This window comes from Gigantopelta aegis, chromosome 3 (genome assembly GCF_016097555.1).
Source record: "Gigantopelta aegis isolate Gae_Host chromosome 3, Gae_host_genome, whole genome shotgun sequence".
NCBI lineage: Eukaryota > Metazoa > Mollusca > Gastropoda > Neomphalida > Peltospiridae > Gigantopelta > Gigantopelta aegis.
The window spans coordinates 76,901,708-76,962,655 of record NC_054701.1 but is presented as its reverse complement, the minus strand read 5'-3'; the positions used below and the strand labels follow the sequence as shown (position 1 = coordinate 76,962,655).

Sequence of the window (60,948 nt, the reverse complement as noted above, 5' to 3'; positions counted from 1 at the left end):
ACATCCAATAGCCGATGATTAATTAATCAATGTGCTCTAGTGGTGTCTTTCAACAAAAACAAAACCCAACAAAACTTAACCAGTAGCCGGTGATAAATTAATCAATGAGCTCCAGTAGTGTCGTCAAGCAAAAAACTAAATTCATCTTCAACTCTTTAAAAACCTTCTTTTGTTTCTTGGTATTGTGTGCAAACGAAATGAGACATGAGATAATTCAAATTGTCATGACGTTTTAGAACAAAAAGACATGACTGCTCACATTTTACCTGTCATTAATGAATGACAGGTAGCCCGAGGGTTGAGGTCACGTTTGCTGTTGGTGTATGTATATATGTGTGTTTGTAATAAGTCAGTATGTCTTTGCGTTCTGTACGGCATTATTCAACCCGTGGCAGTTCGTAGTCATGTAACCAGTAACCGGTTTCGGAGTTTTAACGCCTGAGCCGAGTCAACTCCCCTCCAGCAGTCGTTTTATAACTCTGTCTCGTTCGTACACAGGAACCCAACTTGACACGTATAATAGCATCTAGATGAAATAAATATGGCTCACGAACGTTTTGGACATATCCACATATTTCTTTCCGTCTTGTTGGGACTCGTTACTAAAGGTAAGTGGTGGAACTGGCGTACTGTTTATCTCTGCAGTGACGTCAATAGAATTGAAGATTTAGGGGAAAGTGAGAGTTTTCGAGACCGGGTATACAGTACCAGTCGTTGTGCACTGGTTAGAACGAGCATTAACCAAAATGAACATTCCAATGGGATAGATTCGGCTACATGTAGCTATATCGCGCGAGCAAGTACTATCTTATGAAGGAAGGAAATCAACACATTTTATTTACGGTTATATGGCGTCAGACATATGGTTAAGGACCACACATATATTGAGAGAGGAAACCCGTTGTCGCCACTTCATGGGCTACTCCTTTTCGATTAGCAGCAAGTGATCTTTTATATACACTATCCCATAGACAGAATATAACATACCACGGCCTTTAATGTACCAGCCGTGTTGCACTGACTAAAACGAGAAATAGCCCAATGAGCATACTGACGGGGATCGATCCCAAACCGACCGCGCATCAAGCGAGCGCTTTACCACTGGGCTACGTCTCGCCCGGCTATCTTATGAATGAAAGAACAAGTTAAAGTTTGTTTTTGTTTAACGACACCACTAGAGCACATTGATTTATTAATCATCAGCTATTGGATGTCAAACGTTTGGTAATTTTGACAGTCTTAGAAAGGAAATCGCTACATTTCCCGCTTAGTAGCAATGGATGTTTTATATGCACCATCACATGGATAGCACATACCAACGCATTTGATATACCAGTCGTGGTGCACTGGCTGGAACCAGAAATAGCCCAATGGGCCCACCGACGGGGATCAAACATAGACTAACCGCGCATCAGGCGAGCGCTTTACCACTGGACTACGTCTCGCCCCGTTCAAAGAACAGTTCTTAAAGTTACATTCTCTGGTTACCATATTATAACATCATGTACAAACGTGAAACACAAGCTCAAATGCACTTTTAAAAAACTCGTGTGTGTTCGCTATGATTCGTTGCCTGTACCGCCATTGCTCGACAAAGCACAAACGACAGACTGTTGTCAGTTTCAGTTAACACGTGCGCTTGTGGATTTGAAATTGTAGGGTTCGTCTCAAAAAATTAAAAAAATGAAAAAAATGAGAAATCTTGCGCTGTACGAAGAACGTTTGGTTAAGAATACAGTACTAGAGTCTTTCGTTAAAACCGGTTTGATCTTGACAATGTATTATCGACAATCGTACCTTCCTATTTCAGAATTAATATTTTATAAAGTGTTAGTAGAATTTTAAAGTTTAGTTTGTATACTAGTAACATATTGATCATGTTTATATTTTTAAAATTAAAAATATACTAACGTAGACAGTGGACGTTTTCATTTCTTAATTTTACGCGTGTTAAAATCGACAAATTTAAATAAATATTCTTTCGTTTGGAAAGGGTAAAGTTTGTTTTGTTTAACGACATCAATGTTAGAGCATATTGATTTAAGAGGAAACGGATGCATGTGCAGTGGGAGGATATTGGGGGTCGAAACCTTTACCTGCCCAAGGTAAAAAAAAAATGAAATATATTTTCTGGGGGAGCATGCCCCCCCCCCCCCCCCCCCCCCCATATATAAACTTCGCTCAACACAGTCTATAATCCCAACCCCGCTGAAATCCCTGCACATGCGCCATTTTTTTTAGCAAGGGATTGTTTATATGTACCATCCCACAGACAGGATATCAGGTCACGTCAGGTCATAGGGCTTTATGTGCACATTCAGAGCAAGGTGTTGTAGGATACCACATGCCATGGGCTTTCATATACCAGTCATGGCGCACTGGTTGGAACGAGCCCGCCGATGGGGATCGATTCTAGACCGACCGCGCATTTCCAAAAAACACCTTTCTAGGTCTAAGCAATGAATAGAAATAGCATAGTCTTGATAAATGTTAAGTAAATCGAACACAACACCCTCTTCCTCTACCCCTAGAGCGTTACATAATTATTAACACCCCCTTACATGTAACGCGTATGGCAACCGCTGGCCACTGTCAAAATTTCAAGGCAAATCCCCCACCGACCCCTGGAAAGGTGTTGTACCATACCTCTATGGATATAAATATGTTTTGGAGATATGAGACGACCCCTCATTCAAGATGGTTAAATTTATTCAAAATCACGTGAATAGCTCAGCGCCTGCGCAAATCAAGTAAAATCCCAGTTCTACTGGCGCCCCGCTAAATGAAGAAAACAAAGCTGACCATTGCTTTTGTAGTTGACCTAGATAATGTAGATAAGCGAGCATTGCGAAACTATAGCGATGTGGTCGACCTTTCATGTACCAAACAGAACTGAATCATTTATTCTAAATGCTTAAATAATACAAATATTCCAGGGAATGCAGCTTTATTAGATAATATAAAAATAATTATGGGGACCCTATAGCCTATATTATTGTGTCCTCATTCTTTGTTTTTGTATTTGTTATTTTTGTTGTCGATGATTATGATGATGATGATGATAATGATGATGATAATGATGATGTTGTTTGTTGTTTTTGGTGTGTGAGTTTTTTATTTTATATTATTATATTTTTTAATCTTTTTTTTTTCTTCTTTTTATTTTTATTTTTGCCAAGTAGGGAATGCTCTGATGATTTGTGTGCGCACATGACATTGTATGCACTTCCTGGTAATAAATAAATGAAATAATTAAACTTGCGTTTCCCACTGACTCCGACGCCATATAACCGTAAATAAAATGTGTTGAGTGCGTCGTTAAATAAACCATTTTTCATCCTTCCATTGCTTGAACAAACAGGATAGCACATATCACATCCTTTGATATCCCAGTCGTATAGCACTGGCTGGAACGAGAACCATTGCTTTAAAATACTACCCTGAGTCAGTGCTGCCATTGTACGATGTTTTCCAATAATAAAATCTTATAACGACTAAAATTACATAGGCTACTATTTAACGACGCACTCAACACGTTTTATTTACGGTTATATGGCGTCGGACATATGGTTAAGGACCACACAGATATTGAGAGAGAAAACCCGCTGTCATATTTTCGTTTAGCAGCAAGGGATCTTTTATATGCACCATCCCACAACAGGATAGTACATACCGCGGCCTTTGTTACACCAGTTGTAGAGCACTGGCCGGAACGAGTTACATACTAAATATAGATTCTTGTTTAGAATATCGGTGTCTGTATATTCAATATGTTTCAGGTCGTGCTAACGTTTGTAATTAGCTCAAAAGGGATTTGGTCTAACTCTCCCATTAATTTCTAACGTACGAAAAGGTATAATTTGATTTCTGCTTTTGAAAGAATAAACATCTGAAAACGGCCAAATGTGCAGATACGAGGTTTTCTTAGTTCAGCGACGATATATAATGCTAGGGTCAGACTGCTCAACTGTCACGACGGAGTTGGCTAACTCGACGATCTCACCACTTCTACGATTGTCCAGTTGCAATCTGATTACAATTAGCTCTACTGGCAATAGTGGAGCTAATTTTAATTAGATTGGTCCAGTTGCTAGTCTGAGCACTCTTACAACTCGATTCTCGTCGTTGATAGTCTAAGCCTAGCATTAGAGAATAAAATAAAGTTTGACCTAGTACAAACACTTGGACGATCAGAAACACATTTAATATACAGCCATTGATATCGTATGCCGAAAACAAAACGTATTTAATACAGAGGCGGATTTAGGGGGCCCCATTTTTTTACGATCCCCTCCAAACCGCCCTCAAAGTTCCCTTTGCATTCCACCTCATGTCACTGAGGCCCCCCTGATGGATTTTCTGGATCTGCCACTGTAACATGCAATTCAAATAATTAAAACGTCACTGTTGGCGTTAGTCGGCAATATCTAAACTATGGGAACAAACTCAGGACAGTCTCTTTAAAGTTCCATATAGTACCTACCAGGGCCGGACCCATCCTAAACTAAGGGGATAAAAGTTTGTTTTGTTTAACGACATCACTAGAGCATACTGATTTGTTAAACATCGGCTATTGAATGTCAAACATCTGGTTATTTTGACATAATTTCCATTATATTAGTAGTGCGTGCTCAAGGTATTTTTATATGCACCATCCCACAAACAGGATAGCACATACCACGACCTTTGATATACCAGTCGTGGTGCACTGGTGGCGGGAGGGACGTAGCCCAGTGGTAAAGCCCTCGCTTGATGCGCAGTCGGTTTGGGATGGATCCCCGTCGATTTGGGATGGATCCCAGTCGGTGGGCACATTGGGTTATTTCTCGTTCCAGCTAGTGCTCTGCGAGTGGTATATCAAAGGTTGTGGTATGTGCTATCATGTCTGTGAGATGGTGCAAATAAAAGATCCCTTGCTTGTAATGGAAAAATGTAGCGGGTGTCCTCTCTAAGACTAAATGTCAAAAGTACCGGATGTTTGACATCCAATAGCCGATGATTAATAATTAATTTGCTCTAGCGGTGTCGTTGAACAAAACAAACTTTAACTTTATTATTCTGTTTTCCTGCAGGTGACACAGCCGATCTTTGTCCGTACGACAGTTCTGATGAATATTTCGGAAGGAACACTAAGTTTCGCTTCTGCAGTGGTGGTTGTTGTGGAAAGGCCAGCCATGATGTTTGCTGCAACGATGTCAGGTACAAAACGTCATGTAATTAAAGTTGCAGTCTCACCATGTTATAACATATTGAACTAATGTACAATACAAACACACCTACGGTTTTTAATAAACTTGTGTGTTATCGCTGTTAACGATCATCGTCAATTATCTTTAAAGTGAAGTTGCAATCTCACCATGTATAACATCGTAAACTAATGTAAAGTACAAACACACCTACATTTTTAATAAACTTGTACGTTATCACTGGATTACAACTAATTTTGAGGGTACAATGATGGAAATACATGGTAAAAAGGTCTCAAGTTGGCACATTTCTCCCGCATATCTCTATAATTTTTGCCCGAATTTGAGCTTTTGCTCCAACACTAGGGGGCAGTTGACCCCACCCCACCCCCATCCCGCCTTGCCCCCTGTCTCGTACTCTTATGCTGATATGTAACAGTAACTAGTTAACAAACTGATGTGTATGATATATTCTAAATAGTAAAACAATACCCGAGATTGCAACTTTAAACGTTAATAGACTTCTCTCTTAATTGATAATACAGGGCCGTAATATAGGATAAAACATTGGTAGTTGGAATTAAAAAAAAAAAAAAAGTAGTGTTGGAAATTGAATAAAACTGATTTTCGTCGATTATTTCTTTCATACTAAACTGACAAGTAAATATTTTGTAAATATCTATTTAATGATACTCTACCTAATTTAGCATTCACTCTCATTGATGTACAAGGTGGTGTTTACTCTTGAAATTAAAAGAAATATGTCAGTAAACCGGTGATTTGTGCACTTTATTGGAACAGACTATAACACATTTTGATCGACATATGTCAATTTCATTTATCCTTAAACTAAGTTTTAATTTAAAACTGCAAGTTAACTGAGTATTTTTAATTGCAGCAGAAATTATTAATTATTAACAGCATATTTAGTGAATATAAATTCAATATAAGTACATTAGAAACTTACACAATCTTGCAACCACTAATAGGTGCTATATCATAGTTATATATGTGAGCATCTGTTTGTGATAAAGATTTTCCAATAAAAACGTATTGTCTACTAGTGGATAAAATTATTTTGTTAGAATCATTTATGGGCATATAGTTGAAGGTGTTATCTTTAAATTTTAAAGCAAAATTTAATTTAAAATAATTCTTTGCAATAGCTGTCATTATGCAACTTGGAGATAGCTCCTTTAATACATAGCACACACTCTAATGGTTCTTGACAGTTTTGCTCAAAAAGTTACTTAGAAATGTCTACAAATATTCTTTTTTAGAAAGGGATAGGGGTAAACCGTCATCAGAGATGATCCCTCACATATTGCAACAGCAATGAAATTGACACGTCGATCAAAATTTGTTATAGTCTGTTCCAATAAAGTGCACAAATCACCGGTTTACTGACATGTTTCTTTTAATTTCAAGAGTAAACACCACCTTGTACATCAATCAGAGCCGAAACAAGTACATGCTAAATTAGGTAGAGTATCATAAAATAGCAAATATTTACCTGTCAGTTTAATATGAAAGATATAATCGACGAAAATCAGTTTTATTCTATATCCGACACTACTTTATAGTAAGCGTTAAAGGGGCGTAACTCCTCTACTCTTCCTAACTCAGTTTTAAAATGATAGAAACAGATTAAATTGTCACAGAATGCATTGTTATGGAGTCTGTCTGAAAAGTAGGTTAAACTGTATTACACATGACATGTCGAATTTATCTAGCCACTCTTTTATCCCAACCTCAACCCCAAATGTTACGTAACCCTCTGACAAACACTCCTATCCACCCGTATGACGTTTCGTTAATATTAACGTATCCTATACTCTTCCAAAAAAGTAGAAGAACTCTAATAAGAATTTACAATTGCCAAAATTGTAAGGTATATTAGCTGTGGGGAATGGTTATACGATAATAGTGAATTAATTGGGCAAACATTACAACCGGTAGTTCAGTATTACAGTAGGTTTTATGACAACCAAATATCTTGAAGGACGATTGGGGTCAGAAGTGAAATTTGAACGTTTATTTTTTTATCAGTAAATCGCAAATTCAAACAATAAAAATGACTAAAAACAAAAAAATAACAACTGTATGATCATAAGAATGAAAAAGATTGACAGAAATAATGTTCTACAGTAATTAAAGGCATATTGTCACAGACCACTGACCTATTTAATGGTCTAACAAAGTACTACCTGAACAAAAATAATTTGATTTATCCCTAAATGTACTTTATTCAACCATCTTCATAACCACCATACTCCATTTATTAATGATATTTTGTAAAAAAAAAAAAAAAAAACTGAATTATGGCAATGGTCCATAATTCAAAAACTAAAATTGCCGAGAGGGTTGACATGAATTTCACTCCGTCATGGTTCAGTTAAGGTGATGCAATAGCTAGATTTGGTTTCCAACAATTAATGTAATTTTTATTTATTATCAATTTTTAGACAAATAAGGTCCTTAAATCCGTGAAAGTATGCCTTTAATGGACCTTCCTGGAAATTGTCAAAATCGAGAATGACACCCTACGCACGTGTACGGGAAAACTGCGTGATGCATGTGCAAACTATTGCATGTGTTTCGGTGTGTTGGTAAAGAGAACTGAACGTTCTTTACTATGACGTCTGTGGTCAAAACGGATAACATTAATATTTCAGGTTCCCCTACCTTTTTTGAAGAGTATATAATATTACGTCCCCTCCCCTATTATTTGTTGAACAGTCTCAATAACGTAAACCGAACATCATTCACAACCATCAATTTTACTCTGACAGCTAATGCAAAAATAGCAAAATATAAGTGTGAACAATGCTTGGTTCAGACTACCAACTGTCATAGAACGTTTGACAACTCGACGGGTGCGCTCAGATCAACAATTAATGGGTTATGCGACGAGAATCGAGTTGTCATAACTTGCTCAGACTAACAACTAGACAGTCGTAGAAGTCGTGACAGACTTCTGCTGGTAGTTGGTAGTCTGACACTAGCATAAGATAATTTATGTTCAGAAAACACCATACTAGCTGTTCAGTTGTAGCAGAAAATTTAAATAAAAAAGAACAATTCCAAATCTTTGACATAACATTTAAAAAGGTCCATTTCATTTCATGCTTATTTTTACCTAATATTTTACTAGAAGCCCAAATTCATATTATATTCCAAATATAATTTTAAAAGTACTTGAAATCAGTGCCAAACAGTTTATGAAAAATAATGTTCTTATGTACATCGTTAAAAAATCTTCTCTCTTTTTTCTGGCAGTGGAAATTTACGTATAAGACTGCATCCACGTCTTTAAATGATCAAACACTGGAGAGGGAAAAACTGTTTCTTTAGTGCTGTGATTATGTTATTAAATGATATCAAATCCCCAATTTTTAACTAATTGTCAGGCGTTATACGGTACTGATCATCGGCCTTTCCCAAATGTCAATGCCACTGAAAATTCTCTATTTTTTAATTTGGTGATAAATTATTCACATTTTGGTTAATTATGTCTATTCTGAGTCTTTAATATTACAGATACATAAATTCGTTGGCCCGATAAAATTCCTAATTATGACTTAAAATCTCGCTATTTTTTCCAATCCCATCAGCCCTGGAACCCTGATGAAAAATCCTTGATAAATCCCTGATTGTTTTCCTTACATTTTCCAAATTAGGACTTCGTAATGTATTTCACACGCAATTCAATAAACAATGCACAAACGAGTATGAAGTGCAATTCATCCTCTAGCTCTCTTATATTACATAATGAACATATGTCCAGGCCAGAATATCTTTCGGTTTCAACATTTAAAGAGTGAGAGTGTGTTCTATATTTGGTTAGAATACATCTATTTTTGGCTAAAACTGTCACGTGCTCATTGTTGTTGACGTCATTACAATTGCCAGAGGCATTTGGAGTAAAAATTGCATTACGTGTGTCAATAAGTCAATGTATAAATGAATAATTTAAAAATAGCTCGTTCAACCGAAGTTTCTTTATTAAAAACAAATCTGGACAGCAAGCTTTTAAAACTGAGGATATATGTAAATGACCTACATTTTTATCTTGCAAAGTTGGCAAGAAAATGCCCTCATTGTAGGTTAGTGACAAATTAAATACTTTACTTAGTTTAACACCAGTTTATGAACTCATGCACGATATGTGGTATATACGTGTAATTATGATCTAATCTTTAAGTTTTCTTCTTCTTTTTTTCTTTTGGGGTTTGTGGCGGAGATAGTGGGTTTCGTGTTGTCAAAAGTGACTTAATTGTACGAAAATTACTCTTTGCTGAAATTTACTTGTGAAAATGTAGAAAAAGTACTATCTAGCTAAAACATAAATTGCATTAACCAAAAGGTATTGTAAATGTATACAACCCTCAGAATTAGGGGGGAAAAGTATCATGAGTATACGCGGATCCAGGAAGGGGGTAGCCTAGGTACTAGGTTGCGAACACTCTTCCTAAAAATTTAAAGTACTTCATTAAATATAGTGTCTAACGTATTAATATAATATTTTTTATATTTTATATTTTAAATTATATTAACTAGTGCTTTGGAACACTGTAGGTGCCCTGTCACTAGGAAAAACTCTACAGCGCCCCTTAAAAAGTATAGATAGCATATTTTGAGTTCAATATATCCTCAGAAAAAAACAAGTTTAGCAATTTGGTAAGGGTAAGGGTGAGCCCTGCGATAGATTACGTGTAGTCCGAAGGAACGTAGAAAGTGTGGTTCTTTCTACGTCCGAATATATTATTACATACCCTATATATAGGCCCTATAACTGATATTCAAAACCATGTTTCCACCGTTTCTTAACCGAAATAGTGCAACAAATGGACACACAAACCAAAAATGTATAATCTACCATACTCACTAAATCCCGATTGAAATAATTGCATCATTATTAACAAAATAAATGTCCCCGCCATTTTAAATTTGCTAAATAGAGGGAAGCAACTCGCCCTTTACATTAATGGAAAGTATTGACTTAAAGGGACATTCCTGAGTTTGCTGCAGTTTGTAAGATGTTATCAACTAACAAACTTTTCAACGAGTTTAATTAATTATCAAATATATTTTTCTGCACAAAATATTAGTTGCTGTATATTAAACGTGTTTCTGATCGTTTTAATATTTGTCCTAGGTTAAATTTTATTTTATTTTCTAAAATAAGTTTTTTTCGTACGTACGAAATTATTTGAAGACAAAATCCAGTTTGGGCTTCTTACAAATATTAAGACGACCAGAAACACATTGAATATACAGACACTGATATTCTAAACAAGAAAATATATTTAATATGTAAATTTAATCGTAGAAATATTTTATTAGTGGGAAATATCTTACAATGCAGGAAACTCAGGAATGTCCCTTTAATGAGTGCCCGGCACTAGATTACGTGTATTTGTGAATAATGTACCCGAAAACAAGACTGAATTCAATTTACATATTTGCACAGGACAGAGATCATCGTCGGCTGCGTGGTTGGCGGCATTGTGGTGCTAACGTTCGTCGTGATTGCTGCGTGTTGCTACTACGCACGGTTTGCACGACCACGTCGTATAGCACGGATTAGAAGAGCAACAATCATGGTACCGTCAACAGTTTACCACACAAGTAAGAAAAGAAAAGAAAATTGCTTTGTTTAACTACACCACTTAAGCACATTGATTTATTAATCATCGGCTATTGGATGTCAAACATATGGTCATTTTTGACACAGTCATAGAGAGGAAACACGCTACATTTGTTTCCATTAGTAACAAGGGATCTTTTATATGCTCCATACTACAGACAGGATAGCACATACCACGGTCTTTGATATACCAGTCGTGGTGCACTGGTGGTGACGAAAAATAGCCCAATGGGCCCACCGATGGGGATCGATCCCAGACCGACAGCGCATCAAGTGATCGCTTTACCACTGGGCTACGTCCTGCCCACACAAGTAACAACACTCTTCTTCTTTTTATCCTTCTTTCTTCTTTGTCGGGACGTAGCCCAGTTGAAAAGCGCTCACCTGATGCGCAGTTGGTCCAGGATCGATCCCCGTCGGTGGGTCCATTGGACTATTTCTGGTTCCAGCCAGTGCACCACGAATCAAAGGCCGTGGTGTATGCTATCCTGTCTGTGGGATGGTGCATGTAAAATATATCCCTTTCTACTAATGGAAAAAATGTAGCGGGTTTCCTCTTTGAAACTAAACGTAAAAAATTACCTCTAGGAGTATATGTCCAAATTACCAAATGTTTGACATCCAATAGTCGATGATTAATAAATCCATGTGCTCTAGTGGTGTCGTTAAAAAAATTTTTTTTAACTTTTAACTTTTTTTCTTGTGCTTCCTTTCGTTTTGTGGGGTTTTTTTAATCAGTAAGAACACTTGACATCAATTCGATCTCACATTGTTTTTGTAATAGTTCCAAACCTGAAATAAATGGGAAGCCTAATAGTCTTCTCCAAAATATATTGGGGATTTGGGTGGAGGTAACTACTCCCCTATCGCTGGATATATACGGCCTATAAACGCGTTTAGCTGTACATATACAAAGAAAGTCTGTCTTGGATTAAAGGGACAGACGCTAGTTTTTAAACACTACGACGTATTTTTCACTATTGGAGCCGTTTTTAATAATTTACTTACATTTTATTATTCTGAGAAGTAATGGTTATCGAAACAAGCTCCAGTTATTCTAAGACGGTATTTCCCCATTTAAACATCACATACTTTAGCTTCTCTCTGTTATAACCTTATCCAAATGTGTGTTGCAGGTTTGTAGATTAACTAATAAACACTGTGTTGATTTTCACGCGCTCAAACTAGGGTCTGCGCCTTTAATTGACTGAACTTTTGAAATCAAGGGCAGGTAATTACTATTGTAATTAATGTAAACTTGGTAATTGTTTTGCTTTCAGGAGCACAACATGAAATAATCGGAGATGGGCAACACCACGCACGCGAAAACGCAATGCAGTTGCCACCACCGTATGAAGTAGTTATTGAAAATTCAAAAACGCAGGACAAACCGCCATCATACGATGACGTCATAAAAGATGACAGCAGTACCGCATTAAAAAACAACGAAACATCGTACAGATGAAATTAAAATTCTGATTTTAATTCACTGTGGAATATACGTGGTGGTAGACATAGGTGTGTGACATTGCTGTTATTATATGTTATGGTGTTTTGATATGTAAGTGTTACTAAACATTGAAACTGTGTTATGGCGAAACCCTGATGTTATATGTTATACAGTTACTTTAATCGAGTTACAGTGTAACACTGTTGGTATTTCTTGTGACATTAATACTGAATTATGGCTAAACACTTTTGTTACGTGTGTGATTACGTCATAACACGTCGGTTACACTATGGAATTACTGAATAATGCTGTGTTATGGTGGGGAATGGGAAATAGCCTGTCGATATTGCGAGTTACATGTAACCCTGGTACTACGCAGTGGCGGATCCAGAAAATCCAGTTAAGGGGGCCCATTGACATGAGGCGGAATGCCAAAGGGATTTTGGGGGAGGTTTGGATGGGGATGAAAATTAATATATAATAAAATTTTAATTCGTAAAATTTAGGGGGGCCCGGGCCCCTGCCCCCACCCCTAGATCCGCCTCGGCTACGTAATGGAGTTACGGACTTACAGTTTGTTACCAAGGTGTTATCGACAGAGTGTTTGCGAATTATTTTATGGATAATGATTGTGCACAAAGTGTAGTAGTGTATATATCAGAAATCGTTCTTGTTGGTTCAAAATTTATGTAAATTATACGTAAAATTTGATAGGACATTTTAAAGATGACGAATATGCTCCACCTTCAGTTATCATCCTGCAAAGCATTGCGATAAAACAGACGCCAATGAAGTCATCCATGCTTTAGATTTTATTAGTATTGTGTTATAACTGAATATATCTGTTATTTACTAAATGTAATACTGTAATACTGTTAGAGAGTAGATGTACTAAAGAAATGTGTTTATGATGTAATGATATATACATGTGTATATAGTTATACAGAGATACATATTTGGACAAATGTTATATATGCTGCTACCTTAGGTCTGTTCCAGAAGTGGCGACGTTGAGAGGGTGGTGGTGGTTCAAGTGGGGAATTAGTTCTTTTGCAGGATTTTTTTTTTTTTCAATTTGTAAATAAAGCTAATTTATTTAATTCAATTACTTTGTTTGGTTACTGGAAAATCCTGCTTCCATCCTCTTTATCTCACCATTTCTGGATCTACATTTGTTTATTTATTTGTTTATTTATTTAAAATTATTATTATTATTATTATTATTATTATTATTATTATATTATGATATTATACACTAATACAAATCATAAAAGTGTTCCAGTGAATAAATAACAGAAGAACTATATTACTTTATCATGGAAAATAGAGAAAATTAAAATAAACTGATATGAAAATAAACAATAAGTATGTAAACTTTGTAAGTTTTCCATAAAATATTCTTAATAATAAATAATTAATGCTTACACGTTTTTTTTAATAATTATTATCACTAATTCTTAATTAGTTTTTCAATCATAACGTCTTATAAATTCTAATAATTTAGTATTGTTGTGAATATACTGAGCACCAACATAAACACGAATTTAATTTTCAGCTGTAACATTAAATTTTGTTCTGTTCAAGAAGGGATTAACACATTTTATATTTTTATCAACGAATGCTCATAAATTATGATATCACAAGACACGAAGGGGGGGGGGGGGGGGGGTATTCTTTTTGTCATCCATTATCTTCATTTTTTTGACATTTGCGACAGTTGTAAACAATTCTTTGAAACCTAATCAGAAGTGATATCTCCTAGGAGAATATCGCAAGAAATATCACAAATTATACTGCCAGCAATATCTCCTACAAAAGCCTCTAATGGGTGATAAAGGTTGATATACCGTTTTCATACAAACGAGTGTTTGTAATCGAGCAGACATATTATAATTATTAACTAGCAATAATCCTGCGTTTATGTTGGTGTTCAGTATGTTTCACGTACTGCAGCAGTGACGATTGTGTTTTCAACACCACTTCCTGTGTCATAATGTCGGAAACGGCCTTAAAGGCATATTGTCACAGACCACTGACCTATTTAATGGTCTAACAAAGTATTACCTGAACAAATATAATTTGATTTGTCCCTAAATGTACTTTATTCAACCATCTTCATAACCACCATACTCCATTTATCAATGATATTTTGTAAAAATAATTGAATTATGGCAATGGTCCATAATTCAAAAACTAAACTTACTGAGAGGGTTGACATGGATTTCACTCCATCTGGGTTCATTTAAGATGATGCAATAGCTAGATTTGGTTTCCAACAGTTAATGTAATTTTTAGTTATTATCAATTTTTAGAGAAATAAGGTCCTTAAATCCGTGACAGTATGTCTTTAATAAGGTTCATGTATATATCATTTTCTACACACGCGTCTGCTACCAGCGTTTACAGGTGACTTGACCACTACACAACCAAGAACGGTGTAGGAATGTTTTGTTTAAAAGTCCCCTTAGCTAGAGTAGTCTGAATCGAACGTAGCAAGTTCAGGCTCGGTGGTGTCGTGGTTGAGCCATCGAACATAAGGCTGGTAGGTACTGGGTTCGCATCCCGGTACCGGCTACCACCCAGAGCGAGTTTTAACGACTCGATGGGTAGTGTACGACCACTACACCCTCTTTTCTCTCACTAACCACTAACAACTAACAACTAACCCACTGGACAGACAGCCCAGATAGCTGATGTTTGTGTGCACAGGACAGCGTGCTTTACCCTTATATCGTTATAAGCACGAAAATAAGTTGAAATAAACGTAGCCCGTGTACTCTGACGGTAAGAGAGCTAGACGGACATTTGAACAGTTATAACGTAATAAGCGTTACCAGAGGCGGATCTAGGGGCCCCCTAAATTTTGCGAGTTATAGTTATAATATTATATATTAATTTTCATTTTTTTTACGATCTCCTTCCAAACCTCCCCCAAAGTTCCCTTGGCATTCCGCCTTATGTCATTGGGGTCTTCCCTAAATAGATTGTCTGTATCCACCACTGGTTACAACTGTCCAAATGTCCGTCTAGCTCTCTTACTGTGAGAGTACTTGGGATGGGATGGGAACTCGTTTAACGTGCCCCTATCCAATTAAGGTTCAGGCACGCCCACCGCGGACTTAGCCTCTGACTTCGACAGTGACTAATTCCGAAGCAGGAGGGGTGGGGGGGGGGGGGGGGATTGAGTTTGAAGTGGACGGAATTTAGCGAGAGCGCGGACCAAATAGCAGACACCAAGTGATAGCCATGCTGTGATTGGCTGAAGTTCGATTCCTTGGTAAAACCTGTCAAAAAACTAAGACTACTGAGAATAATTGCATCCAGCCATGTCTGGACTCTAAAGTTAAGCCAAAAAGTAGTTTCGACTGCTCGGTCTAAAAGGTTTTAAGGTGATTTTGAGCAATTGAACGGGCGCCAAAGTAAAATGCGTCGGACTATTTATAAAAAAATAAACGTAAGAATTTTGAACAACGGCCGCAAGGTTATAAAGTCCAACTAAGCCCCAAAAAGGAGGTTACCAGTCCTAAGTAAGGTTGACTAGGGGGAGGAGAGCCACACCCTCGTGTCCTGATGGGGGATCAGCTGATGTATATCCGGCTTCGCTAGCAGTCTGGTGATCGCAGGATACTGCTCACTGAACACCTTCTTCATCATGCGATGAATCGAAATGTTGTCCATTTCTGCGAACAGTAGAGCCTGGCTGTAGCGGTTGTCCAGATGGTGGGTGATACTAACAGCCGTCCGCCCATCTTTGAAGCTCACTGGGTGCATCTCGTACTCCCCTTCTCCGACTGGCATGTTCTCAAAGTTGCGACATCGTGGCGCTGCTAAGAGTCGTTTCGTATCCGGCGTGTCAATTACCACGCATTTGGCGAAGCGGCGAGATAGCTTCCCGTGCAGAGTCCAGGGGTCCATGGTGTCTTCGGACTCTGCACCTTCGAGTGGTGGCTGAGGTTGTTTTGGCGGCGTTCTTGTTGTAGTGGCCGCTGTCGCCGCTTCAGCCTTGCGTTTCCCAACAGCTCCTTGACGGTCCTGCAGACCGATTGGTGACACCGGTAGAATTGGTGACACATCAATGGTCTGCAGAGTAGGCTGAGGCGAAGTGAAAAGCCGAGTCGGAGTTCTATATATAGTAGACTTGTGGACTCGGGCCGCTTCCGAAGTAGCAGCTGGGCCGGTGGGACTGACGTCTCTTCCTTCTTCTTCTCAGTAGAAATCGCAGGTAGCGGCGAAGCAGAAGGAGCCGCTGCCGGTGGTTTAGCCACCGGGGTTGGCCCCCACCCCCCCCCCCCCTTGAACCGTTCCTGGCGGGTTTCTCCTCTTCCTCCACCTTGTCCTCTTCTTAGTTGGGACCGTATCGCCGTACACCAAAGTCACGGTTGCCCGCAACGCGATACTCCAATAACACTCCATAGCTTGTAATGAGTCCCCCCAGGTGGGGGGGGGGGGGGGGGGGTGTTAACTCAAGAGAGCACGAACAAAGGTCCTACTTCATCGTAAACAAAAACTGAAGTGTATAGAATGCGGAGAGTACTTGGGATAAAATGAACGTAGCAAATGTATTTATTGGGTTCGCCTTGGACTATAGAGCAAGAGAGACTCTTTGTTATTAATCTGGCCTTGAACTCTATTTACGTGCCTCTATCCTATCACGCCATCCCATTGGGACAGATTATAACTAGTACTGTGACTGATGTCAGTTATTGTTGTCCTCGCCTCCCCCACCTACCCACCTCAGTTACTTTAGCTCAGGTACGACCTTCACATCACTGCCATTCATATAGGCCCCGGAAGCTGGGTGGGGGATGTCGGGCATTGTCCATCCCCAAACTCTGGAGATTGTACCCACTCTAGTTGAAGGACGAATTACTATACTGCCGGTCCATCCTGTTATTAGCATCTTCTGATGCCTAGGCGTGAGTGCAGAGGGGAGTGTTTCACGGGTCTAATCCCCCAACCCTGCTCCAAGTGAATTTGCTTTCTTTTAAATATATTTCCAGAGAAGCATGACCGAACCCATTGTTTAGAATGTGTTATGTTTATTTTACCTCATGTACCAAAGAAAGAAATGTTTTATTTAACGACGCACTCAACACATTTTATTTACGGTAATATGGCGTCAGACATATGGTTAAGGACCACACAGATTTTGAGAGGAAACCCGCTGTCGCCACTACATGGGCTACTCTTCCGATTAGCAGCAAGGGATCTTTTATTTGCGCTTCACACAGGCAGGATAGCACAAACCATGGCCTTTGTTGAACCAGTTATGGATCACTGGTCGGTGCAAGTGGCTTACACCTACCCATTGAGCCTAGCGGAGCACTCACTCAGGGTTTGGAGTCGGTATCTGGATTAAAAATCCCATGCCTCGACTGGGATACGAACCCAGTACCTACCAGCCTGTAGACCGATGGCCTACCACGACGCCACCGAGGCCGGTCATGTACCAAGGATATGATCAGAGCGAAATAAAGAATGAAAGACCCCCCCCCCCCCCCCCAAAAAAAAAAAAAAAAAAAAAAAAAGCTTTGCTCGCCACTGACTAGTCACACACACGCACACGCACACACACACACACACACACACACACACACACACACCTGCACACTTTACTGCACACGCGCCTATCTACTTATCATTTCAGCGCCGTAATGGCTGGGTGTGCTTCCATAAATAGCTTTTCAAAATGCTCGTTTCGTTCATCACATGACAATTATTGTCTAAATCAAGGTTATTAATTACTCTCCTGCCAATGATAGAAATGCACGTGAGACGTCGATGAGGAGTGATTGTTGCTATAGTAATATACATACGCACGTACGTACGTTTATCAGCTATTTCACGTGACTTGGTGAATTAAAAAACGTGATGTGGTTATCACTCGCCACCTTCATTCCTGAGAATGATATGTATCGATTAAGGGCGGTCGTTTCACTAATGATCATATCGGGGTGGGTGTACGTTTTAGGCCTACGCTAAATTAAATTCAGGAAATTAAATTAAATTATGTGGAAGCACCCAAACCCACCAGAATAAAGGATCTACTATTATTCACCCACTAGTAGATAGAGTTAAAGTTTGTTTTGTTTAACGACACCACTAGAGCACATTGACTTATTAACCATCGGCTATTGGATTTCAAACATTTGGTAATTTTAACATAATTATAGTCTTAGAGAGGAAACCCGCCGCATGTTTTCATCAGTAGCAAGGGATCTTTTATATGCACCATCCCACAGACAGGATAGCACATACCACGGCCCACCGACGGGGCCACTATGAGATAGATATACGACGTGTGCTCGCGCACACGCAAGCACCCACTCGTAAGCATTACCGTAAGAACATGTGGGAGTTGTTTCCCAACAAAATCCATTCTGTCTGAGAATGTACTATATATCTCTTTAAAGTGACTTGTAGCTGAAGGAAGGAAATGGTTTATTTAACGACGCACTCAACACATTTTATTTACGGTTATATGGCGTCGGAAATATGGTTAAAGACCACACAGATATTGAGGGAGGAAACCCTCTGTCGCCATTTCATGAGCAATCTGATTAAAATTAGTTCTACTGGTCTACCAGTAGATCTAACAGCATCGTGTGGACTCCCATGCCCAGGTGACATATCATCTATACATAACAATTTAAATATCGACCAATTATACTTCGCCTTTTATAGCGTTATTCGGAAGCATACAAATTCTAAAAATATCGGGCGAGACTATTTATGCAATAGGCGAACTTGTTGCTCTATTTCAGCATTAAAAAACAGAGGGAAAAGTGCAGTAATAAATTCTGGATTGTATACTAGGATAAACAGATTTTATGGCTATATCATCACGAGTTTTGTTGTTGTGTTTTTCGTCTTGAAACGAATTTTATATAAAATTTTATATTGAAATTAGTTTTTGGCATACTTCGTAATTCACCTGAATCATTTCGTATACCCTCGAGATCATCCCGAATGTTTTCAAATTCTTTTCAAATCACTGGAATGATTTTGCAAGTAAGGTTTTGATTGGTCGAATGAAAGGTCAATTGGACATGAGCTCCAACGGGGTGCTGTTAGATCCACAGGTAATAGTAATTAACCAGTGGAGCTAATTTAAATTAGATTGCTTCATGGGCTACTCTTTATCGATTAGCAGGAAGGGATCTTTTATATGCACAATTCCATAGACAGGATAGCACATACCACGGCCTTTGATGTGCCAGTCATGGTGCACTGGCTGGAGCGGAAATAGCTCAATGGGCCCACTGACGGGGATCGATCCCAAACCGACCGCGCATCAAGCGAGCGCTTTACCACTTAGCTACGTCCCGCCCCTATAGCCGAAGAGTCCAAATTTTGGGGGAATGTTATACAGGCCAATAAGATGTGCCCCCCGACCCCCCTATTCGAGGACAAAAATGTACGATATTTTTTGTTCTACTTTATATAAATAAAGATAAAAAAAATCTGGCTTGTGCCCCCACCCCCACCCCATTAAACACAACGTCTCTTCCACTAGAGGATTGTGTCCCCCTCCAGATATCGTTCCTACGGGCAGGTTGTTCAAGTTCTTTATTGCTTTAAGTTTTTACAACTTATCAGCATAATACAATATACAACAAAATAATAAATATATACAGGATATGTACAGGATTATAGTGGAGAGTGATTTAGTAAACAATAATAATATTAATAATAATAATAATAATTAATTAATTAATTAAGGTTCTATTGACTTATATTATTTAATACGTATAAGTCATTATTAAGTATACTGAGAGATACATGTATTATTGGTTTAAAGGGACATTCCTGAGTTTGCTGCAAGTTTTAAGATGTTATCGACTAACAGAGATTATTTAACGATTGTAATTTTCTGCATAAAATATTAGTGGCTGTATATTAAACGTGTTTCTGATCGTTCTAATATTTGTACTAGTAGGGTATCCACGAGTACTCGAGTACTCGGGCACGGGTCGAGTCTAGCAAGATTCGAGTCCGTTCTCAGGACTCGAGTACCCATACAAGGTGGAATACAATGATCAGCTATAATACAATGGACAATGTAGGACAATAATTTCAGCAGTAGATAATCAACTATACAAGTTACACAATGAGTATACGATCATGGTCAGGTCAGATCATAGGGCTTTACGTGCACATTCAGAGCAAGCTCTTGTAGCGCACGCCTGTCCTGGGCACAAGAGCCGACCTCGGCAGGCTCTTCTGTCCAGGACTACGATCATGCGCTAGTTTCTCTTTTTAAACTAGCCGTCCGTTACAACACTGAACATATCAATCAGTTTCTAAATGCAATACAATGGCATTATTTAGCATCCATGTTCAGGACCGGCCTCGGTGGCGTCGTGGTTAGGCCATCGGTCTACAGGCTGGTAGGTACTGGGTTCGGATCCCAGTCGAGGCATGGGATTTTTAATCCAAATATCGACTCCAAACCCTGAGTGAGTGCTCCGCAAGGCTCAATGGGTAGGTGTAAACCACTTGCACCGACCAGTGATCCATAACTGGTTCAACAAAGGCCATGGTTTGTGCTATCCTGCCTGTGGGAAGCGCAAATAAAAGATCCCTTGCTGCCAATCGGAAGAGTAGCCCATGTAGTGGCGACAGCGGGTTTCCTCTCAAAGTATGTGTGGTCCTTAACCATATGTCTGACGCCATATAACCGTAAATAAAATGTGTTGAGTGCGTCGTTAAATAAAACACTTCTTTCTTTTTTTATTTGGCATCCATGTTCAGGACCGGCCTCGGTAGCGTCGTGGTTAGGCCATCGGTCTACAGGCTGGTAGGTACTGGGTTCGGATCCCAGTCGAGGCATGGGATTTTTAATCCAGATACCGACTTCAAACCCTGAGTGAGTGCTCCGCAAGGCTCAATGGCTAGGTGTAAACCACTTGTACTGACCAGTGATCCATAACTGGTTCAACAAAGGCCATGGTTTGTGCTATCCTGCCTGTGGGAAGTGCAAATAAAAGATCCCTTGCTGCTAATCGGAAAGAGTAGCCCATGTAGTGGCGACAGCGGGTTGCCTCTAAAAATCGGTGTGGTCCTTAATCATATGCCTGACGCCATATAACCGTAAATACAATGTGTTGAGTGCGTCGTTAAATAAAACATTTCTTTCTTTTCATATTCAGCGCTGGAAGAAGAAGAAGAAGAAGTGTTTTATTTAAAGACGCACTCAACACATTTTATTTACGGTTATATGGCGTCAGACATATGGTTAAGGACCACACAGATTTTTTTAGAGGAAACCCGCTGTCGCCACATAGGCTACTCTTTTACGACAGGCAGCAAGGGATCTTTTATTTGCGCTTCCCACAGGCAGGATAGCACAAACCATAGCCTTTGTTGAACCAGTTAGGATCACTGGTCGGTGCAAGTGGTTTACACCTACCCATTGAGCCTTGCGGAGCACTCACTCAGGGTTTGGAGTCGGTATCTGGATTAAAAATTCCATGCCTCGATTGGGATTCGAACCCAGTACCTACCAGCCTGTAGATCGATGGCCTGCCACGACGCCACCGAGGCCGGTGTTCAGCGCTGGAATTAAGATGCATAATGCTATTTTACTTTGTTCCTTAAGCTCATCATCATCTAGTGTAAGTGTCAGATACTCGGGTCCGTGTCGAGTTTGACCCTCGAGTACTCGAGTCCCATAGTTTGGACTCGTGGAGGCCCTATGTACTAGGTTAAATTTCATTTATTTCCTAAACTATTATTTTTTTCGTACGTACGAAATTATTTGATGACAAAATCCAGTTTAGGCTCCTTACAAATATTATGACGACCAGAAACGCATTGAATATACAGACACTGATATTCTAAACCAGAAAATATTTTTAATTTGTAAGTTTAATCGTAGAAATATTTTATTTGTCAGAAACATCTTACAATGCAGCAAACCCAGGAATGTCCCTTTAATATACATGTAATCGAATAGTACTACACTGAATAAATAGAAGTAATGTTAATATTAACCAATTTGCTCTAAATAAATATTTTCCGAGATTATTAAGTTCTTTAGCAACGTCAGACGCTAATAGCTGGGTAAGTTTAAAAACGCTTGGACGTCTAGGATAACATGTTAATATGGTAAATTTCATTTCTAAATCATTATATCGTGGACTTTTTTAAAACTTTTGTTTGAATATACAATGGTTATATCAAAATAGCGCTATCAATACAATCGTTTTCTACAAAATTTACTGGTCTATGTAATACCGGGAATTACCACTGGTTTAACCTGGGACTAATTTACTAAACCAAAACTAGCAGAGAACAGAGCTCATTGGACTAAATATAGATATGATGCCATATACTCATGAATCACTATTTAAAAAAAATATTGTCAGAGTCTACCGTTGGAGTAATATTTCAAACTGTTACACTAATGGCAACATTGTAACCGCTAGTTTTCATTGTGACATTAGCAATTTGTGAAGTATATTATATGAAGTATGTATATTAATATTATATTAAGTATGTATATTAATATTATATTAAGTATGTATATTAATATTACATGAAGTATGTATATTAATTGAATACAACGGCAAAAATGTCAAGACTTATATTAAGTATATAATGGGCGCAGAGATTTTGCTTCATTCCATTGAATTCTCCTTCAGAAGAACAGGTTGTTCCGTAATTATACATCATGAGGAAAAAAAGCCACACGAAACAAAATCAGAATATAAAGGTCATTTCCAAAACAGTTTATTTTTATTTTTAATAGACTTTGAACCGGAATGTGAAAGCCTACTTTCATCTGAATCCTTAAAAATAATGTTAGGTTACTTTGACTTGCTATCTACCCGATGTCATTCCGACCTTTTGTGGCTAGAACTAGTTCAAAATGCCTAAAGCATAATTTATCTTTGACAAGAGTGGATGTATATATGTATTTTTTATTTTTTTTAGAATTCCGTTTTAAACATGGACTTTGGTCATACCGATAATGCAAAAATGTTGTTTTAACGGGTGGACTTTGGTATCATATGTAGATAACGTAATTTGATCAAATGTTGCGACAGTGATATTTTACAGTCTTAATTGAAACGACTGTCGTTTCAAATAAATTTATATCATGTCTCATACGTTGCGTGGATTTGTGTTGGCTGCCCTAAAGGTGCATTAACCCATACATTGTTAAAGTGGCAGACACTAGTTTTTGAACACTACCGCTTAATTTCACTATTAGATCCGTTTTATAATTGAATGCAGACATTACTAATATTTTATTGTTTAGATTATCCATTTCCGTACACTAGGACCGATCCCCGTCGGTGGACCCATTGGGCTATTTCTCGTTCCAGCCAGGGCTCCACAACTGGTGTAACAAAGGCCGTGGTATGTGCTATCCTGTCTGTGGGATGGTGTATATAAAAGATCCCTTGCTGGTAATTGAAAAGAGTAGCCCATTATGTGGAGACAGCGGGTTTCCCCTCTCACTATGTGTGTGGTCCTTAACCATATGTCTGACGCCATATAACTGTAAATAAAATGTGTTGAGTGCGTCGTTAAATAAAACATTTCCTTCCTTCCATTTCCGTACATGTCTGGTCATCCTGGTGTTTGTAATACGACGAAATGTTGTTTTCCATAATTCTAAAAACACACGTACCTCTGAGCAGTAACGGTTATTTCTCCGTTTTAGCGTCACAGACTCACGTTTCACATTGTTATAATCTAAACGACAAAACCGTAGTACGTGATCAAGGCCGTATCTCTGTACAATGCAGAGTCGAATGGGTATTTGGCAAAATAGTGGTTGATTCCGCGAAGCTCTATCTAGTGCCTCGTCAGGACAGCCTTTACTGGGGATTTCATTCTTCTTGCGCCGCCACAATGAGGACTGCCACTCCCAAACTAGTTACTTTATCCAGATATGTTACAGGTTTCTAGATTAACAAAACTTAGTGTCCATTTTCACGTGCTGTTACAAATTAAATTGTTTATTACAAATGATATTCATAATACTGAAATATGACACATGCAACTATGATAATGTACCTTTAATTGTCAAAATAATTGTGATACTTATTTCAGAGCATTAGGGAAGAAACCTACCTAGCGGCACTACATTTTTGATATTCTACATTTTTGATATATGGTTCCATACAGTTGGGAAATCTGAAGAAAAGGTACATAATGTTTGTATACAAAGCAGATAGGTCTAGTCCTTGGCCCATGCTTATAACACGTTTAATCCAGACTCAATCTCTAATGACGTCACAGTTTGTATGGCGTTGCCATGACGTTCACGTGTAAGACCTCTATTAGGGTCTAGACTCGAGACTAATAGAGTCTGAGGCACTACAATCTAATTAAAATTAGCTCTACTATTACACATGGTAGACCAGTAGAGCTAATTTTAATCAGACTGGAGGCACTAATAGCATGGCATCGCCATACAAATTGTATGCGTGTGACGTCATTAGAGATGGAATGAATGAATGAATGAATGAACGACACCCCAGGACGAAAAATACATCGGCTATTAGGTGTCAAACTATGGTAATGGAAACAAACAAGGTGATGATCAACATCAATATAAATAAAAACAGTGTAAAGAACTGTGCAAAAATACAAATATCACAGATAAGATACTGACTTTAACTCTAAAACTCCAATTTGTGCTGTATTGGCCATTCTCAAAGAGAATGTTACACCCCTGCACCACGGTGAGGTTACAGCACGCGCAGGGGTCATTAGAGATGGAGTCTGGACTCTAAAAGTTTTATAAGCACGGACCCAGGCCTGGTATTCTACAAAGCATACATCTGCCTCTGAAAAACATTTATGGTCGCTTTCAAACAGGACAACACATCCCACGATTTTTGATATGCCGATTGTGGAATAATAGTTTGAACTAAAAACTACTATATAGGTCCAGCTAGAGACTTCGCATCTAATCCTAAGCTAACGACTTCACATCTAATTCTAGGCTCAGACTACCAACTGCCAGCAGTAAGTTAGCCAACTTTTTGCTCTTACGACTTCTACGACTCGATTATCATCGTATAACCCATTCGTTATTAATCTGATCGCACCCGGCGTAAGTCGGGAGTTGGGGAAGTCACAACGCAACCGTCGAGTTGGTCAACTTTCTGCTAGCAGTTGGTAGTCTTGTCTTAGCATAAGTAAAGTGCGGATGAAAGATTTTTTTAAAGAGCGCAACTTTTAAAAAATGGCATCTATAAACATATTAGGACTAATGGGCACTAGAGCTAATATGGCGATAGATGGTTTCTTCTCTATCTACACCAAATATTACAACAGATTAAATAACCAGATGGGTTGTCAACAACAAACATTCATCTGGGTTTTTTTCTACAAACTGGTGAAAAAGTTCTAAACAGGTGCGTGTGAAGGAAAGGTCTTTTTGGAGTAGACACCCACCCCACCCCACTCCACCCCACCCCACCCACCCTGCTGAATGCAAATTTCCATTCTTAATGTATTTTCCGGAGAAACATGACTCGACCTCATCCCCCCCCCCCCCACCCCCAGAAACTTCGCTAGTCACTGTCTAGACTCCCCACCCTGCATAAGTTCCTGCACCTGCTAAATCAACCTGCTCCTGCGCGTGCTGTAACCTCACCGTGGTGCAGGGGTGTAACATTCTCTTTGAGAATGGCCAATACAGCACAAATTGAAGTTTGGAGTAAAATTCAGTATCCGTAAAATTCTGTGATATTTGTATTTGTATTTTTGCACAGTTCTTTACACTGTTTTTGTTTAAACCTTGAATTTTTATATTGATGTTGATCATCGCTTTATTTATTTGCATTACCATAGTTTGACACCCAATAGCCGATGTATTTTTCGTGCTGGGGTGTCGTTAAACATCCATTCATTCGTTCAAATCAACCTAGTTCTAGAAAAATCTAGGTGAATGCACTCTGCGTTGTCAAGCACTGGCAACTATGTCTTTTTGTCTGTTTTATCTACACGGTAATATCTCTGGACGTTTTAGCGTATCAGCCACTACACTACCAGTTATGTCAGCTCCAACGCACGCCGTCCGCATGAATAAAGTGCACACCAAAGGTGAACTTCGTGCTGCTGGCGAGTGACATGGTTTAGGCATCGTGGTTGTCACTTCTGGGTCGGTGTCGTCGTGACCTGTTTAGTCGGAAGGAAATGTTTTATTTAACGACGCACTCAACACATTTTATTTTACGGTTATATGGCGTTAGACATATGGTTAAGGACCACACAGAGATTGAGATAGGAAACCCGCTGTCGAGTAGCAGCAAGTGATCTTTTATATTCATCATCCCACAGACAGGATAACACATACCACGGCCTTTGATATACCAGTCATGGTGCACTGGGACCGACCTCGGTGGCGTCGTGGTTTGCCAACGGTCTACAGGCTGGTAGGTACTGGGTTCGGATCCCAGTCGAGGCATGGGATTTGTAATCCACATACCGACTCCAAACCCTGAGTGAGTGCTCCGCAAGGCTCAATAGGTAGGTAGGTGTAAACCACTTGCACCGACCAGTGATCCATAACTAGTTCAACAAAGGCCATGGTTTGTGCTATCCTGCCTGTGGGAAGCGCAAATAAAAGATCCCTTGCTGTTAATCGGAAAGAGTAGCCTATGTAGTGGCGACAGCGGGTTTCCTCTCCAAATCTGTGTGGTCCTTAACCATATGTCTGACGCCATATAACCGTAAATAAAAAAGGTGTTGAGTGCGTCGTTAAATAAAACATTTCTTTCTTTCTTTTGGTGCACTGGCTGGAACGAAAAATAGCCCAATGGGCCTATCGATGGGGTGTTTATTCGGTGTAGGGAAACTACTCCAAGGAAAGGAATGTTTCTCAGACAGACGATAACCCAGCACAGTTTAGAATACAGCTGTGAGATGTATAACATTGGTTATTGTTGGCTGGCTGGAACGGGACAAGAGCGCAGGGGTTAATTAGTTGTACGAAGCCAAAGCTAGGTTCAAACTAGCAGGGCTAAAGGACACTCGAGCTAGATTCAAACTGAACTGAAAAGAAAAAAAGAAAATTGTTTATAATAATTTATCATAGTATGGGGGTGAGACGTAGCCCAGTGGTAAAGCGCTCGCTTGATGCGCGGTTGGTTTGGGATCGATCCCTGTCAGTGGACTCATTGGGCTATTTCACGCTCCAGCCAGTGCAACACGACTGGTATATCAAAGGCCGTGGTATGTGATATCCTGTCTATGGGATGGTGCATATACAAGACCCCTTGCTGCTAATCGAAAAGAGTAGCCCATGAAGTGGCGACAGCGGGTTTCCTGACTTAATATCTGTGTGGTCCTTAACCATATGTCCGACGCCATATAACCGTAAATAAAATGTGTTGAGTGCGTCGTTAAATAAAACAAAGAAGTGTTTTATTTAACGACGCACTCAACACATTTTATTTACGGTTATATGGCGTCAGACATATGGTTCAGGACCACACAGATTTTGAGAGGAAACCCGCTGTCGCCACTACATGGGCTACTCTTCCGATAGGCAGCAAGGGATCTTTTATTTGCGCTTCCCACAGGCAGGATAGCACAAACCATGGCCTTTGTTGAACCAGTTATGGATCACTGGTCGGTGCAAGTGGTTTACACCTACCCATTGAGCCTTGCGGAGCACTCACTCAGGGATTGGAGTCGGTATCTGGATTAAAAATCCCATGCCTCGACTGCGATCCGAACCCAGTACCTACCAACCTGTAGACCGATGGCCTGCCACGACGCCACCGAGGCCGGTTTAAATAAAACATTTCCTTCCTTATCATAGTATAACCGTGATTACTTTGAACCACTTGGTTTTGTATAACCGAGTGGTTTAACAATCTGGTTTTAGGATTTCTACTTTGCTTTGGAGCTAATTCTGGGGATGTAGCAAGGGAGCAAATAGGAGTCTACCTAAAAACAAGAACAAGAGATGAATCACTGTGGGTCCATCGTTTATATTATGCAACTGTAATGCGTATGTCGTACTGGACATTCTCAATATTTCTGATTGTACGTGACTATTGAAATGCATATGTCATAATAAAAGAAGAAAAGTAAAGTTTGTTTTATCTAGAGCACATTGATTTTTTTTTTTATCTTATCATCGGCTATTGGACGTCAAACATATGGTCATTCTGACACTGTTTTTTAAAGGAAACCCGCTATCGCCACATAGGCTACTCTTTTACGACAGGCAGCAAGGGATCTTTTATTTGCGCTTCCCACAGGCAGGATAGCACAAACCATGGCCTTTGTTGAACCAGTTATGGATCACTGGTCGGTGCAAGTGGTTTACACCTACCCATTGAGCCTTGCGGAGCACTCACTCAGGGTTTGGACTTGATATCTGGATTAAAAATCCCATGTCTCGATTGGGATCCGAACCCAGTACCTACCAGCCTGTAGACCGATGGCCTAAGTACGACGCCACCGTGGCCGGTCATATGTCATAATGGACAGTATCAATATTACTGAATGTGTGTTGTGCTACAACATGTACGCAATAATGTGCGTGCCGTAATTGTGTGCATTTACTTGCGTTTTGTAATGTAATTACCGTTTGGTTATGTATTTACCGTTTGGTATTCGACATTGTTTACACATATAATTTTGCGTATTTTGTTCACATACTAAGTAATAGTAATACATATCAATCAATATTCATGTACAACAACCCACAAGTTTATCTATCTGCTAAATAAATAAATAATCTAACAAATCTAATAAATCATATTTCCAACCTCCCTAAATGCGGAAATATCTAATAATAACGTATATACTACTCAAAAGAATTTAAGGGTCAAAAATTTATAACCAAATAAGTTTCAGAGTGTATTAGATTGATGATGTAAACTACACCAAAATTTTTATTTATTGTTCCATATTTACAAAAAAACACAAATAAACGTCACTGTATACAAGAAAGTCACATGACATGCTGTCAAAGTTGAAGGTTGTCAAACATGGATTTTACACATTAGAACATTCGTTTAATAGTGTGTGAATCCACCCCTGGCGCGAATACACTCGACACATCGTTGCCTCATGCTGTTGATCAGACGTCTGAAGAACTCTTGGGGAATGGCCTGCCACTCTGCCATAAGAAGTTGACCCAGATCATGAAGGTTGGCCGGAGGGGCATGGTTATCCCGAACTCTCCTGCCTAATTCGTCCCAGGCGTGCTCTATTGGGGCCAAGTCAGGCGAATATGCTGGCCAATCCATCCTGGCGATACCTTGTTGTCTGAGAAAGTCCGTTACCACCCTGGCGCGGTGGGGTCTGGCATTGCCATCCTGCAGAACTGCCCCGCCGCCAATCTGCTGAAGGCCTGGGAGAACCAACGGCCGGATATCCTGTGGTGGATAGAGATGCCGCCCCACACCATGACGCTGCCACCACCGAACCGGTGACGTTGTCTAACGTTAACGTCAGCGAAGCGCTCCCCAGGACGTCTGTAGACACGAACCCGACCGTCGTTGAACTGGAGACTAAACCTGGACTCATCAGTGAACATCACTCGACCCCACTGAACACGTTGCCACCGCAGATGAAGCGTGCACCAGTGACGTCTGGCCTTTCTGTGACGTGGTAGGAGTGGTGGTCGAACAGCCTGGCGACGGCAGCGTAGATTATTGGCTCTCAGACGATTGCGTATGGTTTGATCAGACACTCGAGTTCCAGTCGCAGTCCGCAGATTGTCACGTAATCGGCGTGCAGTGGTTGTGCGTTGACGTAGAGCCATATTGGTGATGTAACGGTCCTCTCTATTTGTAGTGCTTCGGGGTCTTCCCGAACGTGGACGATTTCGAACAGAATTCGTTGCTTGGTACCGTTGCCACAGTCGGCCAACGACACTCTGACTGACACCAAGTCTCAGAGCAACATTTCTTTGCGTATTGCCATCCTGAAGCCAAGCAATAGCCCTTCCTCGATCTTCGATAGTCAGTTGAAGTCGTACCATTGTCGAATTTGGAGTGTGCACCGTACACGAACGCAAGCTCCAATTATACGGAAATTCAGCATTGGGAACATGGAATACACATGCAAAGCTTGCAAATGAAGCGCTTTGTGAAAAAGCAAGTTATGGGCACTTAGCAGACCTTTCGCTTTCGCCCTAATTTACGTGCAAATGTAAGCATGTTTTCGCCATTAGAACTAGTCGACAGTGTCAATGACAGTGGATTTTAATTCATTTATGGGTTGCTTAGATCCACTTTCGTCAAAATGGAACAATACCATGCGTGACATTATGGTCTAGCTAATATAATTGACATTCAGAAAATAATGTCGAAAATATCGTCTGACCCTTAAATTCTTTTGAGTATATTAAACACTCTGTACTTAAAGGTGACATCATCTACATAATTAAGTTTCTTTATCATTTGTATTTTATAGATGTTATACATGTGCCATGTTTATTACAAGACTCTATGGTTCAAAATAAATATTAAAAGGCAAACGTTATTGTGACACACAAAAGACAAAGATAATTGTTGATAAGTTTTTACGGCCGTGTATGAAATGTTATAACATGGAAAGAGAAATGCCCGAAGGTATGGAAACGAGCAATAGGGCGCACCTGCCATATGCAAATGAGCCACATCACTAGAGTGGGTCCAGAGCGAAGTTCACACAGGCTGCACAGAGTGGCAATGATTTGTTACATGTCATGTCATAGGGTTTTACGTGCACATTCAGAACAAGCTGTTGTAGCGCACGCCTGTCGTGGGCACAAGAGCCGGCCTTAGCCGGCTCCTCCGTCCATGACAGGAAAGGTGTGGGGGGGGGGGGGAGAGGAGGGACCATCTGCACTGGCAAGTGCAAGGGAGCACCAGCAGCCCGATCAAATCGGTAGCAGGCGGGTGGTGGTGGTGGTGGTGCTATGGAATTTGAATGGAGCAGTTAAATGCCAAAGAGAAAAGGGTTCGCAATTTTGATTGAGGGAATTTGGCGCAATTTTGAACGGTCGGTCGAAAGGTAAATGGCCGAGCTAATATAGGTTTTGATATTAGTGAATCGAGAGTAGCTCGTTAATTTTAGACCTTTATAATGCTGTGGTGTCTCCCTAGGTTGCCCATAGGGCCCTTATAAAGGGCCTGACCGCTTGTTTGTTACTGAATGTCTGGCCTTTTATGGTGAACACTGGACAGGATTTCTCCCGAATATTCCATGTTTCTTGCACAAAGCATGCAATCCCTGCAACAACTGCTTGGTTGCATTTCTTTGAGCTGTTTCATGCATATTGTATCTGGATTACATCCATAAATCCATTCACAAATGTATTACTTCAAACAATCCATGTCACAATAACTTTTGCCTTTTAGTATATTAGATTTAAGTAAGTATTCTAATATAAGAACATAATATTGAAGCAAACATATATCAATATAATCACATCAAATACAAGTAGTTAAAATGGCTTACCTAAAAAGAACAAGAGATGAGTCACTGTGGGTCAACCGTTTATTTCTCAGTCCGATGAGTCACTGTGGGTCAACCGTTTATTTCTCAGTCCGATGAGTCACCGAGGATCAACCGTTTATTTCTCAGTCCGATGATTAGCGTGCACATTCAGAGCAAGCTGTTGTAGCGCACGCCTATCTTGGGCACAGGTACCGGCCTCGGTCGGTTTCTCTGTCCAAGACGGGAAAGGTTGGGGGGAAGAGGGACCTCCTGCGCTGACAGGTGCAAGGGAGCACCAGCAGCCCGACCGCGGTCGGTAGCAGGGGGGAGGAGGTTGGTGCTATGGAATTTGGAATGTCCCGTAGGGATTACGTCCAAAGAGAAAGGGTGCGCGTTTTTGATGAAGGAAGTTGGGCGCAATTTGGAACGGTCGATCTAATGGAAAGAGTTACGAGCTACGAATAGGTTTGAATATTATTGGTAGACCGAGAGTAGCTCAGCGATTAAGACGTCTGGATCCGAGCTGTACCCTGTTTATATGGGACCCGACTTAAATCGGTTACGTATGCAAATAAGTGAATATTTGATTGTTATAGGTTTTAATTGCCTGCTATTTCTTTATGCCGTTATAGTTTAAGAAGCTTCTGGCATGTTTGTTACGTGTTATATTGCTTATCGTCGGATTCGCCATTAAGACGTATTGTAAATTATATTCTGTATCCCATTTATTAGCTGGTTCAGCTGATTGATGATGTTGGCAAGTTTTAGTTAATGTTTAGTTATCCTTCTTAGCAGGTTTAATGTTTAAACTGTAATTAGTGTCATTCATGCTTGAGTGTTCTATTGCGAGTCTTGTTTAACTTGAATATACCAAGTTTGCCACTATGACAATAGTTTACAGAGTTTAATCATTTAGCATTCTACTTGTCTTCTGTCCGTCTGTTGACTGGTGTACCAAAGGTTGTGGTATGTGCTGTCCTGTCGTTGGAGACAGAGTGCATATTGAAGTAACGTAGCTGGTTTCGTCAGAAGTCTTCGAGTTAGAATGACCAAATGTTTAATATCAAATAGCCGATGATTAATTAATTAATGTAATCCAGTGGTGTTGTTAAACAAAACAAACTTTCTGTCCATTTATCCGTCTGTCAAATTAAAAGTGTCGTATCGCTGTGTCAGCACTTTTATTTTCTCTCTAGGGTTTAGGTGGTGCATGTTTATCGTAATAAAGTGACGTTCACTTGTGGGTCTGAAGATATATAATATAACCTCCCTTCCTCTGTCTCTGTCTCTCTCTCTCTCTTTCTCGTCACGAAAACTTTAAATTCAAAATGACTAGTTATCACTGTCTGTCTGTCTGTGTGTGTGTGTCTCTCTCTCTCTCTCTCTCTCTCTCTCTCTCTCTCTCTCTCTCTCTCTCTCTCTCTCTCTCTCTCTCTCTCTCTCATCACGAAAACGTTAAATTTAAAATGAATAGTCAAACATCCGACTATCCTGAAAAAATCTTAAGTAATTTAACCTATACGGGTACAAAGGTATGCATATCTGTTAAGTTCACATATCTGAGCCAGTTATATCAGCACATTTCGTCGTATGTCACCACATGACTACCGCTGACGTAGGATTTATCGATTCAGGTGTAATGCAGTTACTATAATAGAAAATCAGTTTTACGCAGCGTTAGAATGTTGTACATACAAGAGATAACGTCCTAAACTATCTAAACACATGATTTATTCTCGCCCGACTTCCATATAAATGGGGTGCGTGATTCCTTTCAGATCAGTTGGGTATATATTTGTGCAAACACCGCCAATTTCTGCAAACCCAGGCAGTTGTGATCTTAAAGGCGTTACAGTTAAAGGCATATTAAGTGTGGCATGGGTTAAACTTGCTGAATGAAGAAACAAAAAGACGATTTTGATATTCAAATATTGCGACGTCGGTGACAAAAGGTGTTTGCTAAAACAATACCAGAAGAAAAAAATATTTGTTTTACATTTGCTGTGGTTGACTTCTCATAAAGATGAATTGTGCGGAAAACAAGACTCGTGAAATGCTGGAATGGGTTTTACCTGATCTAATGAAAACCGATTTTAGAGACACGTCGACAAAAGTGCTTTTTTCGTTTTATTCCTTGCTTCTTTGTGTCTTCATCTACGTGTCGTCTGCTTGTCTGTCGTCCCTCATCGAGAAATACAGACAGCTGATCCTGAGAGAGAAGGTCTTCTGGAACCTGGCCATCGTCAGAGCCTTCTACGGCATCTTCTTCACCGTTATCGGAGCGTGGGGAGTATTCGTCGCCAAACACCTCGACTGCGACATCGTGTTTGGGAGGTCGCAGACGTCTCATTTTGCGGTAACCATGACAACTGGTTTCTTCGTCTTCGAATCCTTCGCTCTAGCGCTCTTTGACGTCATCTTCGGTTCGTTCAACTTCCTATTGCATCTCCATCACTGTATCTGTCTGATATACAGTTATCTCGTGCTGATGTCAGACGTATCGCATCCGATCTTCGTCAAAGGTCTACTTCTGGAAAGCAGCACGCCATTGTCCGCCGCCAGTTGGATGCTGCTGAAATGCCGAATGGAACGATCCTTAATATGGAAAATCAATCAGTTTGTGCTCGTTCACATATTCCACTGCAGAAATATCGTCGAGATTTACATAATTTATATTATTTATCAAAACTGGCCCTATCTGTGGAGTTCTATGCCTCCAGCTATTTTGATCATCATCTGCATCATTACACCGGCCATTGCGTGTGTGCTGACACCATTTTGGACGTACAAGAAGACCGTGCAAATGGTCACTCCGTATGACTTCAACTTTGAAAAAATCATTCCTAAGCCAGACATCGCCGAGCGCAACAACAAGCGTGAATAGTTTACAACATTATTTCTTGAACGATAAGACAGTGCAGTTGGGCATTCCATATGATTGGAATTTCGAAAAGGATATTCCAACACCAGAAATCGTCGAACGCAAAAACAATCGTGAATAGTTTATTACATTATTTCTTGAACGATAACTTGTGGACTGTTAAGAAGACAGTGCAGTTGGTCATTCCATATGATTTGAATTTCGAAAAGAACATTCGAACTCCAGAAATAGCTGAACGCAAGAACAAAGCAAAAACAGTCCATTTCTCGAATGATACCTTGAGAGCTCCATCCTCATATATACAGAGACATTTGTGGACATCTGCTAACGTTTTACCTTCGTTTCATCTGGACTAACTTTTCTTCTGGTTGACATACAGACACAAGGAAAGAGTAACTATAGGCTTGAAATGTCATATTTGTAGTACAACTAGATACAATTAACTGAACAATACCCTGATAGAATCCCTAGAACGGGTGTCGTTATTGTTATAAAACTATTTATGAGTAGGCATGTTCCCAGGAGAAAACGTTTTAATTAGATAGCCTAAATATGATTTTCTGACACACAAGTCTCAAAATCAGCCATTTTTAAACTCCACTTTTTAACTGTTTTAAAGATAATTTAGTATGAGGTGTTTATGGAGTTGTTTTGTTTTGTCTTATTTATAGTTTTTTATATGACTTGAAACTTGTCGGAGGGGTGGGGCGTTTTAATTTAAAGGGACATACCCTAGTTTTCAAACACTAACGTATATTTTTTTACTATTATAACCGTTGTTGATAACTTAAATCATACCTTACTTTGATTTTATTGTTTATATAATCAATGTCCGTACATTCGAAGTGTTTTTAGAGTTCCTGGTGTTTTTTAATATCACAAAATTAATTTTTCATATTTTTAAAAACGCACGTGCGTCTTAGAAGTAACAGTTATGGAGTCGAGTTTTAGTGTATTTTAGAGGGTATTTCACCATTTCAAAGTCACAGACACGTGTTTCACTCAATTATAACATTATCCAAATGTGTTACAGGTTTGTAGACTAACTAAACTTAGTGTTAATTTTCACGGGTTGAAACTAGGATATGTCCCTTTAAAGACTATTTAGTATGAGCTGTTTATGTACTTGAAAATTGTCGGAGGGGTGGGGCGTTTTAATTAAAAGGCCTAAAATGTGTTGTTGGCATCTGAAATGTAACATTAACCATGTTCAATGGTAATTTTAAGTGTTACTTTGAACGGTTTTTTAACTCTGGAATTAGTTCCTTTGAACTACAAAATCGACTATTCTGTGGGGTATTATCAGGACAGGGATTTCTTTGTTTATTTGTTTGTTTAACAGGACATTCCATAACAAGAGCACTTGGGTGAGTCAGTTATTGGAGCTTTTCTCAATAAACTGCATTCATAATAGCTGGATGAATTTGTCACCAAACAAAGCGATTGCATTGTTCTTTAACATTAAAATTCTTTTGATTTAAAATTAGTTTGATTTAAAATTAAAATGGAGATGGTTTGAAAGACTTTCACCAGAGAAAAGATATTAAACGTTAAATAATTTTATTTACAAGAACATTGGGTCAACAATACTTTTGTTGCAAGGAGAATACTTAATCTGCAAGTAGATTTGTTTTATTACACGTAGAAAACTTTATTCAGTGTACGGGTATATTTTCCTTACAAGTAGGACATGCAAGTAGAATACTTTATTCAGTGTACGAGTATATTTTCCTTACAAGTAGGACATGCAAGTAGAATACTTTATTCAGTGTACGAGTATATTTTCCTTACAAGTAGGACATGCAAGTAGAATACTTTATTCAATGTATATTTTCTTTCGTAGAACACATTTTCAAAGTAGAAGCTTATATTTTAAGGGGTTTTGGGGTTTTTTTTACTGCAATTAGAATACATTACTTACAAATAAACCACTTAATTCTAAGTAGAATATATATTATTATAATTAGATTAGTGTAGGTGTGTTGTATGATATCATGTACAAACAGTGTGTCTGTTGCTTTAAGCATGAGGGGCGAGACGTATCCCAGTGGTAAAGCGCTCGCATGATGCGCGGTCTGTCTAGAATGGGCCCCCGTCAGTGGGCCCATTGGGTTATTTCTCCTTCCAGCCAGTGCACCACGACTGGTATATGAAAGACCGTGATATTTGCTATCCTGTCTGTGTGATGGTGCACATAAAAGATCCCTTGCTACTAATGGAAAAATTTAGGGTTTTCCTTTTTAAGACTAAACGTCGAAAATTACCAAATGTTTGACATCCAATAGCCGATGATTAATAAACCATTGTGCACTAGTAGTGTCGTTAAACAAAACAAACTTTCAACTTTAAGCACTGTGAAGCTAAGGGAGAGAGAGTAAAAAGAAAACAAAGAGAAAGAAAGAAAGAAAGAGAGAGAGAAAACCTGTGGTGAAGAGAAAAAGAAAGAAATAGACAAAGATGGGGAGAGTCAAACGAGGAATACTGGAGAAGACAGGGAGCGTTTGGGGGTGGGGGTGGGTATGGGGAGAGTTGCACTAGTAAAGCTGTTTAAGTCATCTTTAAAGTTTCATTTTGCTTTTTATTATTCCTCTTTGCGGTAACATGAACATTCCCTGTTGAAACCTAGCCCTGTTAACTGTTCTGATGCTTACAATGCTAAGCTTTATCCATTTAAAAACATGAATTGTGATACTTTTGTTTTTCACTTATATTTATTAAACATTGTTTTACTAACAACAAATTAACTGGTTTTGTTATTTATTTTAGTGTTATTTATTTGCTCCAGTTCATTGTTTCCATGCTAATTACAAACACTGAAATTACAATATGGTGCGGTAGGCAAGCGTCTGAACTATTTGTTTACATTATAGGTTACTTAGGGGCAGGACGTAGCCCAGTGGTACAGCGCTCGCTCGATGCGCGGTCGGTGTGGGATCGATCCCTGTTGGTGGGCCCACTGGGCTATTTCTCGTTACAGACAGTGCACCACGATTGGTCTATCAAAGGCCGTAGTATGTACTACCCTGTCTGTGGGATGGTGCATATAAAAGATCCCTTGCTGCTAATCGAAAAGAGTACCCCATGAATTGGCGACAGAGGGTTTCCTCTCTCAATATCTGTGTGGTTCGTAACCATATGTCTGACGCCATATAACCTAGGGGCGGGATGTAGCCCAGTGGTACAGCGCTCGCTAGATGCGCGGTCGGTGTGGGATCGATCCCCGTTGGTGGACCCATTGGGCTATTTCTCGTTCCAGACAGTATATCAAAGGCCGTGGTATGTACTACCCTGTCTGTGGGATGGTGCATATAAAAGGTCCCTTGCTGCTAATCGGAAAGAGTAGCCCATGAAGTGGCGACAGCGTGTTTCCTCTCTCAATATCTGTGTGTTCCTTAACCATATGTCTGACGCCATATAACTGTAAATAAAATGTGTTGAATGCGTCGTTAGATAAAACATTTCTTTCTTTCTTTATATGTTACTTAATTGAAATATCATTCTCATCTAGGTTGAAACCATTCATGTTGAGTATATGTTTAATAAACGGCTAATTAACCTGGCAGTTCTGACATAGTTATGTAAACTTCTCTCTTTGGATTACTTACACAGTTAACACTTTATAGCACTTTGAAAAGTCAGGGCCTTTCCAGAAAGTATATTTGTAGTAGGGGTGGGGGTCGACCTTTGCTGGTCACATCAAAGTTTTGTTGTTGGTTTTGTAACATATTAGGGGCGGGATTTAGCATCATCGTTTGAGTGCTCGCTTGAGGTGCTTGCGTCGCACGATCGAACCACCTCGGTCGATCCATTTAGCTGATTGGGGCTTTTTGCTCGTTCTAACCAGTGCACCACAACTGGTCAAAGACCGTGGTATATGCTTTCCTGTCTGTAGGAAAGTGCATATACTTAGTGCATATATCCCTTGCTGCATTAGAATAAATGTAGCGGGTTTTCTCAGAAGTCAACGAATCGGAATTATCAACTGTTTCACACCCAATACCCTCTTATTAATTAACCATTGTGCTCCAGTGGTGTCGTTAAACAAAACAAACTTTAACTTTTGAATATATTTTCCAGGGGAGCATGACCCGAACACGCCACTAGGTACATCGATCCTCACAGTCTAGACATCTCCCCACCCCCACCTCTCCCCACCCCAACCCCCACTGTGTATTTTCCAGGGGAGCATGACCCGAACACGCCACTAGGTACATCGATCCTCACAGTCTAGACATCTCCCCACCCCCCCCCCCCCCCCCCCCCCCAACCCCCACTGTGTATTTTCCAGGGGAGCATGACCCGAACACGCCACTAGGTACATCGATCCTCACAGTCTAGACATCTCCCCAACCCCACCTCTCCCCACCCCAACCCCCACTGTGTATTTTCCAGGGGAACATGACCCGAACACGCCACTAGGTACATCGATCCTCACAGTCTAGACATCTCCCCACCCCCACCTCTCCCCACCCCAACCCCCACTGTGTATTTTCCAGGGGAGCATGACCCGAACACGCCACTAGGTACATCGATCCTCACAGTCTAGACATCTCTCCAACCCCACCTCTCCCCACCCCAACCCCCACTGTGTATTTTCCAGGGGAGCATGACCCGAACACGCCACTAGGTACATCGATCCTCACAGTCTAGACATCTCCCCACCCCCACCTCTCCCCACCCCAACCCCCACTGTGTATTTTCCAGGGGAGCATGACCCGAACACGCCACTAGGTACATCGATCCTCACAGTCTAGACATCTCCCCACCCCCACCTCTCCCCACCCCAACCCCCACTGTGTATTTTCCAGGGGAGCATGACCCGAACACGCCTCTAGGTACATCGATCCTCACAGTCTAGATATCTCCCCACCCCCACCTCTCCCCACCCCAACCCCCACTGTGTATTTTCCAGGGGAGCATGACCCGAACACGCCACTAGGTACATCGATCCTCAGTCTAGACATCTCCCCAACCCCACCTCTCCCCACCCCAACCCCCACTGTGTATTTTCCAGGGGAGCATGACCCGAACACGCCACTAGGTACATCGATCCTCACAGTCTAGACATCTCCCCACCCCCACCTCTCCCCACCCCAACCCCCACTGTGTATTTTCCAGGGGAGCATGACCCGAACACGCCACTAGGTACATCGATCCTCACAGTTTAGACATCTCCCCACCCCCATCTCTCCCCACCCCAACCCCCACTGTGTATTTTCCAGGGGAGCATGACCCGAACACGCCACTAGGTACATCGATCCTCACAGTATAGACATCTCCCCACCCCCACCTCTCCCCACCCCAACCCCCACTGTGTATTTTCCAGGGGAGCATGACCCGAACACGCCACTAGGTACATCGATCCTCACAGTCTAGACATCTCCCCACCCCCACCTCTCCCCACCCCAACCCCACTGTGTATTTTCCAGGGGAGCATGACCCGAACACGCCACTAGGTACATCGATCCTCACAGTGTAGACATCTCCCCAACCCCACCTCTCCACACCCCAACCCCCACTGTGTATTTTCCAGGGGAGCATGACCCGAACACGCCACTAGGTACATCGATCCTCACAGTCTAGACATCTCCCCACCCCCACCTCTCCCCACCCCAGCCCCCACTGTGTATTTTCCAGGGGAGCATGACCCGAACACGCCACTAGGTACATCGATCCTCACAGTCTAGACATCTCCCCACCCCAACCTCTCCCCACCCCAACCCCCACTGTGTATTTTCCAGGGGAGCATGACCCGAACACGCCACTAGGTACATCGATCCTCACAGTCTAGACATCTCCCCACCCCCACCTCTCCCCACCCCAACCCCCACTGTGTATTTTCCAGGGGAGCATGACCCGAACACGCCACTAGGTACATCGATCCTCACAGTCTAGACATCTCCCCAACCCCACCTCTCCCCACCCCAACCCCCACTGTGTATTTTCCAGGGGAGCATGACCCGAACACGCCACTAGGTACATCGATCCTCACAGTCTAGACATTTCCCCAACCCCACCTCTCCCCACCCCAACCCCCACTGTGTATTTTCCAGGGGAGCATGACCCGAACACGCCACTAGGTACATCGATCCTCACAGTCTAGACATCTCCCCACCCCCACCTCTCCCCACCCCAACCCCCACTGTGTATTTTCCAGGGGAGCATGACCCGAACACGCCACTAGGTACATCGATCCTCACAGTCTAGACATCTCCCCACCCCCATCTCTCCCCACCCCAACCCCCACTGTGTATTTTCCAGGGGAGCATGACCCGAACACGCCACTAGGTACATCGATCCTCACAGTCTAGACATCTCCCCACCCCCACCTCTCCCCACCCCAACCACCACTGTGTATTTTCCAGGGGAGCATGACCCGAACTCGGCACTAGGTACATCGATCCTCACAGTCTAGACATCTCCCCACCCCCACCTCTCCCCACCCCAACCCCACTGTGTATTTTCCAGGGGAGCATGACCCGAACACGCCACTAGGTACATCGATCCTCACAGTGTAGACATCTCCTCAACCCCACCTCTCCACACCCCAACCCCCACTGTGTATTTTCCAGGGGAGCATGACCCGAACACGCCACTAGGTACATCGATCCTCACAGTCTAGACATCTCCCCACCCCCACCTCTCCCCACCCCAACCCCCACTGTGTATTTTCCAGGGGAGCATGACCCGAACACGCCACTAGGTACATCGATCCTCACAGTCTAGACATCTCCCCCCCCCCCCCCCCCCCCCCCCCCACCCCCACACTGTATATTTTCCAGGGGAGCATGACCCGAACACGCCACTAGGTACATCGATCCTCACAGTCTAGATATCTCCCCACCCCACCTCTCCCCACCCCAACCCCCACTGTATATTTTCATACACACGCGTCTGATTTTAGGGGCATAAGAATCAACAGTGTTGCATAATGATAAATTTTAAAAAAAATATTTTTTTAGGTGGTTTACGCACCCCAAGCACCAAGGGGCTTGATGCGCTGTCGGTTTAGGATCGATCCACGTCGGTGAGCCCATTGGGCTATTTCTCGCTCCCGCAAGTGCACCACGACTGGTATATTAAAGGCTGTGATATGTGCTATCCCGTCTGGGATGGTGTATATAAAAAGATCCATTGCTGCTAATCAAAAAGAGTAGCCCATGAAGTGACGACAGCGGGTTTCCCATTTCCTTCCTTCACAAGCACCTCCGCACACACACACCCAAGGGCTTGCACTTTCCCACAAACAGTAAAATCGCCAGGCACTGTTTGATACGGGAGAAAATCTAGTCCATCGAGGGCGATCGATACAGCAACCCGTTGCACCTCAGTCGAACGCTTTTATCAGTAAGCTAAATCCGCATCTTGACAGGAGTTTTGTCTTATATCTATAACACTTAGTCTATGCTAAATGGCCTCTGATGGTAGCTAGGTTAAGAAAAAGTGTAAATAGCCCAGCCCATGTCGTGGCAGCGGCTTTACTGGTAATCTGTTATTATCTGGATGGCAACTAGTCAAGTCGAAAGAGCGCTCACCTCTAAGATGCTTTGATCATATATGATCGAACTCCCGTCTCAATCAGTACTCCATGACTGGTATATCAAATACCGCGGTATGTGCTGTCCTACCTGTGGAAAATTGCGTATAAAAGATCCCTTGCAACAAATGAAAAAATTTATCGGGTTTCCTTTGAGACTAAATGTCAGAATTACCAAATGTTTGACATCCAATAGCTGGTAATTAATAATTCAATGTGCTCTTGTGGTGTTATTAAAGAAAATAAACTTTAATTATAGCCCCATCTCAAGAGAGTTTTGCCCATGAAAGGACAACAATTTAATGTTTATTTAATGACACCTCAGTAGGCCTACACTTTCGGCTATTTGGTGTCTAACATATGGCTATTTCGATATTTGATCGATAAAGTTTGTTTGTTATTTTGTTTTGTTTAATGACACCACTAGAGCACATTGATTGATTAATCATCGGCTATTGGATGTCAAACAGTTGGTAATTATGACTCGTAGTCATCAGAGGAAACCCGCTACATATTTCCTTTAGCAGCAAGGGATCTTTTATATGCATTTTCCCCACAGACAGGAAAGCACATACCACGGTCTTTGATTAGTTGTGAAACAAAGAAAGAAATCTTGGGCTAGTAAATAACTACTGTTGCCATGCCCGATGGCTAGTGAATATTTTGGGGCAAATGTTGCAGTTAAGTCTATTTCGTAAATATGAATATCCTGGCCCTACACCAACCCCTCAATGTTTGTGTTTTTAAGCTCTATCTCCCTCTTTAGGTGACATATCTGATTGTTACTATTATTTAGTAAAATTTTATTGAAAGAAAGAAAGAAATATTTTATTTAACGACGCACTCAACACATTTTATTTACGGTTATATAGCGTCAGACATATGGTTAAGGACCACACAGATTTTGAGAGGAAACCCGCTGTCGCCACTACATGGGCTACTCTTTCCGATTAGCAGCAAGGGATCTTTTATTTGCACTTCCCACAGGCAGGATAGCACAAATCATGGCCTTTGTTGAACCAGTTATGGATCACTGGTCGGTGTAAGTGGATTACACCTACCCATTGAGCCTTGTGGAGTACTCACTCAGGGTTTGGAGTCGGTATCTGGATTAAAAATCCCAAGCCTTGACTGGGATCCGAACCCAGTACCTACCAGCCTGTAGACCGATGGCATAACCGGTTTGACCAGTTGTAGTGCACTAGTTAGAACGAGAAAAAAACCATTTGGTTGAACGGATCCACTGAGGTGGTTTGATCCTGCGACGCCAGAACCTCAGGCGAGCGCTTAACTGATAAATCCCTCTCCCCGATGAAGAGAAAGTAAGAGCCCTCTGCCATCATAGCCTACTCCTCGATGCGCGGTCGGTCTGGGATCGATCCCCGTCGGTGAGCCCATTGGGCTATTTCTCGTTTCAATCAGTGCACCACGACTGGCATATCAAAGCCGGGGTATGTACTACCCTGTCTATGGGATGGTTCATATAAAAGATCCCTTGCTGCTAATCGGAAAGAGTAGCCCATGTAGTGGCGACAGCAGGTTTCCTCTCAAAATATGTGTGGTCCTTAACCATATGTCTGACGCCATATAACCGTAAATAAAATGTGTTGAGTGCTTCGTTAAATAAAACTTTTTTTTTTTTTTTCCTCTCAATATCTGTGTGGTTCTTAACTATATGTCTGACGCCATATAACCATAAATAAAATGTGTTGAGTGCGTCATTAAATAAAACATTTTCTTGCTTCCTTCTTACCAAAACAAAAGCAAGTCAGTGGCGGATCCGGAAAATTCATTTGGGGGGCAATGACATTACATGGTCGAAGGCCACAAACGTTCCCGAAGGGATTCCCCGGATTTTCGAACGTAAAGTTTTTAAAATTAAAATAAAATTTAGCCCCCCCCCCCCCACACACACACACACACCCTCCCCAGGTCCGCGAATGCAAGTGATATTTTATTTGTACTTTCTCACAGAAACATAAATATGCATACCTTCTAAACATTTTGAGGCGTGTAGGAGCATGTATATTTGAAGGGGGCGTAAACAGAACTGCATCTACCGAGAGCAATTATGAGTGCACTCAAGTCTTTGTGTGTTGTAGCTGAAGAAAAAAAGAAAGAAATGTTTTATTTAACGACGCACTCAACACATTTTATTTACGGTTATATCGCGTCTGACATATGGTTAAGGACCACACATGTATTGAGAGAGGAAACCCGCTGTCGCTACTTTATGAGCTACTCTTTTCGATTAGCAGCAAGGGATCTTTTATATGCACCATCCCACAGACAGGATAGTACATACCACGGCCTTTGTTACACCAGTTGTGGAGCACTGGCTGGAACGAAAAATAGCCCAATGGGTCCACCGACGGAGATCGATCCCAAACCGACCGCGCATCAAGCGAGCGCTTTACCACTGGGCTACATCCCGCCCATTTGTAGCTGAAGAAGACTCTCTATTAAAATGTTGTTTCTCGGGAGCTATCACTATCGCTCCCCACCAATCCCAAAGGAGAGACATTTTAAACTCCCCTTAGCAAACATGTAAATGTATATTTTCAGTCTTAAAATGTTGTTTAACGGGAGTTATCACTCTGGAGATACATTTTAATTCCCCTTAGCAAACATACGAATGTATATTTTTGGTATTAAACTGTTAGTTAACGGGAGCTGTCACTATCGCTCCCCACCACTCCCCAAGGAGATACATTTTAAACTCCTCTTAGCAAACATGTGAATGTATATTTGTGGTATCAATATGGCAATGTCTTAAATGTCTCCCCATAAGCTAGGTCGAGTGTCCTCGAGCAGGGATTCTACAGAACTTTAGAGGATACTCGTGCTACCCATAATTATAATCTTAGGGGAGAAATTAATCACTCCCCTAAAACGATCTACACGGCGAGGTCTGATGTTTGCCCCACCCCCAGTTATTTTGGCTAGATATGGCCCGGTTCTAGACACGGCATATTTTGTTGCACATCTTGGGGCGGGACGTAGCCCAGTGGTAAAGCGCTCGCCTGATGTGCGGTCTGTCTAGCATCGACCTCGTCTGTTGACCAATTGAACTATTTCTCGTTCCAGCCAGTGCACCACAACTGGTATATCGAAGGCCTTGGTATGTGCTATCCTGATTGTGGGATCATGCATATAAAAGTCCCTTGCTAATGATCGAAAAATGTAGCGGGTTTCCTCTTAAAATTATATGTAAAAACTACCTCTTTTTTTACATCCATTGGCCGATGATTAATAAATCAATGTGATCTAGTGGTATCGACAAACTTAAACATTTTTGAGACACTTATTATTATATTATTTTCGAATGACCCAGCATACGGATGCATAGCTCGAGTGTCCTCTAGCGTTATTTTATTATATGTGAGACAGGTATGATAGAATAACGTTAGCAGAGGACACGCGAGCTAACCGATGAACTATAATTACATTCGTCGACTGGTTACTGACAAGCGTAATGCCGTCTTGTTTTAAAAACAGGCATTATTCCTAGCGATTCGTTCCCATTTGAATCTGCCTCAGATCGCCGTTGACAATGAAAGGGTTTTCACTCTCAAAAAGAAGTGGGGGGTAGGGGGGGGGGGTTCTCGAGAATATTAGCAACAGTATGCATTAATATACTTTTCAGTAATAAACCAAACCAATATAAAACAAATTTAAATGTTATATATATATATAAAAAAAAAAAAAAAAAACCCCACCCCACATGACCATTACGAATCTTCCATTAGCATACATATTCAATACAGGGGCGTAGCTTGGTCTGAACGCATTTTCCCTGGACACCTATATAAATAGCCTAATATTACACTGTAAGCAATCGTTTTTTCCTCGGCGGGGAGGTTCGTCCCCACCCCCAGCTTACCTCCTTGCAATACCGAATCTCTGCACAAGACTGATGCCATAGGAAGTCATGATACGAGCCGTGATGGCGTGTAGCCACTAGCCATGACTCATTGTCAGGTGCTTTGTCTAAACAGCTCGAGTTGGTCTTTACAACGATATACGGTTCCATATAGCACGTCAGAACAAGAAAGAAAGAAAGAAATATTTTATTTAACGACGCACTCAACACATTTTATTTACGGTTATATGGCGTCAGACGTATGGTTAAGGATCACACAGGTATTGAGAGAGGAAACCCGCTGTCGCCACTGCATGGGCTATTATTTTCGATTAGTAGCAAGGGATCTTGTATATGCACCATCCCACAGACCGGGTAGTATATACCACGGCCTTTGATATACCAGTCGTGGTGCACTAGCTGAAAAAAGAAATAGCCCAATGGGTCCACCGACGGGGATCGACCCCACACCGATCGCGCTGAACCACTCACTGGGTACGAATATGCACAATATAAGCTGTCCCGTACACACACACACAGACACACACACACACACACACACACACCACCACCACCACCACCACCACCACCACCACCACCCCCTCACTGTCTTTATCCCTTCTTAATGTCTCCCTCGTGATTATAGGTCTAGCCTGGATGGCAATAGTATTAACAAAATGGGAACGGCCAAATGAAGCGATAACCGGTATTCAGATAAACAGGGGCGAGACAGCGTGGTACAAAATAGACTGGTGTAAAGTGACCCTATATTCTGCTGCGTAGCATTGTGTTAAATTCTAGTACAACGTTTTCTGACGCCATCTTTGGGTCATATCTTTTGTTTCGATGTTTTTAATCAGTTTCGTGGTCAAGGAAATGTCTTTTTTACCTTTATTTAAGTAAAATTATCTAAGCTATCCCTTCTCAGTCTTTTAAGCAACATAATATACTTAAAAAGAGTGACATCAGGTTTGTATGTCTTTGGTAAATAAAGGACCGTTATTTCGAAATATGGGGATAAAATAATAATAAAATAAATAAATAATAATACAATATAAATCAAACGATTTTCGAACCCAAACAGTACAAAACTGGTAAATGAATGCCTTTCGATTTCCAACTACTCCAGTGTTTTTAAACACGTCTCCATCTAGGCCCAGGGCATAAAATAAAAATTTTCAGACAAACGATATGTCGTTTGTGTGGTTTAGTGTTTGCACAAACGATTCTCTCCAATGGTTCAGATACAAATGAAAAGGTTAACCGGCAACGGAGAATCTAAGATGATCGATTTTAGTAGCTTTTCTCCAAATTCTTATTATAAATACTAAATTATCATCATCATTTGGTATGCTGGGACTAACTTGAAAGCTGCCATTTACATTTCAGCACACTACCCCATTGGTTCTGTTACAGGGGAGTACTTGTTGGCACCAAACAATAGTCTGAATGAAACGGGGATTTCCCGCGAAACCTCAATCGATGCTGCATGTCAATGTTTCATCATGTTCTAATTGGGATGCAGTCGATTCGTCCACTGGACGATTTGTCCACTGAGGAACTCGAGATGATTCGTCCACTACAAAAAATCAGTTCCGGACGATCTGCCCACTGGGTTTTTATTTCGTCCACGGACTAAATAATGTGTACTACATGTACGTGGGGGCTAAATAAATTATTAGATATATTTACCCCGTATTTTTATTTTTTTGCTCTGTCATAAATTTACAAAGGTGAAAATAAATTATATTGCATTAGATTACGCTTGGTAGATGTTTTTGTAACAATGCTCTGCAGACATAATTCTTTGGCGTTTCTATTTATTCGGTTATTGTTTGTTTCTATGTCGTAGGATGTTTTTAGTACAATATGCCCAGTAAAGATAATCTTTAGCCCTTCCCTTTCAACTTGTTTGGTTTCTGGTTGCTTTACCAGTTAAGTGTACGGGGCTCCGTTTTACGAAGCAATCTTAGAATTAAGATCACCTTAAGTGCATAGCTACATAATGCATTTAAGGTGATCTTTGCACAAAGATTGCTTCGTAAAACGGGGCCCAGGTGTCCTCTATTGTGATAATGTGAAGTAATTAGAGGTTATTAGGTATATATGGGGATAACATGTGACGAGGGAGGGTACAGTGGATGGAATTTACGCCATTGAAGGAGAACATGGCATGGTAATAAAGTCTTCCAAAGCAGAGGCTTGCATTTCCTATTTACCCCTCCTGCCCCGGAATTGGTCACTGGCGAAGTCAGAGGCTAAGTCCGGGGTGGGCGTGCCTGAACCTCTGTGGATATGGGCACGTAAATAGAGTTCCCTATCCCAATCCTATTTACTCCATCGTGACGTGAAATAATGTACTAGCGAGTGGACGAATCGTCCGCATGATAATGAATACAAACAGTTAATAAAAACTGGATATTAATGTTGAATTTTAACTCTATTTTATTTTTTTGGTTATAGTATACCACAAAATAATGTTAAGAAACGATTACAATGTCAAAGAAATGAACTCTTAATATGTTTGAAAAAATGCAGTCATCGAGTGGACGAATTGTCCGACGTGAGTGGACGAATCGTCCGTGGACGAACCATCTGGAAAGCTTCTAATTTCCACTTCATTATTTTAAAGTCCCTTATTAAACGTACTATTTTCTTCGCTGTGTATGTCATATTTTAATAAATTGATTTAGCAAGGGTTGTGTTTGTTTTTTATTACAATACACGTTTCAAAATTAAAGCTGCAGTGTCTGGAATAATTTTATTATTTAAGCATTTAGAATAGATGATCCAGTTCTGTTTGGTACATAAAAGGCGCACCACATCGCTATAGTTTCGCAATGCTCACTTATTTACATTATCGAGGTCAACTGCAAACCCAGTGGCCAGTTTGTTTTTCTTCAATTAGCGGGACGCCAGTAGAACTGGGGATTTGAATTTTTCAGACAACCAATGTGTCGTTCGTCTGGTTTTAGTGTTTACATGAACGATTTTCTTCGGTAGTTCAGATACAAATGAAAAGGCTAATGGGCAACAATATTCAAATAATAATCTAAGATGAGCGATTTTTGTAGTTTTTCTCCTATCATAAATACAAAAATATACTTTTTTTGTGCTAGGACTAACTTAAAAGCTACTAGGGGAAAGTAAAAATTAGGTTGGTTTGTCCTAACCCAACCGACCCATGAAAAACGGTTTTGACCTTTTGTGGAAGATTTAAAAAAATATATTTAACCAATTTCAATGTAGGCTTAAATAAGTATAATATTGATCAGTAGATGATATTTGTCAAACATTCTAAAACCGAAAATATAATTTAACAAAAAAATATTAAAGGGACATTCCTGAGTTGGCTGCATTGTAAGATGTTTCTGACTAATAAAATATTTCTACAATTAAACTTATATATTAAATGTATTTTCGTGTTTAGAATATTAGTGTTTGTATATTCAATGTGTTTCTGGTCGTCTTAATATTTGTAAGATGCCAAAACTGGATTTTGTCTTCAAATAATTTCGTACGTACTAAAAAACCTATTTAGGAAATAAAATGAAATTTAACCTAACCTAGTACAAATATTAGAACGATCAGAAACAAGTTTAATATACAGCCACTAATATTTTATGCAGAAAAATATATTTGATAAGTGATTACAATTGTTAAAAAGTCTTTGTCAGTCGATAACATCTTTAAAATTGCAGCAAAGTCAGGAATGTCCCTTTAACGTCAGTTTCGATTCATTGGAAATTAGAAATTCTATGAAATGCTGTTCATAGTAAAGAGAACACAATTTTCCTGCGACGGTGGGACGAGATCTCGTGCGCCGCAGTGCATGTTAGTAATACATGGTACATGCACTTATGACAGGCTAAATGGGTTTAAAACTAAATCAATCTAACCGTAGCTGAATATGCCAACATACTTCTCACTAACACCAAGTTAGTTTTTGCTGCCATTTACTGGCTAATAAGCCTAAATATATGTGCAATTCCAGGGTTACTTGCTAATTTGACAGAAAAGTGACCGTTCTATGATTTTGACCTCATGTGAGGCTTGTTATGTAATTTTGTTGTATACACATTATGTACAGGTTTAAGCTGCCAAATTTATGCGAAATGAAATTTCGTTTAGTAAATATATTTCATAACTAGTTTCTCTATAATAAATTTCAAATGTATTTCTGACTTACATCCATAACTCGGCACCACTGTTATTGCACTTAAAAAAACCTCTGCACTCACCGACCAGTGATCCATAACTGGTTCAACAAAGGCCATGGTTTGTGCTATCCTGCCTGTGGGAAGTGCAAATAAAAGATCCCTTGCTGCTAATCGGAAAGAGTAGCCCATGAAATGGCGACATCGGGTTTTCTCTCAAAATCTGTGTGGTCCTTAACCATATGTCTGATGCCATATAACTGTAAATAAAATTTGTTGAGTGTGTTTCCTCTCTGTACTCGGGACAAAAAAAAAATCATAGCCAACAAACAACAAAAACCCACCTAACAACATATTGCACCCAAAGTAGTAAGATCGAAAACCCTGCTATGGAATTATTTATATTTAAACTTTGTTGCAGTAATAGTTGACGTGTGGAACGTAGCCCAGTGGTAAAGGGCTTGCTTGATGCACAGTTGGTCTAGGATCGATCCTCGGTGGTGGGCCCATTGGACTATTTCTCATTCCACTAAGTGTACCACGACTGGTATATTAAAGGTCGTAGTATATGCTAACTTGTCTGTGGGTTGGTGCATATAAAAGATCCCTGCTACTAATGGAAAAGATAGGTTTCCTCGCTGGGGCTATATCTAAAAATTACCAAATGTTTGACATCCAATGGCCGAATATTAATAAATTAATGTGCTCTAGTGGTGTCGTTAAACAAAACAAACTGATTAATGATATTTTATTCTACTTTAATATAGATGGATCCAGATTATGAAAGGCGTCTACTACGGCAGCAGAATGGACAGTTATCTCCGTTTTCGTCCCCCTTATCCAGTCCGGTTGCCTCTCCTGTGAAGGAGAAATATGGAGACCGCTTCATTCCGAGCAGAGCTGGAGCATCGTGGCACATCAACTTCAACGTGGCTCCGGAAAATCCAGCTACTTTTCCAGGACAGGTTCGAAAGGCTAAAGAACCCAATAATGACACTACGAAAGACGGGTTTGCTTACTCGTGTCTGCTGAAAAACGAGCTGCTTTCTGCTGGCATTGATGACCTCAAAGATCAGCAGTCCGACGAAGGAAGTCCTCTTGTGTTGAAGGAGAGTAAGAATTTCTTTCGATACACCGTTCCAAGGAGGAACCCCGACGCCTGTGACGCTTCACCCTACTCTCTGTCCCCAGTCGGCAGCAAGAGCCAGAAGCTGTTGCGGTCACCGAGGAAAGCGGTGCGCAAGATCTCCAAGATTCCCTTTAAGGTATTGGACGCTCCAGAACTTCAGGACGACTTTTACCTCAATCTCGTTGACTGGTCGTCACAGAACGTACTGTCGGTGGGGCTGGGCACCTCGGTCTATCTCTGGAGTGCCTGCACCAGCCAGGTGACCAGACTCTGTGATCTGTCGCAAGATGGGGACTCTGTTACATCCGTATCCTGGTCGGATCGTGTCAGTGGTAATTTGGTTGCAGTGGGAACACACAAGGGATACGTTCAAATCTGGGATGTTGCCGTGAACAAAAAAATAAACACTCTGGAGGGTCACACCGCACGTGTCGGCGCCCTGGCTTGGAACGGCGACATCCTGTCTTCCGGAAGCCGCGACAGACTCATCCTTCAGCGGGACATTCGCACTCCCAGCCTGGCTCCGGAGAGGCGGCTGGGAGGCCACCGCCAAGAGGTCTGCGGTTTGAAGTGGTCTCCCGACCACCAGCACATGGCTTCAGGTGGCAACGACAACAGACTCTTCGTGTGGAACATGACCAGCGTGAACCCCATGCAGACATACTCGGAGCACCTGGCCGCGGTGAAGGCGATCGCATGGTCACCCCACCAACACGGACTTCTCGCCAGCGGTGGGGGCACGGCCGACCGGTGCATCCGCTTCTGGAACACGCTGACCGGCCAGCCCCTGCAGTGTGTGGACACCGGGTCGCAGGTGTGCAATCTGGCGTGGTCAAAACACTCCAACGAACTGGTCAGCACGCACGGCTACTCGCAGAACCAGATCCTTGTGTGGAAGTACCCGTCGCTGGTGCAGATAGCCAAGCTGACAGGTCACTCGTACAGGGTTCTGTATCTGGCGATGTCGCCGGACGGGGAGGCCATAGTGACGGGTGCTGGGGATGAGACGCTGCGATTCTGGAACGTTTTCAGCAAGACGCGCTCCACGAAAGAGTCCAAGTCTGTTCTGAATCTTTTCACCCGTATTCGATAGGCATCAGTAGTGTTTAGCGTCTTAATTCGGGATTACATATAATGTACAAGATCATGGGCATGGGGTAATTAATACTGATAGTTTTTTGTTGTTTTCACAGATGGGTCAAACTGTATGCTGGTAAAGCATCGTAGATGTACATTTATTATTATTACAAAAAGTCTTCATTGGTTTTTTGTTTGTCCCCATTTTTTTTTTTTTTTATGTTTGTTTAAATGTATATGGTTGTTTTTCGTGTATGGACTAATTAGGAATTGGGGATTGTGTGTGGCAAAACCAAACCAAATTGGGACTTGTAATATAGATGCTAGGTTACACAAGTTCATGTACGGTTGTAGAGTGTTCGACATCATAATAAGCACGATACTCAAATTCAGGGCTAGCTCTGCCACTCGCCAAATGTGACTTAAAAATAACTGGCAAATTTTATTTTTGATTTCACAAAATAATTTCCTGTAATGATTAATATTTTGTTGGGGAAAATTGTAGATTTCTGACCATATTGGAGTTTTGGCGACGTCTTCTGCCCACCCTGGGCTACGTATACATATGACCCTGAAATCGTACTGTTTTTTGCTGCCATATTGGTGAACATGTTTTTTAGCTAAGAATAATTGCTATTTTATGTTTTACTTGGCGGCATGACTGCATGTTTGGAAAAGTTTACTTCAGTTTCTAAAATATTTTCTAACAGGTTCTGGACATTTAAAAAAAATTGTTTTACATATTTTCTAGCTGGATATGTACAGGTAACCAGTGTTTTTGAAATGTTTACCAATTTTAATTGGCCCATGAGCATAATAACTTTCCAGTTTTTGCATGACATGATGTTACATTCTCACCCTTTATTTGTATATGTACATACATAAGTTCTGTAAATGTTAGAACCAAGGCACACATAAGTCATTCAATGCCAGTTCATCAAGTGGCTCCCAAGGGAACACTTCAGATTTCATTTAGAAATTTGCTAATAATCCGTTGACCAGTGTAGAATGTCCAGAATTATGTAAAATTTCAGCACTCTATTTTGAGTACTTTTGAAGATATGGCTTGTTAAAAAAATATACAGTGTCACTGTGCATTTTCGGCTAAATCACATAGCTTGTCGTAAAATACAATGACTGTTGAATAAGCTAGAGAAAGTAAACTGGGTAAGAGTAGTAATATTCCCTCATGGTTTCAGAATGTTGCATTGATTCATGTACATGTTATAGTGTAGTTCTTAAAGACAGCGGTGTATTTTGTTTAAATGCATAGTGAAAAAGTATGGCATTAATGCTAGAAGTACATTTAGGGGCAATTTGCAATCATTGTAAACATCTATGAACATGCATGTTATTAAGCTTCCTTGAGCACCAAGACATCTTGGGTTTTTAAAATTATTTTTATGCAAATAAAATTGATACATATTACAATATTTTTTAATGCACTCCTCTCCCCCCCCCCCCCCCCCTTTTTAAAAAAAAAAGAGCTATAAAATCATGCAAGAGTAATAATTGTGAAATGTTTGATACAATAAGTGAAGACTTGAACTACAAGTGACGGACTTGTACTGTGTTTAGTGTAGTGTGGGGGAGGTGTGCTGAATGCATGCCCAAAGGTCTTAAATTGATTATATCCTATATTTGGATTAACTTTTTTTCTTAAAGATTATACATTATTCTTTTCTACTGTTTAGTGGCACATTTTGTAAAAAAAAAAAAAAAATAATAATAATAATAAAATTCAGGTCTAAGCTCTGGCACTCGCCAAAGTCGCCAATTGTGAATTAAGAAAGTAGTTAGCAAATTTTATTTTAGTTTGGCGAAATAATTTCATGTAATAATTGACATTTTTAAAGAAAATAACTGACAATTTTTGAAATTTAATAGCCAATGTGGCGAATTGTTTTGCTCACCCAGAGCTAGCCCTGAAATAAAATGTCATTGTACACTCCACAATTTTACAAATTGGCAAGCATGGAACTTGTTTTTACCTGGGGTGGGTGTCTTAACATTGTAATAGAAACATAATGTTCATGTACAATGTATTTACCAGTATTTTAATTTTGTGACCCAAAATTGCAGTGTTATACTGCTGGCATAATCATTGATGAAACGACCAAAAATGTATAGGTTTCTGACTGTGAGGTAAGTGTGCATTGGATACTTGGGATGATTGTGTAATTTGTTTTGAACGTACATTGTTCAGTACATACATGTACTGTACTGAGTTGTGCATAGTTCGATATTACTGTTTAATATTAATAATAAACTGCTGAACCATAAACAATGCTATGACTTTTAATAGTGAATCTCTTAAAAAATAAACAGGTAATTTATTGAGTTCAAATCTTTTAGTTATCAAGATTTGGAGATATATTTGGAGATATATATATATATATATATATATATATATATATATATATATACACACGTGTGGTGTAGGTACATTACAGGTGTATATATATTTAGCACTGGTTTAAACTAATGTAATCAACCATTAGTGATCATTTTCGTTTTATCTTGTTGCAGTTGTGTAACATCTTATGGCATTTTAAATTTAATTTTCCTATTGTTTTTACTTCTCCCCTTTTTTCAAGTGAATAATTAACTGTTGTCTCATTATTTTATTTTATGATCAGAAAGCAGTTGCAAGGTATGGCTTCCCCTTGTATCAGGCGTTGTTAACTTGCAGGGTCATTTATTATTTAATATCGTTACTGATTTCCGAGTGCAACAGTATATGGTTATATTTGATTTTATATTCTCAAGCAAGTGGTATAATTTAGTGATTGGATGCAATTGTCTTTATGCTTCAACTCTGGACGGCCTTTGTTCATATTGTATGTGCGTGTGGTATGAACACCCAAGGAATCCCTCAAGATGTTAAACTTCTGTACACGTATTCATCACAAGCAGTGACTGACAGTTGTTTAATTCAACATACAGTCAAGTCTTAACAAGTAATTTTGCTTTCTGTAACCCAACACACTGTTTTTTTCTCTTCATTTTATTTTTCCAATATGACAAATCCACTAGCCCTCTGCCCTGGCTAGTTAATTTTTGGTCTGAGCTAGTGGAAATTGTCAACTGTATTACTATAATGTATAGCGCACTAACCAAAGCTGCTGTGAGGGCTAGTGCTTTTCTCAAACATTTGTCGAACACTGCAATACAATATTTATAACATCAATCACATAAATGCAAAAGCTAAAAGCAGAGAGAACCAAAAAAAGCAGACGTACAGACCTGTAAAGGTTATGTTTTTAAATTTATAATTTAACATGAATAAAACCAACATCTCTAACTACAGTCAATGTGATGGGTTACATCAAACAAATTTTGTTTAAAGATGGCGTAATTATGGTATTGATGATTAAAAAAAAACCCCAGTTATGTTGACCTAGTAAATTTGTTCCCCATATTATTTTTGTCGTTGCACCATCTGGTAATCCCAACTGTTTATGTGTTAAGTGCTTCACATATAGTTAACCTTGCTATGTGTGTCTCGTCCTGTGATGTGATGTTGTTATGTGTGTAAGTAATAAAGTCAGTTCACCAATATTTATTGTGTTGTGATGAGTATACGCAGCTTGTGTTGTAAGACTAAAATAATATTTTCTTCTTTAATTAGTGGTGCAGTAGTGTCGGCGTTTGTTTAAATTCAATTTGCAGGATGTACCTCGATGGTAGAGCACTCCGTGACTCGTCTGATGTGTAGACCTGTGGCAAAGCATTCGCCTTATGTGCAGTCAATATAGGATCAATTCTTGTTGGTTGACCATTAGGTTATTTCTCGTTCCAGCCAGTGCATCACGACTGGTAACTCAACACCTGTGGTATGTGCTATCCTGACTTGGATGGTGCATATAAAAGGGCCGTTGCTACTAATGTAATGAAAATTTGTTGCAGGTTTCCTCTGAAACTGTCAAAATTACCAAATGTTTGACATCCAATAGCCGATGATTGATAAATCAATGTGCTCTAGTGGTGTTGTTAAACAAAACGTTCGTCTGATGTGTCACACGATTGAATGCCCCCAATGAACATTTTTCCCATTTCCAAACCATGCCCCAAATGCAATATCAAAAACTTTGGTATGTACTAACTTGCCTATGGGAACGTGAATATAAGAGCTTGCTGTTTTATCATTAGGAATGATTGTCGGTTTCCTCTCTTGGTGAAATGTAAGAAAGAAAGAAAGAAATGTTTTATTTAACGACGCACTCAACACATTTTATTTACGGTTATATGGCGTCAAACATATGGTTAAGGACCACACAGATAATGAGAGAGGAAACCCGCTGTCGCCACTTCATGGGCTACTCTTTTCGATTAGCAGCAAGGGATCTTTTATATGCACTATCCTACAGACAGGGTAGTACATACCACAGCCTTTGATATACCAGTCGTGGTGCACTGGCTGGAACGAGAAATAGCCCAATCGGCCCACCGACGGGGATCGATCCCAGACCGACCGCACATCGAGCAAGCGCTGTACCACTGGGCTACGTCCCGCCCCGTTGGTGAAATGTTGACAGAAACACGTCTGTCGCCAAATTGCTGAGGTGTCGTTAAACATACACTATTCCTTTCATTTTGAGGGATGTGAAATGCACCACACATTTTATCAAACCACACATCGCTTTAAATTAAATTTTAGGAGTGATTTTTGTCATGTGACATTTTGAGGATTGTGAGGTTTTAATACTTTGTATTTTTCAACTCTTCTTCCCCCCCCCCCCCCCCCCCCCCAAAAAAAAAGAAGGTTAAAATTGTTTTTGTATAATATCGCCAGTAGAGTATGTTGATTTATTAATCACCGGCTATTGGATATCATATATTTGATGGTCCTGACATGTAGACTAGGGCGGTGGGCGTTATATGTCGACGATTTTCAGATTTGCTACAGATCGTCCAATATGAGTATCATTGAACGTCAGTTGCAGCTTTGTTTGAATAAACTTCAACAATGGGCAACTGACAATGGCTTTCGATTCTCAAAGTCAAAAACCGTCTGTATGCATATCTGCCAGAAAAGAGGTCACCATTTAGATCCTCAGCTGTTTCTGGACAAAACTCCAGTTCCAGTTGTGGAGGAGACCAAATTTCTGGGGGTTATTTTTGACAGGAGGCTATATTTTGTTCCTCATTTACAGTATGTGAAAAAGAAGGGCTTAAAGGCTCTCAATATCTTAAAGGTTATTGGCAAGACTGAATGGGGAGCAGATCGAAAGGTTATGCTCCGACTTTATAGATCTTTAGTTCGGTCTAAGCTTGATTATGGGTGCATTGTGTATGGGTCAGCACGTAAGTCTTACTTGCAAATGCTAGATCCTATACACAACCAGGGACTTAGGCTTTGTCTTGGTGCTTTCAAAACATCTCCTGTGGAGAGCTTGTACGTCGATGCACACGAACCTAGTTTGGGTGCTAGACGTGCAAAGCTTTCTCTGCAGTATGCTACAAAGATTAAATCAATGCCAAGACAACCTGCACACAATGCGGTGTTTGATGATAAATATATGAAGTTGTTTGATGCGAAACCGAATGCGATTCGAACATTTGGTCTTCGCATTAAGCAGTTTTATCAGTTTCCAACATTGATTTGACAGACATTTTGGAAACGCCTTCATGTTTTATTTTGCCACCTTGGTGTATCAAACCACCAAAAATTGTATTCGATCTTGTGCATCTGAAAAAAAGATCGCACAGATACAGTTATTTATAAACAACATTTCATGGAAATCCAAGAGCGGTACTGTGATTACATTCCTGTTTACACAGACGGATCACGGGATGGGAATTCTGTGGCTTGTGCTACAGTGTTTCCATCAGACGCAATAATATCCATGAGATTGCCCGATTCAGCATCAATCTTTACCGCTGAAATTTGGGCAATCATTAAAGCCCTGGAACAGATTCAGGATTCATGTGCATCCAAGTATATTATTTTTACAGACTCGCTTTCGTGTCTCCAAGCTCTACAATACATGAAATTGGAGCATCCCATGGTTGGGATGGTGATACGAAAGTGTGTCTTTTTATCAATTGCTAATAAAGATGTTATATTTTGTTGGGTACCCAGCCATGTTGGCATTAAGGGTAACGAAAAGGTAGATGTTGCTGCCAAGTCTGCTTTGAACTTGCCCCGTGTCCATGTTGGTGTTCCCTACAGTGATTTTAAATTTCATATTAACCAATATATCTTTTCGACTTGGCAAGACGATTGGGACGGTGCGGTTGCGAACAAGCTTCATTCTGTCAAGGCAGTCCTGGGAGAGTGGCAGTCACCCTACAGGCGATGCAGGAAGGATGAAGTAGTCTTGTGCCGTGCCCGCATCGGCCATACATATCTGACGCATTCATTTATTGTAAAGAAGGACCCTCCCCCTCAGTGTGAGCATTGTCATTGTACACTGACTGTGCGGCACATTTTGGTGGAGTGTGATCATCTCAAGCTGACGAGAAATGATATATTTGGCAACAGAAATGTTTTTGAATCTTTTAAATTCCATCCAGAATTAATTGTAAAGTTTTTAAAACACTGACTTCTATACAAAGTTTTAAAATATATGATTTTATGTGTTATATTATACTTTTCCCCCACAGCTACTTACACTGTGGTTTTACATGAATAGATATAAATGATATTTCCATATGCTTACCATTTGTGACACCCAATAGCCGATATGTATTTTTGTGCTGGGGTGTCGTTAAACAAACATTCATTCATTCATTACTAGGGCGGTGGGGGTCGAGGAGGGGCTACATTTTTCCATAAACAGCGTGGTATCTTTTATGTACACTTCCCACAGAAAGGACAGCAGCACATGTCACGGCCTTTGATATACCAGTGATGGGGCACTGGTTAAGAGAGTAAAACGTTTTGACTAAAAACCCTATTGGAGAATGGCACCGGTCTCGGTGGCATCGTGGTTAGGCCATCGGTCTACAGGCTGGTAGGTACTGGGTTCGGATCCCAGTCGAGGCATGGGATTTTTAATCCAGATACCGACTCCAAACCCTGATTGAGTGCTCCGCAAGGCTCAATGGGTAGGTGTAAACCACTTGCACCGACCAGTGATCCATAACTGGTTCAACAAAGGCCATGGTTTGTGCTATCCTGCCTGTGGGAAGCGCAAATAAAAGATCCCTTGCTGCTAATTGGAAAGAGTAGCCCATGTAGTGGCCACAGCGGGTTTCCTCTCAAAATCTGTGTGGTCCTTAACTATAATTTGTCTGACGCCATATAACCGTAAATAAAAATGTGTTGAGTGCGTCGTTAAATAAAACATTTCTTTCTTTCATAGTATAATAAACTATTTAACTAAATATATTTCAGTTTGCATCAATAGAACGAAATGGAGTCATAGTATTTTTCTCTCTTAAGAAATCCAAAGACAAAATTCACATTATCAGGCCTATTGGTAAAGTACGATACCCATGTGTTAATTTTCTTTTCTTTGGGACTACGCAATTGGTCAGTTTTGTTATTTTAGATGGGAAAGTCTACTTAATCAAGGGTTTTACAGAATTATTTACAGTAATAAAGAAGAACAGCTGATAATGTCTTATTGCCATTTTAGGGGTGGTAGGTTATCCCACAATACCCTGTGGTCTTAATAAAATCGGCACGTATACTTCTTTTTTTGTATCTAGACAGCGGCAATTAATTACTTTGACTGGATACCTTCCAAATATACATCTGCCAAACAGGAATCACTGATATAGGCCACGGAAAGAAAATACCAATTACTAGTAACTAAGAATACACTCATTATCATTTCAGTATGTTGGTTAATGTATGGATAAAACCTGATAAAGTCATTCCGGCACTTTGACAATGGTGGTTTATTGTTTATTTTGTATTTATTGCTGGATCCATTACAGAACATTACGCAAAAATCAGGTACCTTTGTTTCTTCAGTTCTAAGACTAATTCCTGACGTGACGCATTAAATAATACGTAACCACCGGCTCGCCAGAGGACGTATTCACTGGGATGGTACAAAATGGCTGCGCCCGTTATATATAATAGCAGTCACAATGTAACCATTTTATTAATTAAATATAATAATATACTTGTTGATATTATGCAATAATGTGCATTATATATCGTTGAATATGCATACCAGTCTAAAAGCCTTGCGCGAGCATTCCTTTAAGTAGACTGCTGTAATATTCAATCTGATTGAAATAAGCTCTACTATATCACCAAATCAAATTTCATAAACGACAATAGTAACATCAACCCGACAGTAAATCAGAAACAAATTGTAGTGAGTTAAGCTGCTTATTTCAGAGATAACGGGTAGCATATGTGACTACCATAGTTTCGCACAAAATTTGAGTACTTATTTTTATAGGTACCCCATACATGTTTCAAACACAAGGCTACTTGACACAGTGGTACTAATTGAAATAAAAATGCATATATTTTTGGCCCAGATGAAACTAAATTTTATTTACAACACATTTATCACCAATGACAGAACTTGTGGTATTAGCTGCTCTATTAAAAGTTGGTGCACCTCGAATTTTGATCCAGCCGGAATAGAAGTTGTTTCCTTTAGTACTAGGTTAGATGGTGTCTTGCATAATTCTAG

At 40.3% G+C, this 60,948-nt stretch overlaps 3 protein-coding genes across 4 annotated transcripts; all 3 read left to right on the top strand.

Annotated features, from left to right (window-relative positions):
- The first annotated feature begins 386 nt into the window (after nt 1–386).
- On the top strand, nt 387–13,710 carry LOC121392725. 2 transcript variants are annotated; one of them, XM_041523825.1, is made up of 4 exons: nt 387–608; nt 5,073–5,199; nt 10,660–10,817; nt 12,117–13,710. In XM_041523825.1, the coding sequence occupies exons 1-4, from the start codon at nt 542–544 to the stop codon at nt 12,299–12,301; spliced, it is 537 nt and encodes a 178-aa protein (XP_041379759.1). In that variant the 5' UTR covers nt 387–541; the 3' UTR covers nt 12,302–13,710. The 2 variants fall into 2 exon arrangements, with proteins under 2 accessions (XP_041379759.1, XP_041379765.1); XM_041523831.1 differs by lacking the exons at nt 387–608; nt 5,073–5,199 and adding an exon at nt 9,093–9,292.
- Nucleotides 13,711–33,722: 20,012 nt separating this feature from the next.
- LOC121368842 (protein CLN8-like) lies at nt 33,723–34,583 on the top strand. The gene has a single exon (XM_041493590.1). It carries the CDS (start codon nt 33,723–33,725, stop codon nt 34,581–34,583), a length of 861 nt encoding a protein of 286 aa, XP_041349524.1.
- A 12,208-nt stretch (nt 34,584–46,791) lies between these two features.
- LOC121369097 (fizzy-related protein homolog) lies at nt 46,792–55,903 on the top strand. Its single transcript, XM_041493949.1, has 2 exons — nt 46,792–46,948; nt 50,904–55,903. Exon 2 carries the CDS (start codon nt 50,904–50,906, stop codon nt 52,356–52,358), a length of 1,455 nt encoding a protein of 484 aa, XP_041349883.1. The 5' UTR covers nt 46,792–46,948; the 3' UTR covers nt 52,359–55,903.
- The last annotated feature ends 5,045 nt before the right edge of the window (nt 55,904–60,948 follow it).

What these genes read in the sequence shown, in the direction of transcription:
- LOC121392725 (XM_041523825.1), top strand. Translation starts at nt 542, where the DNA reads ATGGCTCACGAACGTTTTGGACATATCCACATATTTCTTTCCGTCTTG. An exon ending in GTTGGGACTCGTTACTAAAG is followed by an intron (nt 609 to 5,072) that starts GTAAGTGGTGGA and finishes GTTTTCCTGCAG; the next exon opens with GTGACACAGCCGATCTTTGT. An exon ending in GTCAACAGTTTACCACACAA is followed by an intron (nt 10,818 to 12,116) that starts GTAAGAAAAGAA and finishes TTTTGCTTTCAG; the next exon opens with GAGCACAACATGAAATAATC.
- LOC121368842 (XM_041493590.1), top strand. Translation starts at nt 33,723, where the DNA reads ATGAATTGTGCGGAAAACAAGACTCGTGAAATGCTGGAATGGGTTTTA.
- LOC121369097 (XM_041493949.1), top strand. Translation starts at nt 50,904, where the DNA reads ATGGATCCAGATTATGAAAGGCGTCTACTACGGCAGCAGAATGGACAG.